The sequence below is a fragment of the Notolabrus celidotus genome, chromosome 3 (genome assembly GCF_009762535.1).
Source record: "Notolabrus celidotus isolate fNotCel1 chromosome 3, fNotCel1.pri, whole genome shotgun sequence".
NCBI classification, from domain to species: domain Eukaryota; kingdom Metazoa; phylum Chordata; class Actinopteri; order Labriformes; family Labridae; genus Notolabrus; species Notolabrus celidotus.
In genome coordinates, this window is record NC_048274.1 from 30,907,089 (window position 1) to 30,959,672 (window position 52,584).

The 52,584-nt window shown below is 39.7% G+C and overlaps 2 protein-coding genes across 5 annotated transcripts; both read right to left on the reverse strand.

Moving 5' to 3' along the window:
* Positions 1 to 471: 471 nt before the first annotated feature.
* Positions 472 to 41,595, reverse strand: csnk1g1 (casein kinase 1, gamma 1). 4 transcript variants are annotated; one of them, XM_034679791.1, is made up of 14 exons: positions 41,375 to 41,595; positions 28,868 to 29,299; positions 28,542 to 28,582; positions 27,561 to 27,630; positions 16,421 to 16,572; positions 13,356 to 13,590; positions 13,151 to 13,236; positions 12,844 to 12,928; positions 12,504 to 12,652; positions 12,313 to 12,420; positions 11,257 to 11,367; positions 9,207 to 9,313; positions 5,719 to 5,742; positions 472 to 4,888 (listed from the first exon to the last, which is right to left on the reverse strand). In XM_034679791.1, the coding sequence occupies exons 2-14, from the start codon at positions 29,052 to 29,054 to the stop codon at positions 4,834 to 4,836; spliced, it is 1,410 nt and encodes a 469-aa protein (XP_034535682.1). In that variant the 5' UTR covers positions 29,055 to 29,299; positions 41,375 to 41,595; the 3' UTR covers positions 472 to 4,833. The 4 variants fall into 4 exon arrangements, with proteins under 4 accessions (XP_034535682.1, XP_034535684.1, XP_034535683.1 ...); XM_034679793.1 differs by lacking the exon at positions 11,257 to 11,367 and having other exon boundaries at positions 41,375 to 41,593; XM_034679792.1 differs by lacking the exon at positions 5,719 to 5,742 and having other exon boundaries at positions 41,375 to 41,580.
* Positions 41,596 to 43,813: 2,218 nt separating this feature from the next.
* Positions 43,814 to 51,684, reverse strand: LOC117810859 (sorting nexin-1-like; the record flags this gene model as incomplete). Its single annotated transcript, XM_034680849.1, is given in 15 exon segments — positions 43,814 to 45,057; positions 45,246 to 45,317; positions 46,864 to 46,944; positions 47,968 to 47,981; positions 47,984 to 48,110; positions 48,593 to 48,798; positions 48,921 to 48,984; positions 48,986 to 49,015; positions 49,240 to 49,353; positions 49,632 to 49,707; positions 50,652 to 50,730; positions 50,813 to 50,954; positions 51,090 to 51,133; positions 51,370 to 51,436; positions 51,559 to 51,684. Coding segments are annotated over 15 exon segments (1,293 nt in total), but the record flags the coding sequence as incomplete, so codon positions are not given.
* Between the last annotated feature and the right edge of the window lie 900 nt (positions 51,685 to 52,584).

Here is a 52,584-nt window from a genome sequence, read left to right on the forward strand (position 1 = left end):
ACACCCTTGATGACAAACTGATTGTCAATGTATTTTCCATGAGGGTTCAGAGAGCTACTGGATATTAAATCAACTTATCTAAATATTTGATTTCTTACCCTCAGATGTTCATAAATTAGACGTTTTGAACTTCTTATGAAAGTGAAAACATATTGAATTCTGTGTTGTCTTATTGGCAACAAACATCAAAGCAGGTTACAGAAGGCTTCTACCTACCCCGATCAATAAACTGCCCGTCTTGCAATGAGTGTCAACTTTTTTACTCTGGGAGAAAAATAAATCATGCAAGTATTAAAAGATGGTGAGTATAGTGATGTAACTCATAACATTTAACTGTAGCTTATGTGACCTGAGGGTATAACTGTGGTATGATTAACCAGCTGAACTCATCATGTGTAGATTTTCCCCCTCATTAAAAACAGCAGTATCTGATGCAGTCGGAACAAAATAATCTCACAGCAGACATTCTCACAAGGTGGAGAGATCTTTTATTTTACATAAAAAAGGGTGCAAACTGGAGTTTCCCTTTAGGTGTGGAGGGAATAAAAAGTGATTTATAAGGTTCATGTGTGAAACATTGTAGTATACGAATCCAAGGAGGAAAAAAACATAGGCATCTCAGATAAAAAGGACCTTTACCTTTCTGTAAATTAAAAATATGAAACCATAAAAAGAAGAAATGTGGGTCCTTCATTCTTGAAGCCCTTGACTAACTCATTCAAATACATTTTTGAAGTGACATTCATATTTCAACACAATAATATTTATTTACAGTTTTAAGATTTCTCTTAATCATAACTCTGAAAAAAAAAACAATGCTGAGGGGAGGATAAACTCTTGGAGCTGTACAATTTCCACAGTCTGAGAGGGAGGGAAAAAAAAAAAAATCAAAGAATACATCTTGATACGGAAACCAAACAGAAAGAACAAAGAGTGTAATTGTGAACTCTGTACAATTTACAATTTTCAAATAATCATCACAATATTGCAGTAAATGTCACCCTTAACCTCTCCCTCAAAGAAAAATATACAGTAATCCAAGACGATTCTACAGTACAGCAACAAGGAAAAGTGCCAGAGAACCAAAAGAGACCGAAGCCATTCATTCACACTCCAACTGTCCTTAGCTTTGATTTACACAGCAGTGAGAGCTACACACCACCAAAGCCATAAACACAAGTCTGACTGACGAGAAGAGTACATCAGGAGTAATGGAGATGGACATGGTACGCGCTGTGAAAGACATGAAGAAGATCTTCTTTTACATGGGGACTGGAAGCCATAACGTCTCACTGACCAAACAGGTATATGAGCCCTACAGGTGAGAGTTCACTGGAGAGATCGCCCGCTGTCGTCTCCAGATAAGCCATGCAGGTAGGAACCATACAGAACGTTCCTATATAGCTCTGTATGAGGCCCAGAGAGTTAAAGTAAATACATCAGAGTAATATATCTATATCTACTGTTTCAGCTGTGAGCTAAAGAGCGAGGCGAGTTTGAGGAAGGAGCGGATGCTGCAAAGACGACCAGTCACAAATTCAACTCTGAAATAATAAACCATATTCTGTTCATTTACAACACAAAACGTTAAAAAACCAACAGAGACGACTCATCAAACACTTTGTCTTTCTCTTCAACTTCTCCAACAACACTTCTTGGTACTGAATGGAGCCACGGTGCTCTCTGCGGGTTTTCAAAATGACAGTGGACACATCAAGAACACGAGGTGGAATGCGATGGTCAAAAAACATTCTTCATTATTTTCCTGGCACAGGTAAAAGGCATGGGCTAGTAGTAGTCTCAGGAATGGCACTCGGGGAATTCAGAGGGGAACTTTGAAGGCTAAATAGTCTGGATATCCATCTTACTACACAGAATACTTTCAGCTTTCTCAAGTAGCTGGACTCAAACTGTCTGGGTGCTGCTGAGGCTTTGTGGGGAGGTTTAGGCAGCAGACGTTAAAGGATTGATGTTTGGAAACAAGAACTGAAGTATTTTAGAAAACTCACAAACATTATGTTGAATGTTTCACAAAGACAAACAAGTGATTTGAACCTCCAAACGAACATCTAGCTGCCCCTTTCCTGGGTTTAAACAATGACAACCCCCATCTGGTCATTCACAACAACCAGCACCCAGCTCCTCAGGTGAGTCTGACAGACATCACCTGTCCAACACACTCAAGAGGCACTAAAGACATCTCAAATTCATGAATACCTGTCATTCAAATAGCCTGTTCTTCTCATTCTCCTCCTAAAATCCTTTGTGTGGAATCACGATGAGAATGATCGAGAAAATAAAGCTAAAAAACAAAACAGAAAAGGTCCCGTAGATTTTAATATTCAAGTACTTTTAATAACACAATAACTTAGACCCCGGAGTAACTGACATGTCAGGGGGGTAAGAATGAACCCAAAGCTATACAGTGTAAATACACGCAACAAGCAGGTTTACATACTGATTCATTGAGAGTTTGCAACATCTACAACATTTCTAAAGATGATGGTGCAAGTCCACAAAACGCTGCATCGAACGCTCCACGGAGGCTTGATTCATGTAAGACTTGCATGTGTGAGTGTGTGCATGCATGCGTATGTGTGCGTGTGCATCTGTGTGTGTGTGTGTGTGTGTGTGTGTGTGTGTGTGTGTGTGTGTGTGTGTGTGTGTGTGTGTGTGTGTGTGTGTGTGTGTGTGTGTGTGTGTGTGTGTGTGTGTGTGTGTGTGCAGAGAAGATGGGGGGGGTCATGGCACAAAAAAAACAAAGGAGCGGGTGGGAACAAAGATGGATTTAAAGTGTATTCCCTGCACCCTATAGGGAAGGCCTCGCATACATGGTGGCTACGATTAAAGTAATAAGCACATTTAAAGTACAGTATTAAGAAGGCGGGGTCTCGTCAGGGAAAGCCTGGGTCAACAAATGTAGTGCAGTCATGGTCTCAAGCTTTTTTTGTTACCCTCTCTTTCCCCATAAAACCATGGCTATTTGGAATGGAAAGAAAAAACTAAAATTGCATTAACAAAAAATTCACATTAGCAAGATATAAAATAAAAAAATAAAACACCTATGCACGGTAATTCACTCTCTGTTAGGAGGATAGGCAAGGTGACATGTAGAGGATATTGTTTTCAAGGCAGTCCTCCATGACACTATACAACAAAAAATAAAGAATGGTATGGACATGTTCACTTATCCGCCCTCGCTCACGTTCAGGTTCAGGGTCTCTCTGCCTCGAGGGAGAGGGTTAGGGAGTTCAGCAGAGTCGTCCGAACACATGAAACATGGCTTTGCAGCACAGGGGTTTTCAGACTGGACACGCAGGGGCAGGGACATCCAAACACAGTTACCTATTACTACAAAGAACCTTCCATTTGGCATCTCTCTCTCTCTCTCTCTTGGAAATACATCTTCAGTGTTACAAGGAAGTCATTAACTGCTCTAATACAAGCTGAAACAATCCACAACTTCGGGCTTCACTATACAGGTGACCGCGAAAGTTGTGTTGTCGTGAGGCCAACTTCTCCAGGTGGTGATGTGACATGGTGGTGGACTGGTCGGTTGGGGTTAAGGCATTGGACTGCAGCTTCGAGAGGCTGTGATTCATCTCCAAAGCACATCACGCCAGTTTCTCTCGTCACTCCAAAGCAACATCCCCCAGTGTGTACTGGTGTAGAGTCTTTTATTGACCATCACATGATTACGATCATTTAAGATGCTTCCACCCTCCAGTCCACTTATTTTGGTCTCTTTCCATTATAAAACATTGGTCTTAACTCCTTTAAATGTAATTTCCTTCCCATGCGCAAGACAGTTTACATAAATGCCAAAGTCATTTACTTTTCTGTCCATACATTCAGTGTGTATGTTTAAGAATTAGTAAGAAAACTGGTGGCAACTAAGAGATAAATAGCATAAATAGCATTTGTTTCAGCCCCGTCTTTAAGTGTCAGGTAGCGACTCATCATCACAAAGCAGACAGGAGCAGAAATGAGACTGTAGTGTGTTTAAACAGCGGCGTGGCTAAGGGGAGTGCTTAAACCAAGCAGCGTGAGCAGAAGTCCTCCTCAGAGAACACAGTGCAGGAGGCATCGCTGGGCTCCTGTTCTCTCGGGCCCAGGTCCCAGTGCCAGGGTTGGTTGACCTCTTTGGAGGAAAAAAAAGTGCAGGGGCCAAAGTGTCAGATTGACGCTCTCTGTTTCTGGATGTGATGCCAGGTTGTTATGCTCTTGGTTCCTCATGCGTTCATGTTTACATTCAGTCCCACATCAGGAAGCAACCACATGGGCTTTGTGTCAAATAAAAAGATCCAAACTAACCAGGGGGGGGGCAGACCACTCTGATCCAGGATTTGACAAATGAGTAATAAAAATGACTCCATGAGTCACACAGAGAAATCATGGTATGCAGATGATTTGAAGATTTCCTCAGGAAGATCTCTCTTCCTTCATAATACCACTGAGGACAGCAATGGGTTAAACAAAATGTGCCCAAAGGTGGGAAATACAAATGCTGGGTGTCTTGAGGAGGGGAAGAAAACAGGATTATCCTCTGCATACTTCCAACACAAAGGCTCCCTGTTTGGACGACTGGCCTGCAAAACAGCTCGGAGATGGAAAAATAAAAAAATGACTAATTAAAAAAAGAACTCCCATCGAAAAAGACACAAGCATCTTGTACATCTCAATAAACCATTGTTGACGGGTCCCTCCAAAGAACAATTCAATCAAGATCTCTCAGTCGTCTCCCCCTTTTGTTCTGAATGGGACCTTATTGATTTCTGAATTCACAATCAACTGAGCCGGACACTTGGATGGTTTCAGGCCGGTGGTGGGTGATCATTTGTGCCTTGGCGTGTTCTTCTTCCGTTTTCGCTTGAAGAAGCAGCAGCACCTGCAGACAGACGCAGAGATTAAACCGATGTGCACAGGAGAGTGGGTTCAAATGAAGCAAAGGTAAGAACAGACACAAGCAGACTGTTTACAAGTAGTGTGTTAAATATCACTAGAGATATATTTGGGTCTTCCAAATCTGGATCGACATGTTTTTGGGTCATAATAAGGAAAACTGCAGCATCAGTACAAGAGAGGTGTAATGCCATCCTCAAAGTTTTTCTTTTCTTTTCACCTGCTGCCAATTTGTCAGGACAGAAACTTCTACAAACAGCTGCAGTGACTCTACAGCAGCATCTACAAGTGGAGCAGTGCACACAAAGAGCACGAGACATGGTGAGCCTGAATGGTCAATAAAAACATAGAAAGACAAGAGAGAAGCTGTGGATCGAGACATAGGACAGTGACTGGGTGCTCTTAGACTAATTCATCAATAAGGAAGAAGAAGAGTGCACCATGCAGTAAGAGTGTAAAGAACCAGAACCAGATCTGCTGCTTAAGAGGTCTTCTAAATACTATATGGGGCAACAAATAAGACATTGTGATCAATATAAAAGTGTGTTTTGTTCACTCTTGTAAAGTTTTAGATTTGTCTGCCTCCAAAGTGGCCAAAAAACACCCAGTGTATCTTTACTCATTTGACACTTATCAACACTGAGCGGAGGTGGAAAGAAAGGCACATCATAGTCTTCTCAGGGGCATGTTTTGGACTTATTGCACCACTTAAGAGTCTAGGTAAAGTTTTGTCTATAACAACTCCACCGCGCCCAGCCTAGGCCGGTCCACTCCCTGTCCCTTGAGTCAAATGTGGACTAGCAGAGAGGGACTCACCACAGGTTGAGCATTTTCACGCAGCTACAGAAGAAGAGAGAGGGAAGAATGTAAAGAGAAAAGTAAGAGAGATTAATACAGCAAGACCAAGATGATGGGACCGGGCACATGCCACACAAACATGCAAACACACACACACACCAACAGGACACAAGTGGACACAGAGAAGGAACCTTTGAGAGGATAAGGAGTCAAAGGGACTACTCAGTAAATACTCAGTCTACTGCCTAAAAACAAAACCTGCAGCTCGTATGAGTCTGTTTCTTTTGTTCATTTTCTTCTATCACTTAATGCTGGACTGAATGTTTCTTGTCATGCTGATACAAACGGTTTGAAGACTCAAGAAGGATTTATATGAAGATCAGGCACAACAAACTATACGTAATAAATCCATCACTTATTTTGTCTTCTTAGATTTTTTACTCTTCATAACTAGTTTATTAAAAGGTGACATATCACGCTTTCTTCATCAATATATATTGGTCTAAGAGGTCCCCAAAACATGTCTTTAAAGTTTATGCTCAAAAAAATACTTTGAAATCAGATTTTGGCATGCCTGAAAAACACTCTTCTTCAGTCCTCCTCAGAACAGTCTGTTTTCTCTCTGACCACGCCCCCTCAGGAAGTGGATATGGCCTCGGCTCTCAGGCACTTTGATCTAATGTTTACATGTTGGCTGAATATACACACTGCTTACAGACCCACGTTACTTCAACCCTCTGAATCTGATCCAGAATCTGATCCTGATGGAGAGGCACCTGCAGCAGGACCTTTCTGAACGATTGGTCTCAGATTTAGTGTTTCTTGTTGTTTCATTTATCAGTATGTCGACTTGTGTCAGCTACAGCTAAGACATGGAGCTATGTGGCTATGCTAACTAGCTCTAGCACTTCTCCATGATAAATAAAAATCATCCACTAGATCTTCAAATCTGCAGACGTGGGGAGTAAAACCGACCTCTGCCAGAAAGGCAGCAGGACCTTTCTGATGGATTGGTCACAGATTCTGTTTCTTGTTGTTTTATTTGTCAGTATGTCGACGTGTGTCTTGGTACACAGCTACAGCTATGACATGTAGCTATGTGGCTATGCTAACTAGTGCTAGCACTTTTCCATGACTAATAAAAATAATCCACTAGATCTTCAAATCTGCAGACGTGGGGAGTAAAACCGACCTTTGTGTTTATAAATACAGCCTACAAGTAGAATGCCTCCCTCCTAAGCTCCTTGTTGGCACACACGTGTGCAGGTAATGAAAAACATAGGATGAGTTGAGTTGTATTTTATACAGTCTATGGGCTGAACAAGCTCCGAGCTCTGACTCTGTGACAGACCGGATATCGTTGTGACGTAACAAAAACACGGAAGTCTGAAACGTCTCGTTTTACACACATTTACAGAAAGGTGTAGAAATCAAAACAGGGGCAGAATGGATTTTTTTCACTCTCGGGGGGTTTGTAGACATGCCAGGGAAACATATTTCAGGTAGAGAACCATTAAAAAGTCGAATTTGCATGATATGTCACCTTTAATACACTTTATCTGGCTGCATCATGAAATCTTAAGATGTCTGAGCTGTAAAAACATGAACATATTATTATTACTCTTGTTACATAGTATTGTATATTTTTTTTAGTGATTTATGTATTAATTTTTGGGAAATGTAATTCAACATTGTCTATTTTTAAGTGTCAGGTTAGGACAATTGACCATAATAAAATGAACACTTATTTGATATGAATTGTGTAAATAGAAAGCTACAACACCTCTTTATGCAAACACAACTTGACGTTTAAGCCCTTCTTATATTTGCAGGTTTTGTAAATCTCCATCTCAGAAACAATCATCTCATCAGTAGGCTACATTAAAACTAAAGATCTAATGTGTGTGGTGTACTCAGCTGTTCTATCTCTGAGAAATGTTCCTCTGTTGTGTTAAAATAAATTCATCACTATGTTTTTAGTGAACTGAAAAAAGAAGTGTATTGTTGCGGTCGCTAAAAAACAACTGAAGGATGCAGAAATATGAAGTACTGAGCACTATTCTACTACATATGGGAAAATGTTGATTCTGCACAGACTTAAAATGATTTGACACATCGTTATATAGTCCATGACTGTAAATTCAAAGATTGTTGAGTCAAATACATGTTTTTAATTCACCGTGAATCAAATATGTGTGATCTGCAATCTTTACTTCATGCCACCTCTTGTTGTGAATCAACTTGTCTGATGAGGTCTCATAGAGTGAGTGTCATCATATCAAACATCTGTGTGAATGAGGACAACAGAGCAGAAGTCTGTGATCTGGGCAGGAATAGGAAAAAGTGTATATTAAAGTGACTGAAACTCTGGGAGATTGACGAGGAGGAGGAGGATTGTTTTTTATAGTGGCATTGATAGACTCTGATGGTAAAGGTTGTAAACCCGGAGGTGCCCCATTAGAAAGCTCTCAGACGACTGGAGTGAAGCTAGTTGCAGACCATCAGCTTTGATAACTTCAAGCTACACATCCACGTGGGACAAATCACAGAGGAGTCAAGTCTTGGAGTTAAATTGCAGAAATAAAATAGTGCCAGTTATAAATGTCTTAAGATCTAAATTGCTCTGTATTATTGTGGATTTCATTTTGAAGTTTACATTTCCCTCTCTTGTATATTTTGTCGTAAAAACGTAGCCCCCCGTTTACTGTAAAATATTACAACCTCAATTTCCAGCTGCTAAGAACTTGTGTCCTCAATTGTGTTTCCTTCGGTCTCTGAGTTGTGTGTCTGGAGCAGAGCTGCTCTAAGTTCTTCTCTGTGCGTCAGCTGAACCATATGAAGTCCGGCAAACAGTACAGATTTGGCTCAGCGGGCTGTCAGCTGTGTAATGTAGTGTCGGTCCAGCTGCTGGTGCTGAAAAGCAGCACCACAAACTGTTTATCATCACTTAAGTCTGTTTGAAAGGTTGTTGCGGGAGATAATGTGTGCTTGTAAGTTTTTCTCAGGAGGAGAAAAATTAGAGGATGTGCATAAACAAGACAAAAGTACCAAATAGATAATCTGGTGTGAGCTGTTACCTCAAAGCATCACTGCTACTGTTAAATACAAGGTGATCAACAGAGGAGTAATTCTTCAAGACTGACCAGTCTCTGGACAGTATACCAGCATCACCAGAGGTTGCCTGTTCCCATCTCAGGTATGGGAAGCTGAGTAAGCTGCTACTGAGAAGTTAATTTGAACTGCCTTTCTCTTATCTCTCTCTTTTTTCATGTATATATAACGGAGAGGACAGCATAGAGACGGGCAGCAGTAAAGATAAAAAACTCACAGTCAGACAGAAGAGGAGCAGGAGCAGGATGATAGCTGGGGTGGGGGCTGTCACAATAACACAGCATAGCAAAAAGTTGACAGAGAGGGAGGGAGAGGGACAGAAAGAGGTACAGCAGGAAACAGAGGAAACGACAGATGGACATGGAGGAGTAGTTTGGCGGGTGCGTGACACATACTTGGCCTCGTCGACCACTTCCACCTCTGCCTGAGCTGTAATCGGAGCGTTGGAATGAACTGCCAGCGGATCGTCTGCGTTCAGCTCCCCGTTGGTCGAGCTGACCACCTGCGACACAGACGGGTGTTACTTCAAAAAAGAAAAGAAGCTGGACAAATTCAGAAAGACAAACAGGTCCTCCTGTGATAGTGAGCTTTTCTGGTTTGAAACTTATGAAAGATGTTTTTTGTCTTCTCTGTGGAAACATATCTGACAGCAGCAAAGAACAACACATCAACAACACAACAAACAGAACACTGTAGCTTTATCTGGAGACACTCTGATACAAATGTGAGAAAACCTCTGACCAAGTTTACTGACAAACAGTAAGAGAGATGGAGGAAATTAAAGGTTGCAAAGAATTTGGACAGTTATATCACCAAAATGCAACATTTTGATTTTCACTCTAGTTTTTACACATTTGTAGATATTCTCAATGGGACTACTTTTGGTGTAATTATTATCTTCTCAAGTCAAATGAAAGACAGTTTAAGCTCAGTCTTAGAGATTTAAAAACAATATTCTTATTTATTTATATTTGTTTAAAAAGTTGCACTTTTCTATCTTCAGTGATGTAACAGGACTGATGACTTTTACTCCTTTTTTTTATTCATTTTACAGTCCATATAGAACCAAACTTTGGCAGAGCAGATTATTTTTTTCAAAACAAGAAAGAAAAGAATAAAGAACTAATGGCTTTCTAATTTATGTTTAGAAGACACAGCCCTTAACTACTGTAGAAATGTGAGTCTTGTGTGCACGGAGTGATAGTGAACATCATTGTTAATCTTAATCATCATTTACTTTAAATCCAGACTGAAACAGTGCAGAAAAATTAATGAAATACTCAAGGAAACACTCAAATTATAAAAAGCATTCAATTTATTTGACTGCAAATACCACCCTTAACAGAACCTTGCATGGATTTACCAGAACCCACTTTGGAGAAGAGGTGCAAGAAGAGGGTCGTGTTTTTGAGGTAGTGGAGCTTCTACAGGAAAGTTATGTGCTGATTATCATCAAACCTGAAAGTTTGCTCCTCAATCTGCCATCTTTTGACTTAAGATATATCTCAGTTAGAATTGATCTTCATAAGAAGTATATTTGTATATATGAGTATCTTGTCATACCAATAAATAATACCTCTGATTCCATCATCCATCATGAGGTAATCATAGTAGACATATTCTGTTCTTGCTCACAAACCGTCCTGCACTGAGGGTCCAATCATCAGTTATACACAGGGACAATATTGGGTATAAGCAAGTGGCAGAAATGATACCAGAATATACTTTGAAATAGAATGACTCTTTAAGACTTAAGAGCATGCACTTAGCCGGCTAAGCCAGGTCAGCCTGCCATGCAAGAGGCTTCTTGATCTTTCAAGGATTGTCCAAGCACCAGGATGAGTTGTAGGACCTGAGATCAAAATGCCACAACCTGGGCTGCTGTTTGTAAAGCTCAAATCACATTTCACCATCTGGGCTGGGTGGCACCAGATGTCATGCATATGGTGGTGCAGAAAAAAATAACATTTCCCAGCCAGGAGTAAAGGGATCAGGGGAGGTGTATGGGTGTAGATCTGTCTCATACACAGGGCCTGGTGAAATTATATGTCTACTGTTGAACATTTACTGAAGAACTGAAAATGATCGTCATTAGAACTAGCAACAAGGAGCACTATTATGAGCTGAGTTTGCTTAAGAGGATTAACAAAAAAAAGTGTTAATATGGTGAACAGTGACAATGTAATTTAACTGCTTGTGGATGTAGGGGACGGAAGTCTGAAGATGTGTAAAATCATCTAAAATTATTAATAAAAACAAGAAAATGAGCAGAATGTGGTTCAAAAATACTAACTCATAAATGTTAAAACTGTGATGCATCAGAGTATTGTTGTGCAGTATGTTTTTAAAATGTACATTTCATGTCTTGATGCAATCCTATGAGACAGATCTGACTCCATAGACATTGGGTGGGGGCTACTGGTTGATCAGGTGAGGGGTGTATACCTGCACTGAGCCCCCGTGCCTGTCCGCTGCCAGGTGGGAGGTCAGATAGGACGAGTTTGCTTGCCGTGTGGGCTGCACCTCCCATGCTCCTCGTCGATCTGACACCGCTGTCTGCTCAGGTAGTTGGGGAATCGAGGGTGTGATGGGTAGGTCGGTGGGGGTGGGGAAGTGATGGAATAATTGCATTAGGAAAGATGGGTATTTGGGTGTGTGCGAGGCCAGGTGACATGCAAAGCAGCATGAGAAATGGAGAAGAAAAAAAGTGTAACAAAATAAAAGAGTAAATCAAAATCAAAGCAAGGCTTCAGCCAGAGAACTCAAACAGAAACTAACGAGTCCGGAGCCAAATGGAGGTAAGCTCTAACGTCTCAGACTTTGGACTTATAAACCACACAAATCTAATCTTATTTATTCAATAGGGTTAATTAACATTCATTTTGTTACTCTAAATGGAAGCGTAGCTAAGTTATGTTCAGTTGAGTAACTTCTAAAAATCCTGACTCGGTTGAAACATGTGACCAGCTCCTTATAGCCAAACCTTTGACAGAAGATTAAATGTGAAGTAACTGAAACTTGTTTTAGAGTCTCACCTTTACAAATCAAATAAATTCTGCTTAATGATATTTTAGACTTTATAATTTCAATGAAGTATCTAATTTACTGTGAAAATATAAAACATTATCTTTGACCTCTGATAAGTTGTTTTTATATTAAGTCCACAAGGAAACTGAAAATAATTATATATCCTATACTGAGAGTATCATTCAGATAGTTCATTTGACAAATCCATGTTTTTGTTATGATACAAATATGCAACAATCAAACAATCAGTCTAATCTGGAATTGTATTTATCATTGACCTTTTTAAATATGAAAGATTATTTGCAGTTTCCAAGTCAGTTTTTTAAAGAGACTAGGTCCTTTCAAACAGAGGGTTGGGACTTATAAAAGCGTCAGATTAAAATTCACTGTTCTGATTTATTATTATTTTTCACCGGAATTACCGCTCAAGAAGACGGAAGACCTCCACGTTGATACAAATGTATCCTGCTTTACCTGATTTCTGATTGGTTGGTGCTGTGAAGGTCGATCTCTGTGAGGATGGCTCTCTCTTGTGACAGCAGACGCTCCAGAGTCTATGTGCACAGACCCCACTGGTGTGGGCTGATGGGGGTAAAAATCAGTTTAAAGCTTGGTTAAAAATGCTCACTGACTTTAAGCGCTAACAGTCTATGTACGTCACTTACTATCTGCCTGCCAACCCAGTCGTAGGTGTAGTCAAAGGTGTATCCTTTTCGCTCAAACAGTTCAGTGAACAGGGTCCTCAGATATTCATAGTCAGGCTTTTCAAAGAAGTCTAACCGTCTCACATATCGCAGGTAGGTGGCCATTTCCTCTGAGGTAGCAAAGAGGGGACAAAAACAACAGTTCAATATTTAATATGGAAATCAGATTTCTGATTTAGCAGTGAGATTACTTTTTTGTAAAATGTTGCATGAAACAGGTCAAATCACTGCTGATCCTGTAGTGTTATCTACAGGCTTCACATACTGATCTATGAGTTTGATGCAGAGGTCATCAGTTTACCTGGGAAGTTCTCACAGAGGACCTCAATGGGAGTGTTTCGCTTAGTGTCTCCTATTTTCTGGTATCGTTCTTTCAATGTATCAGCCTGCAGAACAAACAACACAAAAAGACACATGAGCCTGATATCTGATGAGCATGAATCAGGCTGCAAATCAAACATTCATACTGACTTAGATTAAATAACGATGTCAGGGGTTCTGAACAGTCGTGTACCCATGTCAATGTGAAATGTGTTACTGTTTTAAAGATACAATTTGTCACGTAGGAGAAAACAGGTTTTTGGAACAACTAAAGGAACTTGGCATACCTTTAATCCTTGCCAAGGCAGACTGCCACGAAGGAAATACATGAACATGTGGCCTAAAGCCTCCAGGTCATCTCGCCGGCTTTGCTCTGTACAAAACATTTGAATATTTTAACTTCAAGAACAAAGTGCCAAACCATTCTCATTCACAAACATGCAAAAAATATTACACCCTGTAAAACAAATAAAGTTATGAATTGCACCTCACCTTTGCCTAAATGTGTATTGATAGACATATATCGGGCGGTCCCAGTTAAGCTCTTATGCTCCCGATAAGGAATGTGTTTTTTGGTCTCGGGGTCGATGTACTCTTTGGCCAGACCAAAGTCGATGATGTGGATTATGTGTTCCTTTTTGTTCCCTTGCCGTCCAATGAGAAAGTTTTCAGGTTTTACATCTCTGTAGATGAGGTTTTTAGAGTGCACGTATTCCATTCGAGAAATCTGGAGAGACAGAATACAGCAGTCAGCGAAAAGAAGCATAAACACAAACAGAACACATCTGATGACGAACCAGCAGAGTCAAGAAAATGAGATGAAGATGTCAATTTCATTTTAAATCATCATTTTGAGTCTATGTTCACTACTGCAATATTCCAGCTTTTGCAATATAGTACTTCACACACTGAAGGGGAACTCACTGTTTAACACACCAAGATCAGGTTACTGATAATATAAAGTATGTCTTCTGTGGCTCAGCAGGGGGTCTCATCAAGGCTGAATAATTACTGAATTTTTAATATCTGGAGAAATCCCTCCAGGTCGGGATGACAGACTTACTGACATGAATCTCAAAAGCAAATACAATACACCAAGTCTGCAACTAGTGACTACTTCTTGATTAATGAAGAGTTATTTGCACAATTTTACAATTTCTTAATGAACCTTTCTTTTTTTCTAGAAAATGTCTGCAAGGTTTTAAGTTTGGTCGAGCTGCGACTCCAACATGTTGATTTTTACCTGATAAAAGAAAAAACGTCTATAAAGACATTAATTTGAATATCATTATTGCTGATTGGCCAATTATCAATAATGCTATTCTGCACAGATACCACAGTGGTCCATTACTAAATGCTGTAATTGATGACCAGCCAGAACTCAAGCCTCGAAGTGAGATGCCAAACCATCCTGCTGCGCCTCAAGACCAAAAAGGCACCGGTGAAGAGGACTGGAGTGACAACATGTTTACAGGAGAGATTTTAACCAAGTGTTCTCTTTGGCAACCTTCCAAGTACAGATTTGTAATTGACATAAATAACAGCTGAAACACACGGGGAGATGTGTGAGGTAGAGTGAGTAATAACATCCTTGACATGGGCTTGTGTTTTGAGGGATTCTGATCCCCTGAACATTTCTTTTTTCACCAGCCCAAAAAAAGGAGCTTGAGTAGGAGTGCGAGCTCACAGCACTTATAGTGGGATCACTCATTTGTGCCAAAAACTAAAGAGACCTGCATGATAAATACAGAGATAAAACTGGCTGATTTGCAGGCTTTCCCAGCATGCTCTGTAATTTCATGCCTCTGATGTGCTGTTTTGTATGTTTCCTTAGGAATTTGCAGAGGGTATCTACATTACAAGAGCTAGGCAGATTTTGTGCTGATGAAATGAAATGTTAGAATTTTTGAGATGTCTGAGGCGCCCAAGAGACTGGGTCAGACCCCCTTCTGTGCTGCTCACTCTTAATGAGATTTAGTAATGGCTTTGCTCTTTTTGACAGCTTCCAGCCAACCTGACTCTGAAAATTAGCAATCTGTTCCTATACACATATTAATGGTCAGACTGGGTTACAGGAGATTCTGCACGGCCTTCCCACCTGCTCTGTTGGCGTATGGTCTGCAGGCAGAGCTTTTGGTTTATTCTGCTCAATTTATCAGAAATGTTTTTATTTACACAAACAAATGGAAATGCTCAAATAGTGTTTTGTGTTTTGATTCGCCTCACAGAGCCGGGCCATTATTTGAAACTGATATGCATTCCTAATTTCTCATTTTTAATTTCATCTGATTGAAAGTAGCGCTCTTTTGTCAAACGGCTAGGTTAACAACTGAGTAAACTCCTTCAGCTGATTGAGACTGCAACATGTGTGAGAGAACTATGGAAACAAGCAGTCAGTGTTATATTTCCTCCAGCTGTTTCACATTCAAACTGTGGTGACTGAAGGGGAAAGAAAAGCTTTAATTGTGAAACATCTGCAGGAAGTGTTTCAACTTGCAAAAAAAGTGAATCAGTAGGAGTGAAATGGTGACAAAGAACAAATATTACTGTTAAAATGGAGTCACACAAGCACAATGTTGAGTGTAGCATGACTATGTTGCCTTACAGATGATTATTATTTTTTATATCATCTTTCTGTTTTTTCTTTCCATGCAGTTTCAAATACAAACATTTCAATCGTGATTAGAGATGTAAATTTAAAGTATTTTCCGTGATCCATATTTGGAAATGTTAACAATCAATTATCCATTAATCAACAAAAAAGAACATTGTTATTCTTAAGCCTTTAAAAAAATGCTAATATGTTTTTCCCCCCTAAATTATATTTACCACAGCAACAAAATGCATATAACTGACGGTATTGAATACGGATACATGTTTAACGCTGATTATCGACGAACAGGCTCATAAAATGATTCTCCACAGACATAGTATTATGAGCCTTCACTTTATAAGACTAACAGAAAGTACTTCAGACTCACAGTGTCCAGTTTTCTGTCTACTCGTTCTTATTGAGAAAAATAAACGTGTGTATGCGGTCAGGTGTCAGCCGGGAGCGTAACCGGGTCATAATCAGTCTAGCTGCAGAAAAGCCCAGGTGGCTCTGATGTTGCTGCTCTGCAAACAAAGCGTACTAGCAATTCACACCAGTCTGTTAGCTTTGTATCTAAAGATAGGGAAATGTCCTGTTTAAAGTTGTCAACCTACTTATCCGTGTTGTTGGCGGCAGCAGTTGTGTATTGATCCTCTTTAAAAAGCGCACATGCAGCCTTGCCGCACAGCCGCCAGCTGAGCGTCTCCGCTGTGCGCAACACCTTTAGAAGCTGATTCACTTTGAAACATACTTTAAACTATTAAACTTAAAACACCTCCCTGATAGTTGAACGAAATATGAGACCACATGATGTTTGTTCCACGTGATGGAAAATTGAAAACAAAAATGCGTTTCGAGTAATTTCTTAATCATAATCGATTAATTGTTTACATCTCTAATCTTGATAAAACATGAGTAGAACCAATTTAAGCAACATAATGTTCATAAAACACTTTAAACTCACCAGCTGAATAGCTATCATTAAGACAGTCTTCAGTGAAAAGGTCCTGTCACAGAGGTCGAAGAGATCCTCTAGACTCGGGCCCAGCAGCTCCAGAACCATGGCATTGTATTTCCCACAGGGTCCAAAATAAAACACCTGGGGCACGCCTTCAGCTGAAACACAAGAAGAAGAAATTACTTAAAAGACTTAAAACAGACAAAAATCCTGTCCCCCAGACTTAGTCAGCTTTTTTCATTGTATTACACCTTTATTGAATTTTGTGCTTACAATTGTAAAAAAGACATGTAAGATGACTGTTGGTACCCAGATGTTTAACTGTTGGAGGAGGGGATTCTGAGAGTTAGGGTGCCAAACATGTTTATTATTCCCGTCTCCGCTGACTAATGATATTTCAAAGCCGAGGCCAAGGTAAACTGTGAGAGGCCTTTAAGTGGACAGACAGAAGGTGGGGCACTGCAAGGTTACTGAGGACACACGAGTAAAAGCTGCTCGGTAAACATTAACCCTAAAGTGAAACGCAAAGCAGGGCCTATAAATGAAACTGTGTCACTCCTGTACCGCAGACTGGAAGCTAATCTTTTCACTGCCTCATATCACATCCTCCCAGCTGAATCATATTCTTTCTGCTCTCGTCTCTCTAATTGCTCTGAAATCCTTTCCATCTGTCACCTTGGCTCATGTTTTCTCTCTATCGCAGTTTATTTCTGTTTCATGTCTTTTCATTCAATACAGCGGTAACACTGGCAGGGCTGGGGCTCTGACCCTTGAACTCCTTTGTATGTGTTGTTTGGAAAGCTGGCGGGCTAACACTCGACCTGCTGTGAAAGTTCTTAGAAAGTGTTTGAGATTAACAGCTGAATTTATAATGTAGTGTCAGTGTTTGAACTTATTCTTTATTCCTTCAGTTTTTTAATGGCTTTATCTAAAAGGCACCCAAAGGGATTTTCTAAATTTAAAACAAAAGCCTTACCTCCCCCCCCCCACACACCCACACACCCACACACACACACACACACACACACAGTGTGAAATTCATAATTTCAACTTTTATGAACTTACAACTGTCATGCATTAATAATTACCCATAACTCGTGATTTCTGTTTTCTTTGCTATGATCCTGACCACGTCCTGAACTTCAGTTCCAAAGAACAGGAAACCAGGTCAAACTGTTAATTGCCTTCAGGGGAAGCATGATTCAAAGTTTGCTCCTGCTCACTGCCAGTCAGTATCCCATTTAACGGGTCCCCTCAAGAAACTTCAAAGCAATGCTGGGCTCCAATCATACAGACCTGGCTTTCTCAGACTCTGCTCAGTCCTCAAAATATTATAATTGCAAAGAAGTAAAAAAAAAAAAAAAAGAGATGTCCTGACTACTCTTCATATCCTGGATCCGACTGATCCTAAAGACAGCCCTCCATACTGAGTATCTGTTGATCTGCCTAAAAGCAACCTAGCATTACTGAATAGAGTGCCTCTGTTGGAGATGAGCTGGGTGTGCATTTGTAGTTTGATAGAAATGTTTTACATAATATGAACAAATACAGTCATTCTTCTTGGCATTATTAAGGTGTTTGATTTCATCTAAACTTTATACTAAAAGCTTCAGACAAATGGAAACATTAACACCTTACTATGTCGAGATGGTGCACATGCTGATAAACAGCTGCTTTCGCATGGCTTTAAACCTCCAATAGGAACAGAGTCACGGTGGCATGTTTTAGAGGTCATGTTTAACCTGGAAAATGAAAGTCCAATATTTACTTTCCTTCAAGCTTTGTTTTGGTCTCCACCCTAAGGAAATAATCTGCTAAATGCTCCACTTTATTCATCAGTGAGAAGGTTTGAGTGTATGCCACTTGATGCTGGGTCTGTAGTGTACAAAGGATTTATCAGAGCTTTTTATTGAAAACAGCTGACTGGAGCTGAGCTGGAAATTAAGTCGATAGAAGTGATGAGAGTGGACCAAGACGATTCAGTTGTTGACAGAAAACAAAAAAACATGACCTACATTCAGAGTGCCACATAAAGATGAAGAGAAATGGGCTGACAGATAATGCTACATGGGAAATACAAGCAACACCCTTCATATAACGTCTACCATTACTTTATATAACATTAGCAGCTTTTAGATTACATTTGCTTTTCTTCTGGGGAGCCTCCCATAACTGGATCTAGTACACTCCAGCTCTGGCCTTGATTTCATACAAGTCAAATGTTGGACAGGGTTGTGTACTCAGCTCATTCATGTTTTTCTGTTTTTCTTTTTTTCTGTCATGAAGAGACAGATCCAAGAGATGACTTCACACCATAAAGTTAAGTGACGGGACTAAACTGCCACCACACACTTACTGCTGTGCTCATCTGATATAAGCATACTTCATTATGACTAATCTGAACACTAATCCTGATGTAGTGTGTTAATATTTTCATATGGGATATTTTGCAGAAGACATCTGACTTGCCAGCTGGGTAATGGGAAAGACACTGCAGCATAAACGGTGGCGCGATGCTGTCAGCAAGCATATGGGCATGTAGGAGTCGTGCTGTGCTCCATCCTGTTTTTCTGGACACCATTATGCAGTTCTGTGGGTTGCTAATTGTACCATAGGAATGAGTGCCTTGAAACCACGGGTGCCTGTGGGAGGCCTTAAAATGTGTTGGATTGGAGATGTGCTGTAAATAAGTGGATAAACGGTTGTTAAATTGAAAACAAGGTTGGTCAAGCTTTTTTACTAGGAAAAGAGAAGCACAGATCGCAGAGCCATCATTATCTACAACAAAGCAGGCCTCGTAAGATTCTGATTCTGTGTGTCCTGAGCAGCAGACTTTACTCTAATTGTACAGGGAAACTTTGATAGAAGCTTCCAATTTTCTGGGTACCACTTTTGACTTCTCTTCTCCAATTTTCTCAAAATAATGAGGGCAATGGCTGGGTGTAGTGCTGACTTGGTCTTGAGGTTATTTTAGTGTTGCAAGCTAGTGAACTCCAAAATGAGACAGCAGTTTCAACCGAACATCCACTTTCACAGTATGTATCAGTGTGAATGAGTAGAGTTAAAAACGCTTGTTTTGCCTCAATTAGACATTGTGCACTCAAATGTTTCGAAAAGTGCTGCTCGTTGTAAACCGTTTGAAAACGGACCTCCCACCAGCTCCTGCAACGCACTGTTTTTCTGTTTTTACAGGACCTTGTACTATATATTGATCTTATATAAACACTAGAATATCTGGACACTTCATTCTTTTTACATTCAAAGGCTGAGACTTGTGTCTTCCATGCATTGTGTTGGGGTTTAACATTTTCAGAAGTACACAGACTTGATATGGCTGCAGGAAATTCTGAGCAAAATCCTGTTTAAATTGATCTACTGAAAAATATATTACAGCCTCTAACTTTTAGAGTGTACAGATTATAAGGATATCACACTTCTTGTGATGCTCCACACCTAAAGCAAAGCCTCAGCAAAGAAACATGTAAACCCTCATACTTCTGTGGCAGATGATCACGGTGTTTTTTAATCTGCTCATTAAATGAGCACATATTGAAAAAAACTAAAAGAAGTGTTGCATCAGAATAACTTATGGAGGGTATAGGAATACTTTTTATATGGTTTGCCATTGGTGTAGCGGTTTAAGGGTACGCCCCATATGCAGAGTCTATAGTCCTCGTCTCAGTGCTTGCAGGTTCGACTACCGGCCTTCACCATTTGTTGCATTTGTTCCCCGACTCTCTACTCCCCACATTTCCTGTCTCTCTTTAGTTGTCCTTTCCAACAAAGGTGAAAATGCCCCCCCAAAAAAGTATATACTTTCTTAATGTTTGTATATGTAAAATATGTTTCATAATCATTCAGCAGAATCTGATGATGGATACATTTTGGTCATAGTGGTCAACCGATAGATTTTTTTTTCAGCGGCCATTGCTGATAACTGGAGATCAGGTTGGCCGATATATGACTGACATTTATGTCAGAAGCAATATTAAACTGCAGAATTATAAACATCATAATAAAATGTATATTTAACACGAGCCTGTAACTGTTACATGTTTGATATACTGTCATTTAGGATGTATGCAAACATTTATAGCAGGGTTCATGAGAGTTAAGGCAAAGGGCTCAAAACTAAATTTTTCATGACCTTCCCAAAAACTGTCCCAAAGCATAATTTCATAATTATGTTTGATTACTTTTGTTGACAGACTCAGTTACAAGCCCAAATCCAAGCTAGTTACAGCCACGCTGATGAGGCTGCCTGCAGTCTGCAGACAGTATTTGTTTATTTTTTCATTGGCTTCAGGAGCACAGCCATCAGCCAATACTAGGGATGACCACAATTAATCGATTATCGATTAATTGATTAAAAATTACTCGAAACACTGATTTTTGTTATCAATTTTCCGTCACGTGGAACAAAAATCATGTGTTCTCATATTACACTCATCTATCAGGGAGGTGTTTTAAGTTTAAAGCATGTTTGGATGTGAATCAGCTGTTAAAGGTGTTGCGCACAGCGGAGACGCTCAGCTGGCGGCTGCGGCTGTGTGTCAGGTCTCCACGTGCGCTTTTTAAAAGAGGATCAATACAAAACTGCTGCCAACAACGACACGGACACAAAGGTTGACAACTTTAAACAGGATATTTCCCACCTTTGGATACGAAGGCAACAGACAGGTGGGAAATTCTGGTACGCTACGTTTACAGACCAGCAACATCAGAGCCGTCTGGGCTTTTCTCCAGCGGGACTGATTATGACCCGGTTGCGCTCTTGGCTGACACCTGACCGAATACACATGTTTATTTTTCTCAATAAGAACAAGTAGACAGAAAACTGGACACTGTGAGTCTGAAGTACTTTTCTGTTAGTATTATGAGCGTTCACTTTATAAGATTATGTCCGCAGAGAATATTTTTAATGAGCCTGATCGTTGATATTCTGCGTGTCAAACGTGTGCCCGTATTCAATCCCGTCAGTGATATGCATTTTGTTGCTGTAGAAAATATAATTTAGGGGGAAAACAACCTATTTGGCATTGTTTTTGAAGTAAGAATAATAATGGTTTTTTTTTATCAATTAATCGATAATTGATCGTTAACATTTCCAAAAATCGATCACGGAAAATACTTAAAATGTACATCCCTAGCCAATACAGATCATTTCAAGGCGCCATTAATCGTTCCTATTAATCGGTTTCTATAGATGAGTTTGTCCTAATAGTTAGTACAATAATTTAAATTTTCTCATGTCTACTGACTTACATTAGTTGTGCATAATCTAAGATATGAAGCATTTGAGGAAACTCCAAGAAATGACATCACAATAAGCAAAAGTAACAATTAAGGTATTTAATTATTTTGCAGACTTCAGAGGGTTAAATGAGCTTCTGCATTTAAGTATTTAGCTTATTCCGTGGATGATGTTTACTCAAATCCTGCTCACTCTGTACAAACTGACACTCCCTGCTACACCGTCATAAGAGTGTTCAAACATGAAGTAAACTTCACCTCTTCTTATTGATATGAAGCTGGTTTATGTTGAAGGTATGAATATGTCATAAATTCAGTCATTACTAAAAGCAGCTGGTCTGTAATGACGCTAGAAATGAAAATTAGAATTAAAATTGTAACTATAATGGTTTTACAACAGCCTTTGGAATTGCAGCAGTTCTGTCTGCTGTTGAGTAAAAGGATAAGAAAATACAATTCAGTCTTTATTACTGTAATATAATAGAAGTGCCGGCTGCAGTCCTTTACAACAAAAGGGAAACAAGATGAATGAATATGAGCCTGGCTGAAAGGTTCTCGCCTAAATCTCCTGGCTGGCACACTTGCTTCTCTGTGTGTGATTTGTCAACGTGATGTTAGAGAGCAGATCTTTGGACTCCGAGAAGAGACCACTCCTGAGCCTCTAGGTTTTATGTTGACCATCTGGTTTAGCTATTAATAATTTATCACAATGATAAAGAGGGATGTGGAATTTAAAGTCTGTTTTATTCATCTCATTTCATTTCATTTGTTTCAACATGTAAGAACCATCTGATGCTTAATACCATTAAACCTTGTCTTATCAAGGGAGAAGTCAACATAATTAAAAATGGAAATTGATCCTGCAGTGCATGATGACAAGAAGTACATTTTGTACATTAAATACGCATGTTTTTCTAATGATTGTAGAAATGACATTTGGATTACGGTGTTGCCTTTCTGTGTGGAGTTTGTATGTTCTCCTCGTGCCTGAGTAGGTTTCCTCCCCCAGTCCAAAGACATGCAAGATAGGTGAATTCGTGACTCTAAATTGACTGTAGGTGTGAGAGTGGATGTGTTTTTCTTACTTTGTGTATGTGTATGTGTATGTGTATGTGTGTATGTGTGTATGTGTGTATGTTTGTGTGTGAGTGTGTGTTTGTGTGTGTGTATGTGTGCGAGTGCAAGATAGAGAGAGACTAGCCACCTGTCCAAGGTGAACTCTGCTTAGCACCATACTATAAATTTTGACATGTGAAATGATAAGATTGGAGTGAATACGTTCAGTAGTTTTGCGTCAGCTCTAGAGTTTTTTTCCTGTGCCTCGTGTAAAACAGCCAGCTCACTGCTCACCGATGTTTTCTGCACGCACTCTCAAGGATATTTATTATGTTATATTTAATATATCTTTATGCTAATGTAACAGACTGGCCTCTGGTTGGTAGGTATTTGACTTTTTGAACCATATGTCTCTAGAGAGTCACCGTAGGCTGCAGTAAAGCTATTGATGTTATTGTAATCTGGCTGGCTGTGCACGTGTGTGTTTGTCCATTAAGGTTTAAGTCGTGGCTGGAGTTTCACATCAAAGACCTGTTCATTATTTTATCTTAGTTACTAAGAGTGCTGGGTTACACTTAGTTACTTGTGTCGTGTGTTTGCATTCTGCAGCACACTGTTCTGTGGCATCCAATCTGACAGTTGAGATCAAGATCGGGACATCACTACTACTTTTAATTTGGTAACTTAAAGCAAAACAGCGCCCTGAGAGAAACAGTGCTCCATGTCTTTGCATGAGTGGGAACAGATATCCAGGATGAGACCTCTGGCCTCTCTTTAACATGTTTGTAAAATCGGGTGAGCTGTGTCTCTGTGGGAAATGTTTACGTCCTTGGGTTTGTAATGGTTACAGAGCTGGTGTAGTGTTTCATGATGAGGATTGGCTGCTTTTACCCCCCAACAGCTCAACAGTGCCCACCCACCCTTGAAAAAACCCTGATCATCAAAACAGCCTCGTCCTCTGCACAGAACGCCTCATGGTCTGCCGTCTCATAAAACCAGAGCAGCAGTGCATCTCTTAAGTGCACTGGCAAATACTCTCACATAATGTGTGAGGAGATGCTTGATTCCTTATTGAATCATCCTCATTAATATCCTGAGACAGTTGGTTATGCACCAGATACAACACCTGATTGAGCATCTGAGTGGAGCCACATTAATTCATAAAGACGCTGTTGCACAGACACTGTGGCAACCACATTGGCTGCGAGGAATGTGGCATCTCACAGCCAAGAAGAAATGAGGTCACGTCATCCCATCTGGAGGAGAGGACAGAGGCAGGTTAGCTCTAAGAGAGGCAGACCCACTCTCTAAATATTTAATGAGTTTCCGCACAGTTGGCCTTTTCCAGCCCTTGCCTTTGCAAAACAATAGCCATTATATTCCAAGTGTGGTTATCATATATGAATATGGAGCACCAAAAAGCACATCAAGGACCTTACATCCAAAAAAGCTGCCTTTATTTTCCATACCAAACTGTTACTGAGGCCGTTTCTTAACTCTGACGTAGCAGTTTACAGATCTAAATGAAAACCTTGATATAAAATACACAAGAAGCTGGTTCAAACTTTACTGTATCAATTACTATCTCTATTTTAGGTGTAGTGAATCAACCACCAGTGCAGTGTTTACATTTTCTTTCAAGCATTTTACTGGAAGAGCCACCAAAAACTATTAAAAAAGACTTTTCTATTGTCCCATTGTTTCCACCGATCCCACCCATTTCCTCTACTACCAAGACGAAAAAAAGTTTGCTCTTAATATTCCTCTTTTGTAGTCATTTCATCCTAATGGAGTCATGTCAGTGGTTGCTGTAACAGGGATGCGTCAGCAGACCTTGACTAAGCTTTTACGACAAACTGAGGAATTCTCAAGAGGGCAGAGTCAAGGAAGGGGAAATTGAGAAGCAACCATTGTATTGTCTTTCATTCTGAACATAGAGGTAAAAGAACATCTAGATTAGAACATATCAGGTGAAAGAAAATTACTATTAATATCACTGTTCAACATTAAAGACAGTGTGGGGAAGAAACTGTTACCAATGTTGTGCCAACAAGGATGATTTAAAGACGGTGATAGCAGAACCACAGCAGGTCTGGTATTAGGAAAATCTATGTTTTTAAATGAAGTTATTAGTACTTGACTCACTGCAGACACTTCAAACTGATGAGCAGAGCTAATAAAGGGCTACAAACAGACTACTTCAGCGCCAAAATGATCAGAAGTGCTGAAATGACAATGGAGTTATTAGTCATTCAATACCTGCAACATTTTAGAGCATGCATATCAAAAACATAAACTAGTATAAGACCATCTTGTGATGTGGGTAAGTGCTCACCCTTGATCCCTCCCATCATCTAGCCTCATCCAGTGAAAGCAAGTTGGATGCAGCATCCCTGTATGCTTTGAGGGAACTAATCAAACTCAAATATGTCTCTACTGTCAACTCACAGGTCTAAATAATCCTAAAACCTGTCAGTTCATACTCATTATGTGGGCTCTCTGTCTGTGTTTTGGACTTAGTGGTCAGAAAAGACTGCAGACGAGTCTGGCTGTGTGTGTTTGAGGGCAGGGCTGAGCTAGAGGCAGATTGCAGTATCTCTTCCTGCAGGTTTGTAAAGAGGTATGAGAGTGTTTATTTGTGCTTTACATCGTAATGGTTGTAAGGGTTTAATTTCTCTGACTTCCTTCTGCATTCCCCAGTTTTCTTGACCCCCCTGCTCTTTTCTAGAATCTGCACGGTGTGTTGATAAACAGCAGCTGACAAATCTTACTCATAATACCTTTGAGGGTAATATTATAAACTGTTCCATACACTGACACGCATTCTTTCTACCAGAATTCTGCCATTTAAACCAGCTGATAATTTCTGTATGACTTGACCAGCCAACTTCCCTAGGAGCTGGTTGGCTCCTGACACAGGTGTCATGTCTCAACCAATTAAACGCCATGCCTTCAGCTTGCATGGGTTGAGCTGAGCTGCACCAATTTCCACCGCTGCAATTTTAAAAAACTGTTTAGTCTTGTTGCAGCAACACAATCATGTGTAGTGCAAGTGGCAACCTCCGGTCTAAAAATATGAGTCCAATGCAGAAGTGCTAAAAACTGCAGTTCATCGAGGATCCGCTTGAGGCTGGCTCTGGAAGTACAGGAAACCACATGCACACCAATTCAAAAAAAGACTGTCTTTACAGCAGAAATAAACATGTTTACAGCCTGGTACAAAAGACGAGTGTAGTCTGGATGTCTATGGGGGTTATTTTGAAGATATTGAGATTACGAGTCTTCCAATGAGAGGCACAGCTGACTTGATTGACAGGCGGGAACACTGTAGATGTTGGCTAGGAGGCTCAAACCCCGCCTCTTTACATCACAATATGGCTCACTTGGCCTCAAAACAGCGCTTCAGAAACAGATGGGTGACGTCACTGATACTACGTCCATTATTTATACAGTCTATGGTGGAGACCTGATTCCTAACAGAGTTTTAAACAGCTCTATGGGCAAATTCAAATACACAGGCAAACGCACACTCATTTCAAGCCTCACAGATGCACTTCCTTGATGTGTCTGAGATGGATATTTTTACAGTGAGATAATGAAAATGGCCATGTGTGATGTTTAATCTGTGAATTATAACAGTGGACCTACAGGGCACCTTCACAAGACTCATCTTGGGTTTTCTGACAGCATCTCTTCTGGTTTTATCCATTCTCTCCTTTCTCATCTCAACTGATTCCAGACAGAGTGAGAAGCTAAGTTTGTAAAAACAAAGCTGTAAAATCCTACAGTGCCCTACCTGCCAGGCAACAAGCTGAATTCGTAGTATTTAGGAGTATGAAAGAGAGACTTTTAATTCCTAGATTAATTCCTGGGATTAGGTCCTCTGGTTTTCATAGTTGTAGACTAAACAACAGACTAAAAAAGGGAGAGTAAATGAACAGAAATGATTGCTGGATGTGAAAATAAGCATATGATTACTGACAAGTTCAAAATGTCAAATGATTAAGGGGATAATAAGTTTGTGTTTACAGCTCTTTGCAACCAAGGGACCTTTGTCTTTAGATAAAAGGACAGTTTGTCACAGCAATTAATCACCTTTATTCTAAGAGCCACTTAGCAGACACGCTATGAATAACACAACATAGGTTTAGAATACTAGCTCAACCAGAACTGGAGCTAGGACTTCTGTTCGTTAATCTACAGAGAGCAGGACACCCCCTAGACTGCAGACACACAGCACAGAACATAAGCTACATCCTCAAACATAGCCTGCTACGCTTCCTGCATGTTCTGCCCAGATAACAACGAGGAAGTCTTTACAGTGACTAAAAAAAAGCTCAGCTGTTGCATCTGTTCTGTGTGTGCGTGTGTGTGTGTGTGTGTGTGTGTGTGTGTGTGTGTGTGTGTGTGTGTGTGTGTGTGTGTGTGTGTGTGTGTGTGTGTGTGTGTGTGTGTGTGTGTGTGTGTGTGTGTGTGTGTGTGCGTGCGTGCGCGCGCGCGCGCGTGCGTGCGTGCGTGCGTGTAAAAGAAGCTTTATGTCAACACCTTTCATACTGAACTGCACCTCTGGTAGGTCTAGTGCCAGGCAAGGTCACGATTTAACGCACTCTCCATGCACGTACCCGCCGCTCACACTCTCATGCCCACAAAGTCCTGGAGATTTAATTAAGTTGCTGACCCAGCTTAGCACAACCTGAGTGAGTAATCACTTGTTGTGGAAATGATGCAATCTCCTGGGCTGATCATAGTTCCAAAACAGTCAAATCATAGTTATGGGTTCACACAAAAAAAACACGAGAGGGAGGCAGAAAAATAAATGAGAAATCAGTGACCTTACCTGTGGTTCCCAGTGTTTTGTAGAATCGGTACTCTAAATGCAACTGTGGTGCCCTTGACTTCACTGGTTCCTGCACAGTGAAAACATCCAATCAGAAATCAGTTCAAAACAACCCCCGCAGACTTAAACACTGTAAGATATGAAACCTCTTTTCTGCATTGTAAAGTGCCAGCAACTTTTTGATGACTCATCATGCACTTAAGGGCAGACACTTGCATGCCATCTGATGAGATGTTATTACAGGATTTGGGATGAACCCAGAAAAACTCTTCCATCATGTAACACTAGCGGGTCTACTAAACCAATGGGCCTGGCAGTTTTCACAAACATACCTCAAGACTTCACCTCCTGCTGAAAGCTTCAGTGAGTAAATGACGTGCTGATGTGTGGGAAATCTGAATCCCGTAAAAAAAAGTCTGACGTTTTGAAACCCTACGCACATGAACTGTTAGACTTAAGCATTACATCAGTGTCAGCACAACATACAGATTGTACAGTGGTGTGAGCAGCTGAATACCATTTGACTTAATCAATGGATTAGTACTTTAATGTAGCTGCTGTATTTACTACTCTCTTGTGAACACTAAAAAAGCCACGAGTCAGCAGTCATGGTTTCAAGTCCAGCAGCCACTAGAAAGATAAACCTGCTGTAGCCTAGCATCTACACCTCATCACATTTCTGTTTAAGACCACAACAGATCGGGTATAATAACCTCTCCCTGTGCCACACGAGTACCGACTGATGGTCACACTGTTGGAAAATATGTGCATGGCTGAAGTAACCGTCTAACTAATATTAAGAAGTGATCATCCTGTATTCCCATAAACTGAAACTCACCCTCTCTAATACTGATGTAGTCTATTGTTCTATAGCAACATTAACATCTGACTTAAAGTTACTCTGCACTTTTTCATCAATCATTTTGTAATTCTTTGACATCAGTAGAGGAGAATTAAGCAAAAACAGAAATTGTGACTTACCAGTTTAATGGCTACATACTCGTTGGTGTAGAGATTTTTACCTGAAATAAGACAGAAAAGCATAAATAAGACTGCTTAAAAAAAACACTCAGTAATTTACATTCAAGAGTCATATCTATGTATTTTTCTAACCTGACTCATAAATGAGATGGACACGGTATTAAAACATCTCGATGTATGAGGTGGTACAAAAAAACAGATTACCATGAGTTGAATTAACTCCTCTTTAAAATCAGTTTAATTCAAGCCCAATGCTTCTGAATTCAGCTCGTCCATCACTCTGCGTCGTCATAAACATTGAAAACAAAGTTATAGGCTCAACTTACCAAGCTTCAATTCACCAAAGTTTCCACAGCCAATCTTCTTGCCCACACGGAAATTTGGCCCCACCATGAGCACCCCAGAGGAGCTGGAGGAGCCGGATGGTCTGGACGAATGTCCACTGCGGCTTCCCTGGGACACTTTGGTCGCCCTAGCGGGCCGCTCACCATATTTGTCTCTTTGTTGATCCATGGTGAGAGCAGCAGAGGTCAGCGGGTGCCCAGACTGATGTACAGGAAGGCCTCCTGGGCCGGGCCCACCACAGCCACAGCCCTGGTCACTAGGAGTGCCTGGATGGCACAGTCACTCTCATGAGACACGACGCGGCACAGCTAACCCTACACTCCTCCACGTCCTCAACCTGTAACCTTTAACAGCTCTTCAACAGGCTGATCTCCGGCCTCAACATTTGTCACAGGAAGGTGAAGGTGGAAGACCTGTGAACAAAAAGAGAGAGAGAAAACACACTTAATCTCCACAGTGAGCAGCACATCAAACATTGCAGTGTGTTTCTGAGAAGTTGTCCCCTTCGTGTAACTACTCCAAATGTTAGCTGACCTTTCAGCTAGCTTCTTTTTAAACAACAAGCTGAACGGGAACAAATATCTAAGTAGCTCTCACAGGCACGAAAACAATTTCCACTTTATGACATTTATTCCAATTCCACTTGAAAAGATCTGAAAATACCAAAGCCAAGTTCATAATAAAAACACATTACTAGAGTCTCATGAAAACACTGGTGCTGCACACACTGCAAATGCCATTTTAAAGTGCTTTGGCCACTTTCAATTTTGAAAAATATGCCTAAATGCTTCTAGAATTGAATGAACCCAACAGAGCAGTAAAACAGGCCACACAAATTGCACTTAAATTGTCTTTTGATGCACAAAGATGAAGATAAGGTTGTCTTATTAAAAACAATGACAAGTGTAAGGCTGATAATGAACTATTAAAGGATTAACATAATGTAAGAAAAAGACCGCAAAGCGTGAAAATAAGAGTTTCAAATGTAACCAGAGCGCAACTCAGAGGCTACTCAGTGATTCATGTTGGGATGACTTCTTTGTCCTTAACTCTTTATTTGAAGAACTGACAAAAGGCTCCATTTGTTAAACACAACTATCAAAAGGGTTTAGCTGTTGTAAAGAATAATCAGACTCAGAAGTCATCATTTCAGTTGTTTAACCACACCTAAAGAGCTAACTTGTTTCCTACTTCTTACTTTACTATTAGACACCAGGTTTGGCTCATTCTTGCAGCACATGTCACATTAAGGCACCAAATCCCCCTTTTACAAGATGACAATGCTACATGAGGACAGGACCAGCTTACAGTAAAAGCACTGCAGGGCTTAAGAGATACTCATCAAGTCACATTGGTCACAGAAAACACAGCAACCAGTTTGAGCATCAACACAAATCTTAAGTCATAGTTTGTTGTGATCATGAGGGCATCTAAGACTCTCCGCCACCCACGGCTATCAGCCAGCAGACACTGTCAGCAGGGAATATTATGTAAACAATTATATAAAGCTGTGTCTGCGAGCAAGGACACCATAGCTTAACTGGATGGGTGTCAAACGCTCAGCAAAATCAGTTTTTGGTTAAACCTCCTCCTCTCCTATAATGCAGCAGGAGGGCAGTTTGGTGTATGATTCAGCACTCACTGAGGCATATGATGTTTATCAATTGCAGCCTCTTTGGGGACTTCCTATTCTGTTACTCATCCTCAGCAATACATTGTACTGAAGCTGCACAGAAAGTGCTGCCTCTGTCATTAGTTTTATCCTCTCAATAAAAGTATCATTGTTTTTAAAAACAGTGATTTCCTTCAGATACAACTTTTTTCTTTCAATGATTAAAAAAACAACAGCTGCTAATGTTTTCATGACAACGCTGTAATTCCTGAGCATGGAAAGGCTGCTGCTGAAAAGTATGTGTGTGGGCTTCCAGATGACTCATGTTCAGTATTGCCTGCACAGATCTCCGCATCAAAGACAGCTAGTTTGCTCTCAAGGGCAACTGTGCACTGTTGCTATTACATAAAGCAGGAACAAAACGACATGGCTATATAGCCGGTTTGAGGCAAAGACCAATGGTGAGCTGGAACTGTTTCCATTGTGCAAGTAATCTTTTGTAGGCCACTGTAACAAGGTGTGTTTGGACTTGTTAAGCCAGGTGCTTTTCCTGATCGTAGACGTGGTGACTGTCTCGCAAAACAAACTCCTTGGTAATAGCTGTATGATAAACACAATAATACACACACTGGACCTTTTTTAACCCATTCACACCAGATGTTTATTACTCTGATGACTTCCAGGTCATCATAGACACGTTGCTGCTGAACTACAGAGTCTACCTTACCTTATATATTGCTCCCCAGAGCCTTAAACTTTTATGAGTCCTGGATTTTTCTATTAAGATTCAAGCTAAGATTCATGAAGACATTTATAAGCATACACCGATCATATAAAGTGTTGCCAACTTAGCGACTTTGTTGCTATATTTAGCGAGTTTTCAGGCGCCTCTAGCGACTGTTTTTCAAAAAAGCAACAAATCTAGTGACTTTTTCTGGTGTTAAATGGAGACTTTTGGAGACCGACGTGAAAGCATGTATTGTTCTTACTCTACTGAACGAGCAGTGGATGCTGCTGCGAGTCCCTCCTAGCTGCATTCAGAGCAGGAGGCGTTCACGCATGTACAAAGACACCGCTGGCTGATCCCACCTACTCTCTCTTATTGGTCCTTTTAGATTGTTAATGTAGATTGTAAACAATAAACACGTTGAAAATGCAATTGTTGAAACATGTAATGTTTTGCTTTGATTTGTTGTAGGCTCCAAAGTGTAGTTATAAACATATTTAGGGTGTTTTAACCTCTCTTTGTCTCTCCCTAAACGTTACACGTCTGTCCTACAGCATCCATTACAATTTGAATTATGCAAATTAAGTGATGACGTCATCTAGCCACTTCTAGCGACTTTTAGGACAGCCAATAGCTACTTTCTTTACTGAGTAGTTGGCAACACTGATCATACACATTTAAAGTTGGTATTGGAAACATGGTGAGGTGATCCATTTGGTTTAGATTCTATGTCAAAGTCCTTAAGTTATTGCATGTGTTATTTTGAAAGTAGTGTTTCACATCTCTGCTAGCATGTCTTCTATTTTCATTACAAGATGTTGACATTCATGACTTTATTCTGACGTATTGTAAATAAGTATCTTGTATTGAATGGTTATGTTAAAGACCTGCCTTGAGAGGGAAATTGTGGTAGTTATTGCTGGAAAATTAGTGAGCTTTTATTTTACGTCTGATCTCTCTCCACAAGTTCATTATTCTTTCCTAATTAAAGCGTTTTATAACTTTTGTGAAGTTGGTGTATTATCATTTTCATGTTTAATGTTTTTGTTTTTATGCATGAGTCTTTTAATTACAGGATAAATGTATCAAGGTCTGTGTTTCGTCAGGTTGCAGTGTAGTTTACTGTAAATGAGGACATTGTTGTACTTTTCACTAACATATGTGACATATTACTCTTTTGTTTATGCATGAATATATTTTTCTTCCTCAAACAAAGCACAGTATGTTGAAATCATTTATTTATATGAAGGGGTTCTTTTGTAATGCCAATGGGCAAATCCTCTCTCCTTGTTTTGGGGATTTCCATGAGGAGGGAATGATAGCATGTAGGCGAGAGAAACCCTGATTGTTCTGTTTCTTCACGAATACAGATGCTGTTGGGTTGGGGATAAAAGCCTGAAAAACTATTCTGATAAATTGTGTCTCCAACTTAAATACAAAACAACGCAGAGCCATGTCTGTCAGTCATCCAGCTTTAGTTACTCTGCTTGCATGGATGGCAAAAAGAATCAGTGTTTGGAGATATTTCATGCTTGCTACCACAATAATTTCTAATTAATGTAACAATAGCAATTTCCCCCAACTGGGGACAAATAAAGTATATCTTATCTTAATTCCAGCAGCCTTATATTTTGTTATACAGAATTTAGAAAAAATGTTAAAGTCAAGCCTGAAGCCACCTTGAAATCCGTTAATGTTCCCAGCATACAGCATATGAATTATTGACTGGTACGAGTTCTTGGGATTGGCTGATAACTAAATCCAACGCATAAGATCTACAAAATTTGTAAGAATTTAAAACACAAGGCTGACACCCGGTCAGGTGTGTTTTTCGGACACTGACACTAAAACTGAATGTGCACTTTCTTTGTCTGTCTTCTGCATTTGCCACTGGTTTCACTTGTAAGACTACCACAGCTACTGTGTATCTGGAAAATGTTCAGACATGTCTAAACTGAGGATTAGGATGGAGAAGTTACAGCAGGATGAGAAAGAGTCTTATTTATACCATACAGGGCGGCAAAATGACACTTTGTAAAGGGTCGTAAAGACATTTGCAAGCTTTAATTAGAAAGATGTATGACACTGTCAGCTGTAATGAGGTATCATTTATCTACATGTGTAAGTCTCCTCTGTTTGTCAGTACATATTAGGGAAGTTAATTTCAAGCATTTTCTGTGATAGATCTTTGGAAATGTTAACGATAAATTATCGATTAATCATTAAAAAAAAGCATAAGGGTTTTCCATGTCAAAAATAACGCCAAATACGTTTTTTCCTCTGGATCAAATTTTCCTTCACGACACAATGTATATAACTGACAATATTTAGATTTAATAGCTACAGATTGTATTGAGGTGTTCAAAACGTTAAAGACAATGAATATCAACGTGTGGAGCAGGCTCATAATCTCCGCGGACATACAGTCATAAAAGTGAAGGCTCAGACTTCAACGAGGGAACTGAACAGAAACATATTTTAGACTTATTGTCTAGTTTTCTGTCTACTCGTTTTTATTGAGAAAAATAAGCATGTATACATGGTCAGGTGTCAGCCGGGAGCGCAACCGGGTCATAATCAGTCCGGTGGCACAGAAAAAAAGTGCTCATCCCCCAGCTGAGTGTCTCTGCTGTGCGCAACACCTTCAGTCAGCTGATTCACATTGAAACATGCTCTAAACTTAAAACACCTCCCCGATAGCTGAACATAGGCCACATTGCGTTTGTTCCACGTGATATAAAATAGAAACTGAAAAATGTGTTAGAGTATGTTCTTAACAATCAATTTATCGACATCCCTAGTACATAAATAAAATGTGTTGTATTTTGCTCATGATAAAATGTTTGAAATTGAAAAGAGGTTAACTCAGAGGAAGTGACTGAAACTGTGTCACACCATTTCAACCTAATTTTAATCTATTTATCTTAATGTTTGTAAATTCTTCAGTTTCCAGTGTAATGCAAACTAAAGTATATAAATAGTTTATATATATAGTAGGCCATCATGAACTTCTGTGTGTTTTAGCTGAAACTGTGTCAGAGGTGTTGCTAATGGTGTAGTATTTTCAAGGACACACAAACAGTGCTGCAGTAAATATTGCATTATTTCAGCTGGTGTCCCTGAAGCTTCCTCCAATGTGTGTGTATTTATTTAATTAACAAACCAAGAAGAAACTGCATTAAATGAAAACAAATCATATTGCACAGAAGCTCAGGCTTGTGTGAATTTCTATTAGTCAACCAGCTCATTTATACAGTGAAGATGAACTGAAGTCCTCCGTTCTGTGGACTGGGAACATCTTGTGGTCTACACAAAGAGCTTTCTCAGTGTTGATGAAATGCGGGGAATCCCCGGCCTTCATCCCTGTGAAGGTGCCATGTCTCCTGATAAATGAGGATGTGTTTGAGGATACACAGCCTCTGGTAGCCTGTAAAAGTAATCTTGCTCTAATCTCAAAGGAGGAGAAATAAAGGTTTTATGAACTTAAATCCTATTAGATTTGAAGTGTAATGACCCTTTACTTGGCTCATGTATCATGTAAAAAAAAGCAGAACACAATATTAGACTTTTAAAAATCTGGTCGTGAAATACAACATTCAGCCACGTTTCTGCCTGACATCCTGGTGAACAGCTCTGCTATGTAGGGCAAAAGTCCTAATTACCTTTACTTTGGTCAATATTAGGGATGTAACGGTATTGTAAATATCGCGGTATTTCGGTATCAAAATTCTCACAATAATGCCGTGGCATGTGACGGTGTCAAACAGGAACTAGGAGTACTCCCGCTAGTGTAGTTTTTTTCTGGCACCATTGAGTGGGTCGGTCTGAGAAGCAAACATCATCTCCCATGATCCCCTGCACAGTGCAGGAAGAGATGGCGGAAAGCACAGAGGGGGAGCGGAGCGGAAAACTTAAACTTGAACCTCCAGCAAAGTTTAAACTGAAGTATGGACGCATTTTGGTTTTGCAGTAAACAAAAACGATTGAGGAGAAAACATGACGGACATGCAAAAAAAAACTGTTTGCAGACACTGCCAGACCACGATCGTCTACGAGTTGGGGAATACAAGTAATATGAGAAGCCACTTGATGAATCATCACCCTGCAGCCGTTTTCAGTGGTGGACAATGAAGGATTTAAAAGGTTGGTGAACGCGCTTGAGCCAAGTTACAAAATTCCAGTCAGTGTAAAAACACTCAACTGAAAGGTTTTTTTTATTTGCTTGTTACTTGAAACACTGGATGTGCCTGTACTGTTCTGTGCTCTTGAAAATACTTGTTGGTAGTAATAAATGTGATTAGAACATTTGAGCATTATGTTTGTGTTCAATTACAGTAAGTGTATTTACCCTTATCATTCCTGGCACTTAATTTTCCACACTATGACATTTTTCAAAGTCAACTTTTTTTTTGACAATACCGCAATAATACCATACCATACCATGGCCTTAATACCGTGACGATATCATACCATGAGATTTTGATACCGTTGCATCCCTGGTCAATATTGAGGTCACTGTTGGTTAATAAGATTACTCCCCCGTGTTGGCTCAAATTGAATTGCAGGAAAAACTGATTCACATGGATTCAAACAAATGGCTGACTATAAAATAAATATCACTTTAGTGGATGACAGCAGTACGGTAAGATTAAGAGGGACCAAAACAGTAGAAGTCATTGTCATCCAAGGTTATAACATTTGCAGTTTTTTGCTGCTACCTGCACTAATTTTACAAACAGACATTAATTGGCCTTTCATACACGGAAACACACGGATGATCTTAAACACAATAAACTGATAATTACACCATCCGGCTGCTCTGTTGGACTGTCATTTGTTTTCCTTCGCTGCAAGAAGGTGTTGTCTGTCTGCTTCCTACAACCTGCCTGGATCCATGTGCAGGAACAAATGGAGCATCAATGTAAGAGCAAAGGGAGCACTGTTTCTTCATCAATGCAATATCAACCAGAGCATCACTGATAAACAGAATGTAGCTAAATAAGTATTTAGTGAGAAACTTGTCACTAAAGCTGACTAAATTATAATTAAACTTAATTAATAATCATTCCTGTTTGTGTTCCCTCTCAATCTGCTTCATTGGGAGGCCACTCACAGTACAGTATGAAGTACAAGTGGGCATAAACATACATTTAACATAATAACAGTATGACATATTTAAAGACTCACTCACATGTGAGTTGAGTAAAACTGCCTCCCTCCACCCTGTGGTAATTCCACTGCCTTACAGTATTAAACACTGCTTATTCTGCATGGCCAAGAAATGTTTTATATTACAGAAGGTGCTCACAGTCACAAGGCTGCTATAAAAATCCACTACAGTGTGGAGAGCATATCAAACACATAAGCCCAACTATTTACAGTCTAATCACAAGAAGGGAACCATCGCAGCACAACAGACTCAAAGGGGCAAAAGGGTTTCTTTGATGATGTTAATACAGATCTGAACGTTGATGTAATTGGTTAATTGCTATATTTGAAATAAAAATATACTTGCTAGTGTTTGTCCTTTAGTTACACACGAGTGTGGCCTTGGAAAATGTACTAAAGACGCTGATTAATACAAATTTTCCCATCAAAATATCTTACCAGAACGAGATGCTTGTAGCTGATTAGCATCCATTTAAAATGACTAATTTGTAAACATCTTTTCATTTTCGCAGAGACATAAAGGCTCTGAGTGGAGTGATTAACCTTCAGCAGAAAGATCAGCCTGAGAGGGGGGCTGCCAACAGAGCAGACACCTACTGTGGTAGTGCCAGCTAACAGCTGCCTCGCTCCTTAAAGCCACTGCTTGTGAAATATGACTGGGGGAAATTTAGATTAGCAATAATTTTCCTCCTCCATCAATTCATAAAGAACAACAACGCAAGCAGGGCTGCCGTGTGCACCCACATGCATGACAATGATCTTACTGATCCACCTACTGCTTTGTTCTAAGATCGTACAATTACAGCATGATCCACAGAAGTTAATAATTCACTGAGCAAAGACATCGTATTAGCTTCACTCGGCACAGTGTGTTATAATCAACCAAGCATTTAGTGAAGGCCCAGCCTCTAACAGCAGCTTGTTCATCAATGTTTTGTGTGCAACAGTCTGATGGATGTAAGAACTGTGATTGCAGCCTTGGGTGGTACCATGGTAAAGACAAATCTCCCTCAGGGGACAATAAAGTTTATCCTTCATTTAATGTATTCTCTAAAATGTGTCAGAAAAAGATCAAAAGTGAGCTTGAGACGACATCCCCAAAAGTCTCAGTCAAAAGAGAGTAAAAGATGAAATCCTCCACATATACGAGGCTTCACAAAGAGACTTTTTAAACCTTGTTTCCTCTGGGAAAAAAAATTAATCAATTATCAAATGAACTGGTGGCTGATTTATCTTTTTGGGTCTACTCGCCCAGTCTGTGAATAAATGCAACACAGACAGTATTTCAGACCCGCCTCTCCTTCAGTTGGACTCTTTTGAAAGATGTCAGCAGTAGCTTACTGTGGATCCACACAGCTCTTACTGGGGCAAATATACAGCTAGTATATATTTAATAACATGTCAACTCCATAACTGGCACTGCTCTCTTAAAGCATGCAGCTGAGTTGTTTGTTGGATATAGGTTAATCAATTATTTTACTAGATGGAGGGTAACTGAGTACAAACCATACATTCTCTATTGATTTCCTCATAATCCATCTTTGCAGCCGAGCTTGACCGTTTACATTTTGTTGTACAGTATGCATGTGTGTGCACCAAGCGGCAACCTCCAATCTAAAATATGAGTCCAATGCAGAAGTGTCAAAAACTGCAGTTCATCGAGGATCGGCTTGAGGCTGGCTCTGGAAGTACCGGAGATCACATACACACCAATTCAAAAAAGCCGATCTTTACAGCAGAAATAATCATGTTTACAGCCTGATACAAAAGACCAGTGTAGTCTGGTTAGCTCATTACTTGAGCAGCACACACTGTACGGGGAGGGGGGATTTTTTTCTACGATTACGAGATTACGGGTCTTCCAATGAGAGACACAGCTGACTTGATTGACAGGTGGGAACACTGTAGCTGTTGGCTAGGGGGCTCAAAGCCCGCCTCTTTACGTCACAATCGCTTGACCGCAGCAATGTGGCTGCCGCCACCGATTGGCCTCAAAACAGCGCTTCAGAAACAGATGGGTGACGTCACGGATACTACGTCCATATTTAATAGGTGTATGGTTTGCACATTTGACCATGAGCAGAAGGTATTTGCATCAGTCATTACAGGACAGCTACAATTTAACGTGACATTAACTCCTATTGACTGCACCTAAAAAAACTAAAGGTACAACAGCTAGGTTAATGCTTTAATACAACTCTGCAGAGTGAGCAGGCCGGGGAGGAGCCTTGGTTATGTTTGCTTATTTTCTCCCCTGTGCCAGTCTTCTGTTCAAACTCTACATGTGGAAACGTTTTAGGCAAAGGGAGCTGGAGAGGATATAAAATGACTGATTGATATGATCGCTCCATATCAGCATGAAAAACATCAGACAAACATATAAGGACACTGCAGTTCAGAAGTCCATAGTGATTAAAGTCCACGAGATTTGCTCCAATATCTCCTGAAACAAGAGAAATCTCTTGTGTCACTTAGTGTGGGTCGGGTAAGCACCACAAGTTTCCATTTTCAATCATTTAATCAAAAAATATATAGTAACAAACAAATATCACATGCACTCATCCATCTTGGAAACTTGTGTAAGATTTTAAATGCACCATAATGTGCACCTGAAACTATTTCATGTTATCCTTACAGTAATTGCGCTACAAGTGAGCAGCATGAAGTGGAGTACTTCAGTCATTCCTAATCTTTTTTCCTTGGGGCCCGCCCTACTTCTATCACAGAGAGGCTGAGCCCCAGGACCCACACAGAAAGAAGGGATGCACTGCTGTTAAAAAAAAAACCACATCAGTTTTGATGTTCTTACCAAAAGAAGTGAAAGAGAACATTATATTTTTTGTATATCTCTGGCCAGTTGTATAAACTATGTCATTATAATTTTAGCAAATAAATGTACATTTCATTTTGACAGCTCTAGAGCAGAGAAAGCCTTTCGGCCCCGTGAGATTTCTGGTGTCCCCCTACTCAAATGAAGTAGAGGAGGCACTAATACACTCAGTTTTAATATTGTCTGTGAACATTAGACATTTGCGTGCCGGCATCTAACATAAATTTTGCAGCACTGATGCTGAGCATCATCATCATCTTCATGACCACTTGAGTTATTCCTGATATTGTATCCCTGACATTTCACTTTGTTCACCACAGTGAATCAGAGACATGTTGCTTTTGTCCCTCTTTGGTGTTTAAAATCACAATGACACTCTTTAAAAGAATTAAAGCTGATGTCGTACTGCACACTGTAACTGGAGCAAGAGGACAAGATGATTTAGTCATCCGCATACATCAGATGGTTTACAATAAAGGTGGGAATCACAGGGTAAGTCATATGATACATGATGCACTTCCCAGGATGTATACAGTATAATGATAAAGTGCTTCTAATATAATTGACACATTGCAAGTTGTATTGAATCTCAACCACGTTTGCATGGTTTGATGCAAATGTCAGAAGTGCACTTATGTTGTCAAATACACAAAATTAAGTTAGAGGTTCAGATAATAACAATAATTATAATTATAATAATAAATGTATTTATATAGCACATTTTAAAAACAGGTTTACAAAGTGCTTTATAGAGTGCAAGACATAGCTACAGAAAAAAGCACTTTGTGAATGGTTTAGGAGAACTAAAATGAGTTGAGTAAAAGACAATAATAAAAAACATGCAGAAATTAAAAAGTCAGTGATGAGTTAAGAAGTAAAAGCACATTTAAAAAAGTGTGTTTTTAAATGAGATTTCAAAGAGGTCAAGGATGTGGCTTCCCTGATCTCCTCCGGCAGGTCATTCCAGAGTGACGGTCCTTTGACTGCAAAGGCCTGGTCACCTCTGGTTTATAACTTCACCCTAGGAAGTTCCAAGATGGACCTGCCGGAGGATTTCAGGCAGGGGGACTTACATCCTTAGACACTCTCTTAGGTACTCAGGGGTCACTTTATTTATGGCTTTAAAAGTGAGTGTTAAAATCTTGAAATCAATTCTAAAACCCACAGGCAACCAGTGAAGGGAGGCTAAAATGGGTGTGATGTGTTCCCTTTTAATGGAGAGTGTGAGGAGTCTGGGAGCGGCGTTATGGACTAACTGGAGTTTTGAGGGATTGTGTGTGCTTAAGCAGGTGTAGAGGGAGTTACAATAACCTAATCGGGAAGTTATGAATGCAAGGATGACGATTTCTAGGTTATGATGTGAAAGGAAGGTCCTGATCTGAGAGATTATGTGCAGCTGATAGAAAAAAGACTGAACTGTAGTTTTGATATGTTGGTTGAAGTTAAAAAATAATAAATCTGAATAAAATCCCGAGGTGGTTTGAGATCAGTGTAAGAGTTTGTAAAGTGTAGTATTTGAGGTCTGAAGAGATAGTCAACTCACACCGTACACATTGAAATAAAAGGAGAAAACATGTGGAGTCTTCAGGTTGTTCATCACACTAAGAGCTCGATCAGCAACATGGCAAGAAGGGAAATGTTGCTTCTGGTCCTCTTTGGTTTGATCATGCCTCTCTTTGGTGCTAAACTTGATGTCAGACTGCACGCCTTGTAAACAGGCCTCTGGCTGAATCACAACAAGGAAGCGAGTTGGCAGTAGTGCGCCAATGTTTCATGGACAAAGCAGACCTGGCAGTCTCACATTAGTGATGGACACATCGATCAGTAAGCGATCCAAGCGTTAGCCAAGTTCCTGCTTTCCATCATACCAAGCTAACGTTAGCCAAACATTATTCTGCTACAGTGGCTGTAACTTTAAAAATGCACACTAAGAATAAATACATATATAATATTTGTGCTCTTACATTGGGGGTCGGACAGGAAGAAAAGCAGCCTTGGTGTTCACGGCTCGGCTAGCTAACACCTACTGATGGCTCGGTGACAGCTGCTGGAAATTAGCTCCGTTAGCAGCAGAAATATGAGCTAACAACCAAACCAGCCTTTTTATCAAACGCTGCTTTGTTCATCTCAAACAAACACAACACACTCACCTCCGCTATGAGTAAATCCAGACGACGAGGGTGCAGCTGGTGTGTTCCTCACCACGAATGTTACACGGATCCCTGGAGCTTGTTGTGAGGTTTTGGGCTTGTTGTTCCTGATGTTTCAGGCTAACAGCGGAGTCTCGTCTCTCTCCATTCTTTGCTGCTGCTTGTGAAACGGTCAAACACACCGGAAGTACAAACACGGCACCGCCCGCTACAGGACACACACTTCCGGGTCACACTCATACAGGCTAATTAACCACTACTTCAAATTCAATATTGATCTTCATTTATTTATTTTTTGGGGATCAAATCTTTTTTATTTAGATTTTAGTAAAACAACAAATAGTGTATGTTGTAATCACATTCGCAGTAACAAGTAGGTACAAAGGCTAAGCAGCCACACACATTTAAGTTAGGAGATTCATACAATGTACAGTGTAAATGTACACCAAATAAAATAAAACAAATAAATAAACAAATAAAATGACTAATATTAAAAATAAAAACCAACCCCAGAACAAACTGAGACCACCAGCTGCATCAGACCATGACACAGATCCTAAGAGAGGCTAGATCTGTTGGTTTTCAGTTTTTCAGCAAATGAAGCCCACATTTGAATATTACACTTCTTAACTGTAATCATCCGAGCAGTGGAAAGCTCTAAGTGAACTATATCTAGGAAAGTGAGGATCCAGCTCTTGACTCTCAGTGTTTTCACCTTATTGCAACCAACTTCTTGGCAATATTGATCTTAATTATGTACAACCTGCAAATGAAAGACTGGAACAACAGAGGGTATTTGATTAATAAAGTCTGTTCATTTTCAGATGATTTTCACAGCTGGATTTGTTGTAGTAATCTGATCATGCTAACCCTGACTTTTACCAATATTACTTTTTTTTTTTTTTTAAGGAGGGCAGAAAGTTTTACTTGTGGTTCAACAATTTGATAATAGTCACTTAGTATTTTCTACCCTTAAAATAACTCTACATTTGAGGTACTTTCAAAGGAGTTGTAAATATTTTTGCAGTCTTTAAAGCTCATGTTGGGAGTTTTTACCTGGTTACTGAACAGGTGTCAGTAGAATAGATAAACCAATCACTACCAATATAGTTTTTTTTACATTTTCCAAAAGCTTTCTGATGGGTGATGCATTTGGGTGTTCAAATAAAGCAGGGTGAGATATATTTGTTATAAAGTTTAATAACAAAAATCTATCTTATGAAAAAAAAGGAAAGCCTGAATAGCTGGTCCAGGACTGTCACGACAAAGGATGGACAACATGGCTGTTGCTAGTGGAAGTGGGATATCTAGGATTCCCAGTTCAATCGGTGTAGAACCTCATGATAAAAGATGGAGTGAGAGGACAAAAGAAGAAGACCACTGCTTGAAGGCTGGGGAGGCAGCAGAAAGAGCCTCCTGTTTCTCTGGCATGAGAGAGAGGAGAGGGGCTTTGCTCGTGACTTGGCCACGACAGCCGACCCGCCAACTGGAGAGAGTTGTGGTCAAGGGTCAAGACACTCTGTGATGCTCACCACTTACCTCTCTTTAAAGATTTTTCTGAAGAAATATTGTGCTAGTGATGCCATGTAGAATAATGTAAGCCCTGTTTTGTTTTTTTGGGGGGGGTTTTTTGTTTGTTTTTCTGTCTAACTTTATTCTTTATGCTCTGTAAAACTTTCTGAAAATCTTAATAAAAACATGGTTTTAAAAAAAAAAAGACACTCTGTGAGGGTTAGAGACCACCTGATGACCTCTCCTCCCAGATGAGGCTCCATCCACCGGAAGTAACTGCACCAAAGTTATCTTTGATACAGCACAGACCTGTCATCTTCTGACACATCAACCTGTACATTACATCTAATTTAAAATCAGTTTTTATTTTAAATTGTTTTACTAATTTTTCTATTTGAATGTCCGTGCATTTTTTTCATCATCTCACCAATGAACAAAAACAGATGACTACTTATATCAGTCATAAAATGTATGAGCTGTTGTATGACTCACGTACAGCATGAGTGCATCAGCAGTCATGTACGTGGACAGGAAAACAACCCCTGCTCTCATGATCTCTGTTTTCAGGATGAAGCAGAGAAGACATCTGCACTTTAACTGAAATATTGAAATATAACTAGTGCTTCTTCTCTGTCACAAGCCTGATATTATTCTTGTTTATGGTGTTTGAGTGATTTAGATAAAAGGGGATCAAGTGTCGAGGGTTCGGACCTATACATCTGCTCTAAGGCCTAATAAATAACAACTAAAACAGTCTAGTGAAGTTCTGGTGTGGATTTAAACCAGCAGTAGAGCCTTAAGTCAGGAACCCTCCAAAATTACAGTTATAGTTTAATATCAATTTTATAAAGAATCCATTCTGCTTAATAGAAATTGGTACTTCAACCCCACAGAACCAAATACCCAACAAAACAAACATGAAAAGAGTCCAAAGCTTAACCAATCATATTTATTTTTTTCTTGACATCTACCTGTATAGCATTTCCAGGAAAATGTGTGTGCTAATGCAAAGTGGTTACAAAAATAAAGCACATTCTTACGTAAATATGACATGACAGAAAAACTACACTTACAAATGCAGAATAAGAAAATAAGGGGCCGTATGACTTGAATGTCTGTGCCTTTTTACCCTTCAAACCAATTTTGTTTAAAAAATAAATCACATGGTCGGCTAATAATAACTTCACTCAGTGTTGTTTGGTTCCATTCAAGTACTGTACATGTTTGTTTACATGTCAACAACAGTCATTTACAGGGGCAGTAAACAATCTCTGCAGCAGTTCCAAAAGAGTTCCTCTGGGCCTCACTCTCTGACAAAATAATTTGAAGTATTTCAAAACTGCATTTTGTGGAGGAAATGGATTAATATAATAACATAAAATTAACAAACACATCATTGTATAAAATACCAACAAAGTAGTGATTGCATTTTTCACCCTGCACTCACTGTAACATCACATTTCTGGTATTATTTTTAACAACTCTGACAAGCCTCTACGCTTGTCCAATCTCCATTTGAATGACATATATGATCTTTAATGCATCATGTTATATACTGTAACAATGTGCTAATACTCTTGATAAATAACCTCAGTCATCAATAGTGGTTTTTACTTTAAAACAGCTTTTACAACTGTGCAAAGAAATTTAGTGCATCAAATGTTATCTGTCATGCATCATTGACATGAGTTGTTAGAGGCTGGAATGACTTACATACGTCTATCTTCTAATGTAAACTATAGACAATGTTATTCTAGGGCAGTACCTCAGTGTTAATATACTGCTGTAAGCATGAAACATAATACATACCCCACTGACAGACAAACAGAGGGCTTTTGTAAGATCATGGCTGTGTTTATCTCTGCTGGATTCCTGCTTTAAAACCATCTTAAAGTCAAGAACACGAACAAAGAGAAATGCCAAAGAAATGTTGTGTGTTTGCGGCAGCTTAGTTTATCAAAGAACTGTACAAGTTAAGAGAATACACTATGATTAAAAAGTCAGAAAAAAAATGGATGGAAGTTTCTTGTGTGTTTCAAAATTGTCCTCTCAGTTCTGCTCAAGAGGTAAAGTGTTTAAAAAAAGGCAGTCGGGGTCTTTACAAAACGTCTCCCTCTTCATTAAGCTATTGCTTTTGCCTCGGGCAGGAACGCCTCCCAAAACTTTATAAGCTGGATGAACAAAAACAAGGTGGGAAGAATAATAAGACAGTTAATAACATGCTGTGATAGTGCACAGTTTACATCTCTTATGAATTCTCCAGAATTTCAAATTTACTCTGAATACATAACATAAGAACTAAATGCCATCTTATTGAGGGTTGTGTGCATGTTGAATATAATATTAAAGGATTGTTTACCCGTTGTTGAGACTGCAGCATCGCCTCCAAATATTTGACTATCTGGTTCTTGAAGTCCTTCGATTTTTCTTTCTGAAAGACAAAAGTGTTGTCATATTTTAAGCTCATTACTAATATTAAGACAGACTAAGAATTCCTGGCAGAATTTTAACTTCTCACAAAGTCCATAGAGGAGGGAAATGGTCTTATGAGGTAAAAACTGCAGCTTTACTTGTTTCAAGATCTTTAATGTGGTCCTAATCCAAAACCCGATCAAAAGGACATTTGAATGGAACGAGCATAACTCAGTGCTAATAACAGATGGTCATGTGGTTTGATGCATATCACACCGGAAGAAGAGGCACATACTGCTGCACAGTTCATCAACGAGAAGCAACACAGAGTAAGCAGTTTGTGTTAGGGTGTGAAATGGATCTTTGACTGCACTGAAAACAGGCGTCTCAGTACCAACGTCATCTGCTGAAAAACTGAGGACTTTGTTGATAATAACAAACTGAACACTTAAATCCGCATCACAGTAACTTTTTATGAGGTCAAACACATTGATACTAAAACAGACTGAATTTATTTACAGATTAATAAGACTGATTCTGATATTATCAGTGTTCTAAAGCTTCACAAGAGTGTGAAAGTTTGCTCTTTCACCTCATCAAATTCCTGCAGACATCTCAAGGCAGCAGATCAGAGATGTTGGTAGTCTGTAGCTTTTGTGAAATGCTGTCACAGACTACCCTCCACTGTGTTGTCATTAAATCATGTGCAAATAGCACAAGTCGTTAATCAATCAACAAGTTCCAATAAAGAGGCAGAACATGTCAAGAAGGTTAAATGTGCGGTGCTTAGCATCCGGTTTTCACATTAACAAAAGAGAGACTGTCTCTGGTGATCAGTGTTTGTAAAACAGATGATGATACAGACCTGTTTACAACCTATGTCATCAAAAATATGTGTGGGCAACAAAAGCTGCAACCAGACGAGTGAGCGAGCTTAAACACTAAATTAAAATGTTACTAGCATCAAAATGTCTGCTTGTTACATGGCCAGTTGTCAGAATCGACATTCCAACCTAGACTCTAGAGAATCAGAGAACCAGTGTTCTGGTTTAGGAGTGACCCTGTTGACTGGTGACTTTCAGCCCAATGTGACCATGGTTGTCTTGGTTACAATAGCTGATGAAACACATGAAAAAACTGAAGGCATTGACGAGAGATGCATTCAGCTGAACATCACCAATTAACAGGGTCACACTTTACACCACAACACCAGCAGCAGCTGTGGCTGCAAGCTGTTAAATGTCTTGGCTGTATCCAAAATCAGTTCATCCGGTTTGGTTACAAATAAAAAATTGTAATCTCTGAAATGAAGAACTAAAGTTGTGTGTGGTGAATGAAAAAGTTGAAGCCCTGGTTGTGAATCAGTAACAGGGGAAAGACAATTAGGACCTAATATGGAGAGGTACACAAAAAGTGAGAGATGAATTATGGTTAACAGAAGTTGAATTCATGTTCACCGTACAACTACATCCTCTAACAAATGACTATGCTACTAGGGTCTGTAGATGTGTAACAAGATATTCAAAGTTTTTTTTCTTCTAGCCGTCATAAATGCATCAACATACCTCAAACCTGAGAACCTCTTTGCGTACAGTCATGCCAACCCTGTCGAAATCTCTCTCGTACTGAGTGACCTTCCCTTCCCACTGAAGACAAAAAGGAAAAACATCAACAAAGTGTCAAACTTCCTGTTGCAACATATGATTGTGAAATTTTAGAACATGACTTTTTGCATCCTGACAAAATAATAATTAGCAAATATGAAGAACCTCCTCAGTAATGTTTGCTAAGTGAGTTATCCCTTGTGCCATCAGGTATAACTAAAGCAGAATGTGCACTGATAATAACAGGTAGCAATGTAGCAGCTAAAATTATTCTGTGGAACTGGGAGAGCTCACATGAACCAGAGATTGTAGCGTTTTAGGCTGCTTAGAAACCTCAAAGCAAAACTAGCTGAATATGGTGAGGTGTGATGACTCCAAATTAGTGGCAAAACATCTCAGAGAGGGTACCAGGGGTCTGTATGTACCATCAGGGAATGTGTGTTTATGTGTGTAGATGCCATTACAAATGTATGGAATATAAGAGTCCCAGGATGCATCCTTTATGTATGTTTTCATTTTGGAGCTGCTTCTCAGGTTTACATTTTTCATTTAACATTTCTTTTCTTTTCTTTTGCTCTTTTTTCCAGAAAACGTTCTTTCCCCATAAATTTAGCTCATATTTTTTGTATTTTCGTTATATTGTGATAAAACCCATAAAAACTTAAATAAGAAAAACAAAATAAAGGAAACTATCCAGCAGAGAGACTGGGGTGACTTCTTAAATTAGTCAGTTTATCTGACTCAAAGGTGTTGAACAGAAAACAAGCAAATCCTCTCCTCTAAGAGTCCTGCATCAGCAAATATTTGTCACTTTGGGTCTGAAGAGAGGACATAAACACTCCATCAGTTAGCTAATTGTTGCAGATTATTTTTCTGTATTTTTGGCACTGCAGATTGAGCAGCAAAAACATAACTACATGATATAAAGAGATTTTTTTCCTCCTCTGACTGGAGGCCATCATTTTGCTGTGAGCAACAACTAAACGTCAGAATATGAAATATTTCTGAACCCATTTAGAAAAGGAAACTAAAGTGCCTTAAGGATTGCTTCACTGCATCCGTTACCTCAGAGATCTCGTCTTGGCCTGCTGCAGTTTGTCCGGCTTGTTTGCCCACAGCAGTTTGGCCTCGGCTTCTCTCTTTTTCTGGAGTGTGCTCTGAGCTTCCTGCCATCTCTGCCACGCCCGAATGCGCTGGTCAAAACACCCCTGTGGACATCAATTTTACATTAGAGGACTGATTTAGTAACACATCGGTCCACCTAGCAAACAGAAAACAGCTGCTATGCTTGCAGTAAAACTGAGACCTTGCGTGATGATCCGTCTTTATGTTGCTCTGACAGAATACACAACTCAAAGAGAAGAGCTCAAACTGAATGTACAACTTTTCATAACTACCATTAAATCTGGCTCCATTGACCAACTTCCTTTCTTTAATTTTAATCACAATTCTTCCCTTAATCATGTTGATCTCCTTCTGAACGGATCATCTTAACCCCTCCATTCATCACTTTTTATTCTTCTATAATTGTAAATCTATGTCTGTGACTTCTACAGGATAAAGGTGACTTTAAGTCTCATATTATGCTTTTGTCTTTAATTCACCTTTTTTCTTTACAAACCCTCTCTACTTCTGAAGACTCTTTACTTCCTCCCACTCTTTATCAACCATGCTGCCGCTGTGAGCTTACCCTCATAGCACCCAGCAGACGGATGTAGTCGGCTAACAGTTCTTCAAAGATGAAGAAGTCACTGGCTGCCTGTTCCTGATGCAGCTGCTCCATCTTGTCCTCCACCTCTGCCAGCTGGGACAGGGCCCGGGACAGCGCCGTGTTGTCCTCAGAGTTTCCCAACATGGCCATACTTTTGGCAAACACCGCCGTGTTCCCACACAGCTCTAGTCATGAAGGAGGAGACAGAGAACTTATTCATTCTTCAAAATTTCACCTACTCTCCAACTGCACTCTTCTGCTTCCTCAGCTGTGATGATGTAAAGTCAAGAAAGGCAGAAGTGCTCACCCTTCCTGTGATTGACGAGGGAGTCGACGATGGCGTGAAGTTTCCTCAACTGCTGCTCCTCGTTTCTCCACCTCCTGGAACTTGTCCTCAAACCACTGAGACACAAAAACAGGGAGGAAAAAAACTCAGTTTTAACAATTAAGAGTACAATCTTAGGTGAAACAAATATTGTATCACACTTATGCAACAATGGAGTTTTATGACATTGTGTCAGAATTATAATATACATCTCCACACATAGGTTACAAGACCATTATTACTCTGATAAACATTTTAAAAAATGTCATTAAAGAATCTACATGCAGCAGAGTCTCCTTACAGTGTCAGACTCATTCATCTTGATGGTCATCTTGTTGACAGCGTCTGAAGCCTTATTGATCATTTTGAGGAAGCCAGCTCCACTCAGAGCCTGAGTGCTCACCGCTCTGGGAAGCTGAAAACACACACATACACACACACACGCACAAAGCACACATGCACACATGCCACACACGCACACACACACACACCCACACACACACACACACACACACACACACACACACACACACACACACACACACACACACACACACACACACACACACACACCACACACACACACACAATATTGGGGCATTCCTTGAGACACATAACTTCAATGCAAAACCTTGAATAGGGATACATTCTTTAACCAGTTACTGTTATTTGAAAATCTTTAAAAATGCTCACATCATCTTTCTCCAAGAACTCACGGACGTCAGGATCTTGCAGTAACAGCGGATGAGACACGACTCTCTGAAGATACCTACAAAGAAATGTTTGCAAAGTTAAGTCAAACTTATGATTCAAACATGAAACGGAAATAAAGACATGAGCACAAAAATAATTAAAAAGTCACTGGGGGATGCGTAAACATATCAGCACATCACAACAGAGCTTTAAGACTTTTAGCATCTTTAAATTTCCCTTTTATTCAGGGTGCAGATTTAGCTCAGCGGTGAAATCACTCACTCCATGTACGGAGGCTTTAGTCCTCTGCCCTTTACTGCATGACAAACAAGACTGTTTCCAGTTTCAGACTTCTATTTTTATATTTCCATACAGTATATGATTCGCATACAAATGGCAAGATATTTATTATGTTAAAATAAGTTTTCTAATTAAAATGCTTAAATTCTGCACATAATGTCATCTTTATATATATGGAATTGCCTTGTCACTGCTCTGAAAACATCAAGGTTCTGGCCATACAAGTTCAACTCTCAAACCTCTCAACCAAAGTAGACATAAACTAACCTGTGCCATCTTTACTCCTAGTTATTTCCCTGGCAACGTGAATAGGCCTTTATAATTAATTTGCTTCTCCAAAAGGTTATTTTCTTGTTAATAAATCACAAAATGTATTTAAAAAGTTAATAATTCATATTTCGTGTGTCTGAGCAGCCTTGTTTATTTTCTCACTGTATGGAAACAGAGAGGAATGGAAGTATACAGGTTTCCTACTGTAGAAAGACTAACCTGTTTACCTTTAGAACAGCTACTCACAAGTCACTGAAAGATTGTGTTTAAAAAGCTTTAAACAACTATGGATAGTTTGTGATTTGTATCACAGTATTTCTTCATATAATTATTTGGGAGCGACTGTCTGGATGTGTTATAGTTATATTAACACCTTCTCATGCTGCCCAGTCTGAGTGCTACTTCTCATCTCTTCATCATTTCACTGTTGAAACATGAATGGATACTTGCCTCTCCAGAGCTGCTCTTCTTCTTTCCACAAACTCTACAGATGACGGGTCGTCCATTCCCACCTTCACTTTGGTCATCCCTGTGGAGCCAAACAATGGTCATTCAGTGGAGACAAGAAGAGGAAAGTCCACCACACTTAAGACCAACAAATGAGGACCCACCTACGACACTTTTCTCAGGTGGTGGTGGGATGATGCAGCCGTGCAGAGTCTGCTTGACTGACAGCTTCTCATAAAGACCCAGGAAGTCACTGTAACGCCTCCTCACAGTGAAGGCTTTACTCCTGAACATGGTCAAGGACGTCTGAAAGTACAGACCGAGACGCAAGAAAAAAATAGAACTTCAAAAAAAATGACTGTATCAAAAAACGTGGAAATATGAGCAGTTTTAAAGCTAAATATAAAAATGATATGTATCAGCATAAGCTCTAGTACAGACCCTGGTGGACACTTTGTAGGCCACATATGCATTCATGCCATCTCCTATGAAGACAGAAACATCAGAGACACATTAAGATCACAATAAGCTAAGTATGAAATTAACATTTAGGTGCAGTCAAAGAATTGAGGTTGCTATAATGAGCTCAAACCCTCAAATTACTGTTATTGTTACAATTATTTAGCTACTTTCAAAATACTTACCACTGAATTAAATGGAAATAAAAAAAAGCTTCATTATTATTTAAACAAACAGAAAAGAGAAAAAAACAGACACTGACCCACTTTCTCTGGATTTGTGACAGCAACATCTACATCAAAACTGTCCGTGGCCTCGTCCTCCTCCAGCTGATAGGAACAAAAGAACAAACCTCTTACATTTTTACTGCAATAGATTAAAGTCTTGGCATTACAAAAAGCATGGTTGCAATTAGCTGCTTCCGAGTTCCCAGCTCTGTCATGGCCAGTACCTGCTCCAAGGAGGTGGGCTGCAGAGCGGCAGGGCCCTGAGTGAACGAGGGGGGGGAAAGCTCCTTAGGAGCAGAGCTGCTGGGATTCTCAATGCCCGGCTCTGCGTGTGCCTCTGCAGGAAGACAAGAATGATGTCAATCCAAAAACAAGTGATGACTTTGGTGCATGTTAGAATGGATCCAGATTGCTCCCCATATCAAACAACAGCATTTGATTTATCCTGAACCATGCAGTTGGGCTACTCACCACAGAAAAGCTACAGTTCACTCATTCTCTACATCGTGTTTCACATCCCAGAGCAAAACAGAACAGCTGTTTCAATATATTTTAAACATTCTTGATTATGTTTTGTCTTAAATTTTGTCTTAATTGTCTTTAATTTGTGTCTTTTGTCAACATACTACACATTATAATAATTCTAATATAAATACTTCAGTTATGGACTAACAGTACAGTTTGATTTGATAGCATGGAAAAGCAGATGTGAAGAGGACTACTGAGTGCAAATAATGTATTCAAATTTTAAAAAATGCAGGGGATGCAGGAATAAACTGATGTTATGTTTGGGATCAAGCCAAAAAAATTGAAGCATACACCTCCAATAAAACCACTCAAACATATCTGGATTCCCGAGTACCTTGCTTAGACAATGTCTACATTCATGACTAAACTTTGTGACACAGGCTTACCGTTATGTATAGCAGGGGCGATTCTAGGATTGGATGTTTAGGGGTGCTGAGCCGTGCAAGATAAATTTCACTGTTTTGTACATTTTAATGCAGTTTCATTCCCACATTTGTGAAAGAAAAGTATAACACTTGGTAAAGTCTGTGACTAAGCCATCAAATCTGATAAAGGTTATTTAAATGCAGAGCCACAGGAAAAGAGAAATGGATTGGAATCATAAAAGAAACATATGGTAGCCCTAATTTCAAGGGAAAGACAACTCATTTTGATTCAACAGCTCCTCAACATACACATAAACAGTATGTATGTTTCTGGAGTAAACCATTCCCCTATAGTGA

What these genes read in the sequence shown, in the direction of transcription:
- csnk1g1 (XM_034679791.1), bottom strand. Translation starts at nt 29,054, where the DNA reads ATGGATCAACAAAGAGACAAATATGGTGAGCGGCCCGCTAGGGCGACC. An exon ending in TAATGATAGCTATTCAGCTG is followed by an intron (nt 13,591 to 16,420) that starts GTGAGTTTAAAG and finishes CTGTCTCTCCAG; the next exon opens with ATTTCTCGAATGGAATACGT. An exon ending in CAATACACATTTAGGCAAAG is followed by an intron (nt 13,237 to 13,355) that starts GTGAGGTGCAAT and finishes TGTTTTGTACAG; the next exon opens with AGCAAAGCCGGCGAGATGAC.